Consider the following 72,089-nt stretch of genomic DNA (forward strand, 5'->3'; position numbering starts at 1 on the left):
CCACCAAAGATGAACATAACCTTATGAGTTGACACTCTCTTTTTATAAATACTTAGTTATTGATTTTTTGTGAGTTTGAGGATGTGGAACTGAATTCACAATAGATTTTATAGGTATCTGATCCATTTGTCTTTCAATCTAGTCACCATCTCAAATCTCACCAACTGTGACATAATCGCGTATACAAACAGTGATCCAATAGTGTAAAATGTTTTCCTTATTCCAGTCTCTGATCACAATATCAATTCTTTAGACGACGACAGGTTTCAGTCCGTAATAACCATCCTCAGATCTTTTTTTTACAACATGTCCTAAATCAATAATCACTATGTGGACGATGTGGCCTAATCTACACCTTATTTTAGATCTATGTGACGATGCTGTGCTGATTATATTTATATGTTTTGACGATGCCATTATGGCCGTATCACTATAGGACATGGTGTAAAAAAAGATCTGAGGATGGTCATTACGGACTGAAACCGGTCATCGTCTAAAGAATTGATATTGTGATCAGAGACTGGAATAAAAAAGTATTTTACATCTCACATCTGTTGAAAGCAATATCAATACAACTTTTAGTTTACAAAGTTTACTGCACAACGTGAACTTCGTACAATTGTCAAATTATACGAGTTTCTACGGAAACTAAAGTCCGATCAGTCTGGAAATGGAAACCACAGTGTAAATGGAAAAAGTTTCATTCGTGACTGTTAGGTATACCTTTCAGCTACTTCTCTACGTAGTCACCGTTCCGAATTCATCATTTATCGTAACGTTGTACCAACTTTCCAATATCCTCGTCACAGAAGACAGCCGCCTATGCTTTCCTCCAATTTCCTACGATGGTCTGCAGCCCGTTGTCTGTGCCAAAATGTTATCTTCACAGCCAGCGGTTCACGTTAGATAAAAATATGAGGGAACCAAGTCCGGGCTGTGTTGTGGGTGATCAAACACTTCCCATTGGAAACGCTGTAGAGGTTTCCTCATTGCCCCTGCATTGTCCGACCTGGAATACTGCCGTGAAGAAGGAAATGCATGACGGTTGCGATATGTGGGTTTGCATGAAATCGTGCAAAATCTCTCAGCAGGCACCCATACTTGATGGGGGACACTATTTTCTAGTATAAAAACGCGAAAAATAGCGACCTTAATACCAAATCCGTCCCAACACGGCCAGTATGCTATTATTTTTTCTTGGCTGCCGAAGGACGAACACCGGTAGACATACATCGGAGATCGGAGAAGGAAGAATCTGTATGAAGCAGCTTATTTGTCGACAACCACCGTATTAATAACACCATTATTAATTATACCATGTGTAATTAATCCTTAAATTCTAGGAGACCCAGATAACCGCCGTTGCGGAATGGTGCGACAAGCAGGGCTCCTGCTATGATAACGCGAATTCACATATCACACAAGTTGTAAAGCAGAACTTAAACGCCAACTCAAGTGTGAGGCAGTCTATCAACCGCTCTTGAAGCCAAATCTCCTCCCATGCAATTGCCACGCCTTCGTTCTCGTAGAAAAGACGTTGAAGGTTTAACGATTCATGTCGGGCGACAATGTACAGCAGGCAGTCAAGGACTTCTTCACGCAGTAGGGTACGGTTTTTTAGCAAGCGGATAACTTCAAGCTGGTCCGTCGTTGGGTTGATTGCATCAGTGTTTTGCCCGATTGGCATACCGATTCTGGAAGGAAATTTCTGATTGCCTCTTGTAAATCGGTTCTGAACTTACTGCCGATGAGCGACACGAATCCATTCAAAGGAGCTTAGTGACGAGTTAAACATCTTCAAAGCATGGGTAAGACCGCGATATTGAAACGTAGATACTGAAGTCTATTTATAAAGTCAACAGATTTGTGAATAAGGTAAGAATATTTTCGCACAAAGGGTCTCGGTAACGAAGCACGAAGTCGTACGTCGGTGCGCTGATGTTGATCACATTTGTCTGTAGTGGTAGTTCATCCTTGTAGATCCTTGAAAACCCAATATTCTGGATGCAAGACAGCTATTAAGTCTAAATGTGTTCGAAACTCCTAGCTGACTTTCCTTTTTAGTATTCTTAAAAGGTCTTTATCAATTTAGCGACATTTGATTTACTCAACAGGCTGTAAATAATGTCGTTATAGACATCACATGGCAACAGAACAGCAGCTCGGTATTCACCCTCTGGAAGGGCCACATTTTGGGGATTCTTATACGTATTTCATAAACTCACTGTACCTAACGAAACTAAGTCTATAATCTCATACTTACGATCTAGAGGTGCTAGAAACGTATTTATATGCGTTCATATTCGTGTTTTCAACAGGATTCAAAGGTCTGTGATGTTGTAGGCAGAGGCAGATCATCCATGAACCTTATATTTGAACAAGGCGTCGATGCTAGGGACAATGAGTCTCAGCGCCATCAACATCGCAAAACCTCGCTGCAGTCATGTCACAGTTCTCGAAACTTTAACTGCCCCTCGGAAAATATCAGACGTTCTCTGACGTACCAGCTTCATCAAAAAATGGTTCAAATGGCTCTGAGCACTATGGGACTTAACTTCTAGGGTCATCAGTCCCCTAGAACTTAGAACTACTTAAACCTAACTAACCTAAGGACATCACACACATCCATGCCCGAGGCAGGATTCGAACCTGCGACCGTAGCGGTAGCGCGGTTCCAGACTGTAGCGCCTTTAACCGCTTGGCCACCACGGCCGGCACCAGCTTCATCACTACCACATTTACTCCACTATTATTTCTTTTGACACAAGAAGAAATCGTTGAACGACGGCTATGGGAGAGATAGGTATCTAAGAAATTGGACAATTTTCTTATCTTCTCATTCGTTATCAAGAGGGTACAAGTTCATGTACTGTCATTGATAATTTGTATTGCTTCCAGATTACTGTAAGATCTCTTTCTTCCTATGGTGACTCTGACAAAGTGTCTAACCGCACCTCCTGGTACTGACAATAGGGCCGAAATTCAGAAAATCAAGGCTTATGGCACCTTTGTCTTAGGAAAAAATTACAGTCATTGTTGCTGATAGTTGGCTCTCAGGGCTGTTATTCCAGGGAGTCGAGCGGGGATTCCATTCCACGGAATGACACTGCCGTTAAAAGTCAGGCAAAATCTTTTCACTAATCTTTGTTACCAGGTCTAAGATAAGATTTTTTCTTCATTGATGGGAATGCTCCAAACACACCAGACCGGACTCGACGTCATTCTCCCCCACAGATCATGTATCACATAAAATCATCGTCGCTTATGTGGTTGTGAAAACAGTTCATCTATAGAGAAAGCTCGTGGGTTGAGATACAGCACAGACCATTTGCGCCGTTGATCGTAGAGTTGTTGAATGCCTGGCTTTCATTCTGTACACTTTTTGTAGATCTGTAAACGTAACTCTTATCAAAAGTGTCACTTTCTTACAAATGACACACTCTTCGGAGAGTGTCTGACAGGTCGTAACAAACCTTCTTCAACAGCTCACATGCCTCCTGTGTGTCTCCTTCTGTGGAACAGTCATTTTATCTTGTTCTTCCTCAACACCGCCTTCTTCTCTGCCATTTTCACTGTGTCCCAGTGCCATGGTTTTGGCCACATTCCTCTACTGTCCCACTGCCACAGTCTCTTTCTCTCTCGCCTACAGTCGCTGTCTTTGTCTTCAACCTCCATTATCTCTTCTTCACAAATGTTCTTGAGACTGATACTTTAAATCGTGGTTGTATGACATGGAGGAAAATGGCCAATTTATTTCGAGCTTAAGTTCGTCGTCTGAGGTAGGACGGGGGGAGGGAGGATAGAACCCTCCAGCCAATGTATAATCTCCGCTTATCTACCGTTTTCATTTCCATTGTCTCCTCTCTCTTTTACTCCCACTGCTACTGTCTACATTTCAGTTTCTCTTTTACTGCCACTGTCTCTCACTGACCATCACTATTTCCTACCTCTTTCAGCAAAAGAAGTGCGAATATTGTTCACATATCGAAATTTTTAGCGAGGAAGACGCTCATTCGAGCACTGAGGCAGTTGGTTTCCCACTTTTGAGTCAGATTCTTTTGAACATATTCGTCTTTTTTTTAGGTTTTCAGTAGGTTCCCTCATTTCCTTGTTACAACAGGGTGTGCTGCATATATAATATGGATTCTGTAGGTCAGTTAAGTTTTGACTATTTATGTACTATGATACATTTATATGCTTTGACACATTTAAACAACCAAAAAGTACACAAAATCGTCGCTCATACAATGCAAGTTCACTTTATATTACTTTAAACGAAAATGAACAACAATTATAGGGCTCACGTATGCGAAAATATACAGTGTTTGATTTGCAAGTACAAAGAATTTCGTGCCACAGTATAATGTTCTATAAGGTGCTTACGCCACCAAGTGGCACCATCGAATAATTTCCAGGTCATAACTGCCTATATTGGCGTGAAGTGACCACTATACAGAGACGAAGCGTCATGATGTGTTATTGGTGAGAAACTGGAGAACTGCTTTGGTGACCACAAAACCCTTACGATGACTCCGGAACCTGTGATATGTGTTCATTTCGTCAGTTAAAGCTACATTTAGGCTTCAGACCGTGAATAAGTACGGCAAATTTGAACCTCTGGATCTTGCGACAGATAATGATATCAACATGTGTTCAAGTTTCAAGTTTCCCCGACAACATCAACTCAAGAAGATGTGTAAAAATTTTGACGTGTTACCGTGAATAGAAATTATAGAAGTGACCATTCCATTAATAAATGATCCTCTTAAAAGCACTCTCAGGCTCACCACAGGCCACAACTAATACTAATGAACTATCCGGCCTAGGCCGTCGGAAGTGTGAAACGCTTCATATTTGACCCTGTTCTGCAAGACAGCTACAGTATGCCTATTTCTCCGACAGATATACAAATGATCGTCTCCTTCTCTCTGTTTCAAAAGAGCCCGAGATAAGTCCCCCGAAAAATAGTATACTGCGACTGTCTTGGTGCTGTGCATTGTCATGCACGAACCGACAAGGCAGCATGTTGAAAACATCAATGGCTGTCAAAGTGTCCACTAGATATCTCGTCAAGATTATCACCAGAACTGCCCAGGTCCCAAGTGCCCTCCTTCAGCTGACGTTGCTAACTTTTACTCCGTTGGTTCGTGAAGACTTTCTCATAGAGTCAAATAAATAATACTTCACAACTACGACATGTGCTATGAATGGAATTAAGTTTCATGTAGTCCTGAGTTATACCGACAGCCTATTATATACATATTCCTGCGGATTCACATTACCTGTTCTGTTCCCATGCAAATAACTCATATTCACATTTTTTTGGAAAAAGTTGGAAATTTGTGGTAAGGTCTTATGGGACCAAACTGCTGAGGTCATAGGTCCCTCAGCCTAAACACTACACTTACTCTATGGACCACACACAGACCCATGCCCGAAGGAGCATTCGAACCACTTCCAACGAGGAGGGGGGGGGGGGGGGGCCGCACGGCAAATTTTTTGATGTAATCGGGTACATGGAAGGGCCATAAACATACCAAAAAAAAGACTACTCGTATATAATTTTAATGTGAAGTGTATCAAACAACTGCGTTTGCTCCGACGATTACGGATCTGAAACTCGATTTTGTCTTGGAATTATATTACGAAAGTTATCGATTTATCTTTATGATTTAACAAATTAATAATCATTAAAACAGCGTCTCTTACGTAAAATTAATTATCAGATAGAAGAATTTAGACCACCCGTTTTGGATTAAATATTTCAGTTGCTTCAAAGTTACGTGTCAAACTTCTGATGAACAGTGCTCCTATTGCATTGCAGTATTCGTTAATGGAAGCCATCGCTCGCAGAAGCTGTTGTGTCACTGAGGATAGGAGATGGTTCTACCTTCCGATACATAATAGTAACTTCTTGAAAGATAGATTTCCTACATGTCTATTTAAATATAATTTTTGTCTGGCTTACTACGACCTTTCTGCTGTTTAACCATTATCAAGTAACACGTAAGAAACATATTATTCCAATAAAGTATCCAAAGCAACTTTTGTTTATAGTAACCAGAAAAGAATCAGGTTAGAAACAGAATACAAAGAACATTTACAATATTTACCCTTTATATTTCTACTTTATTCTAATTACGTTTTTCTGAAGTGTATGCAGTTACCTTCCAGGGCCTGCACAAACGAAACGTCGTTGTACGCAGCTTGAAATAAAATGTAACGGAACAACAGCCGATGCAGGAAACATTTCTTTCAAGGAGTTTATCACGGCAATTGACTCTGTTGCAACTAAATTTGATATTAGCAAAGGAGGGGATAATTTACAAAAGGCAAACCAAATACGAAAACATCAACCACAAAGAAGAAAGCCGGTAACGAAAAGTTAAATAGATGGATCCATACGGAAAGGGACTATAATTTCAAGCAGTTTTATATAGTGATCCAAGTTGTTTATTATATTGCAGGAAATCAACTTGTTATTACATAGAATTTCGGTTATGACGATAAAAGCAGTTTTCATATTGAGCAGTCGATTTGGAATACAAGGGGCAGTCAGATGAAAACCTGACAAACGGAAAAATATCATCAAATTGTTTGTTATTGAAAATTAATCGCCGTAACTCTTAACACATTTATCACACAGTTAGACAAAATCGTTTGTGCCTTCTTGGAAAAATATTTGTGGTTGCCTACGAAACCATGATAGCACCAAGACGTACACATCTTCTGTCGAAACAAAGCGACGGCAAAGAATGTCTATCTTCAGGGCTCCAAAAACATGGAAATTGCTTGAGGAGAGATCGGGACTGTATGAAGGATGTGTAAGGGCTTCCTAGCGAAATTTCTACAGTCTAATCGAAACAATGTTGGCAACACTTGGGCGGGCGTTATCCTGCAACTGAGTAACGCCGTCCGTCAATATTCCTGGGATGGCTCGCGTCATATTCTGCAAAGAGTCCAAGTATACGAGCGACGCCGTGGTTCAGAAAGTCAGTGAGCAGCGGACCTATGGCTGTGATGGTGCGCACGGCACTGGATGTTTCCAGTGGGATGAATCCACGCGTTTCCATTGTTGCCTCTGACGGTTGCTATACGACTAAAATTTTGGTTCATGTCCCGCAACAATACGGGCAGGAAACTATTTTGTTCCAGGTGATACCGTTACAGCAGTGCTGTCAACATTCTTTTGAACTTTTCTTCCTTTAGGCTTTGGGGGACCCACTCCGAAAAGATTTTCCGAAGCTTCAGATGTGTTGTCACGATAGCATGAGCGGTACCATGACTGATGCCGAGCACGAACCGAATGTGTTCCACCCTCCGCCTTCGGTAATTTCTGGACGCGGCACCCATCGTAGCCTGTCCTGACCGACTGCTGTCATTCAGTGACACATGAAATCGTTTGTAGCACACAGACACACGCTCACATTTCACGCTGTGTTTGCCTTGCAAAGTAGACATTCGTTCATAAATTTCTCGTCCTGTCACGCCTTCTGCAGTCAAAAACCGCACTACACGTCGCTGTTCGTCTTTGCCGGTAATAGGACGCACACACGTCTCGCTGACCTTACGTTCGGCACATGTGATAGACAAATTGCACAGCGCTGAACGTTTGCGCTGCTACTTCCTGATTACCAATGAAGGGAAATTATGCACACAAATCAGTTTGCGTCAGTGATGTCCGCGGAATGCTGGTTACATACCCTCTCTCGTTTTCAGTTGACGGCCCTTATTGATCGAATGACCGTAATCGATCTAGGATTTATGAAAAGAGCAGCGATTTCATAGGCATTGTATTACATCGGACAGAGCCGTCGGAATATCAGGATTGTAGGAGAGCTAGGTTGTACTACACGTGATGAAATAACCAGCACGAGATAGGCATGTCGGAACAACGTCATCGAACCACTAGAAAAGCCTATTACTGATAACAAAAAGTGACGATATGCTCCTTTTTCTTCGGATGCTGAGGAATACTCATGTCATTATTCTATAATCGGTAAGTAAATATTTTCATCTTAGCTTTTCTAAGTACACTTACTACATTACCACATTTTCATGTTAGCATGTCTAAGTGCACTTCCTACATTACCTTGCTGCTTACATTTATGAAACACAGGACACTAAGCTCTCTTTTTCCACGACGCTAGGTTAATCAGCCTCTACTTCCATATAGCTAAGCTTTAGTCCCTGCTCATCTACTGTGTAGAACCATATACTCCTCTCCCTGATTTCTCCAAGCCAAATCTGCACACAAAGGTTGTCATGCATTCACCTTCCAGCCATTAAAGTTGACGTTTTATTGATTAATGAACTTAACACCCCCCCCCCCATTCCCCAAAAAAACAATAATCCCTTGTGCTGATTTTTCTCCCACGTACAACGCACGGCTTCTGTGTGCTGCCTTGTGTCTACCCCTTTACTTTATGCTGATAATTACTTACAGCATAACATCCAGAAAATGTCCATTGGCGTCTTGGGAAATCATCTGACATTTACGACATCGCCAAATATGAAGGACATTTTCTTCACTAGGCTGTTAGTTTGAATGAGAACTTTAGTAAGCAATAATAGCACAACTGGCGTTTCGAGCCTGCGCTCATCCTCATGTACATAAAAATCGATATGGGCACATCTATTTGAGCAACTGAGAATAACACAGGTGCAAAATAGTTAGCGCTGCTTAATTTACTTATTTAACCGTTTATTTAGTGTATCTGCAGGAAATATAAAATATCGGTCAAAATTTTTGATTAAATACCTGGTGGATTGTTATTGAATTCATAGCAAATTAATTAATTTAAAAACTGATGAACAGTCGTTATAAAGCAGAAAATGGTCTGGGGACTTCAAAATCCAAACCTGCGCAAGGCGAAGTACATTAAGGGACTGAGAAGTCCAGCAGAATCATGCAGCTACTATTGCTGCTTCACGTGGTACTTTTAGCAACATTGCTTTTTTTACTAACACAAATGATATTAAGCTCTGAATCCATTGAATGGGATCTATATTGCACTTTTGTATTTGGGTTAAGTTCACATATGCCTCTTGAACTGACAACATTGGTCAGTAGGAGTCTGTATTCTTAAAACGTACGTGGTTTTGCACCGAAAATGCTGTGATTCTTCTCCTTGGACTTGAACGAGGAAAATTTTGATTGTTTTGGGGCGTCCCAGTTTTCTGGAAATTTGCTTTCCAATTGTTATTAGAATAAGTGAAATTGTGCGTTTTAAATGATTCAATTTGCGACGCGCCGGATAAATACTCAAGTGGTAGATATTTTCGTTATAATATGCAATTAAATTGTCTGTGCGTGATTCGTGTTTTACACCTACCTTCGCCATTTACAGGAGCCTAGTAACTATTACTGTGGTCAGCCAGAAAGTGATGGAGAACATACTGACCATAATTTCCAGTCTGCATGTTCATATTACAGTCAAAGGAAACGTCCCTACTTGCTATTTACACTCCTGGAAATGGAAAAAAGAACACATTGACACCGGTGTGTCAGACCCACCATACTTGCTCCGGACACTGCGAGAGGGCTGTACAAGCAATGATCACACGCACGGCACAGCGGACACACCATGAACCACGGTGTTGGCCGTCGAATGGCGCTGGCTGCGCAGCGTTTGTGCACCGCCGCCGTCAGTGTCAGCCAGTTTGCCGTGGCATACGGAGCTCCATCGCAGTCTTTAACACTGGTAGCATGCCGCGACAGCGTGGACGTGAACCGTATGTGCAGTTGACGGACTTTGAGCGAGGGCGTATAGTGGGCATGCGGGAGGCCGGGTGGACGTACCGCCGAATTGCTCAACACGTGGGGCGTGAGGTCTCCACAGTACATCGATGATGTCGCCAGTGGTTGGCGGAAGGTGCACGTGCCCGTCGACCTGGGACCGGACCGCAGCGACGCACGGATGCACGCCAAGACCGTAGGATCCTACGCAGTGCCGTAGGGGACCGCACCGCCACTTCCCAGCAAATTAGGGACACTGTTGCTCCTGGGGTATCGGCTAGGACCATTCGCAACCGTCTCCATGAAGCTGGGCTACGGTCCCGCACACCGTTAGGCCGTCTTCCGCTCACGCCCCAACATCGTGCAGCCCGCCTCCAGTGGTGTCGCGACAGGCGTGAATGGAGGGACGAATGGAGACGTGTCGTCTTCAGCGATGAGAGTCGCTTCTGCCTTGGTGCCAATGATGGTCGTATGCGTGTTTGGCGCCGTGCAGGTGAGCGCCACAATCAGGACTGCGTACGACCGAGGCATACAGGGCCAACACCCGGCATCATGGTGTGGGGAGCGATCTCCTACACTGGCCGTACACCACTGGTGATCGTCGAGGGGACACTGAATAGTGCACGGTACATCCAAACCGTCATCGAACCCATCGTTCTACCATTCCTAGACCGGCAAGGGAACTTGCTGTTCCAACAGGACAATGCACGTCCGCATGTATCCCGTGCTACCCAACGTGCTCTAGAAGGTGTAAGTCAACTACCCTGGCCAGCAAGATCTCCGGATCTGTCCCCCATTGAGCATGTTTGGGACTGGATGAAGCGTCGTCTCACGCGGTCTGCACGTCCAGCACGAACGCTGGTCCAACTGAGGCGCCAGATGGAAATGGCATGGCAAGCCGTTCCACAGGACTACATCCATCATCTCTACGATCGTCTCCATGGGAGAATAGCAGCCTGCATTGCTGCGAAAGGTGGATATACACTGTACTAGTGCCGACATTGTGCATGCTCTGTTGCCTGTGTCTATGTGCCTGTGGTTCTGTCAGTGTGATCATGTGATGTATCTGACCCCAGGAATGTGTCAATATAGTTTCCCCTTCCTGGGACAATGAATTCACGGTGTTCTTATTTCAATTTCCAGGAGTGTACTTAGCGGGATCAGGATCTATGACTATAAATTAAAGTTTTGAGTTTTAACTGACTGTATTTGTAAAAGTGCACAAGCACAAAATGTAAGTCTTAATTCTAACTAAAATCCCTATCGGAAACAACACTATTAACCGTTCAGCGGCGACCTCTACGGGAATATCCAAGTAAAATGGTTTATCACCTTGACTTCTTATCATCAAAAGTTAATGGCTCGACTTAAAAGTGGAAAATTAATCTCGCCACCTGCCAGGCGGTTTTGTCAATATTACGGCAGCACACAAATACTTACTTCTAATCCAAGCTATCTTGAATGGTGTACAGTCGTTGCGAGTCCACTTCCTACTTTTACCTAAAACGCTTTTGGTAGCTGCTTTGCCCTGACGTCATCTGAAGCACAGTGTTGGCCCTGGTAGTAGTGAAGTGGGGTAAGCTCGACAGACTCGCTCGCCTCTGTACCTCTCACAATGACACAGCGTTTGTTTCACCTCAAATGGAAGTGTTCGTTTTATCTCCCTATGTGAAATATACGAATTCACAAGGGTATTTCCATCACTGAATAAAACAGTATGCATCAAAACTTACTTGACTTTCTTTTTATTTCATAAAGAGACCCCACAATGTGAGCTTTATCTACGCCACCCAGGTGTTCATTATAGTCTTGTACCATTATAATCGTGTACAACTGTCAGTGACCCCGTTTCAAAGTTTGTTCCATCTTTCTGTGTTCTGGATACTCTGCATACTTCATTTCCATGATAATTTGAAAGAAAATATACTGCGCGATTGTTAATCCGTATTCCGTGAAGTACTACCACATACCCAAAGATATAAAACCTGAACTTTTACTTTATTGTCAGCCTCTTCCTCATTAACACTTAATTCTTGTTCTTTAATATTTTGTGAATTACCAGAACACGCCGGAAGAGATTTTTTGGTATTATTCGACGGAATACTACGCATCATTTCATCTTCACTCTCATTACTACTTTGAGATGGTACTCGTATATCAATATTATTTGGAAAATTTTCTAGTTCAGTACGAACTTCATCGTCTATAAGACCTCTTCTTTTATCGAAAGCTGTAATCGAAAGCTATAGTCTGAAACAGAAACCAAATCTTAATAAGTTTACTAATGTTTTACACGTCACACAATATTTCTATTATTTTCTATAAAAGGAAACGCAGTATTGTCCACAGCAAGGATATGTTTCTATTTACAAAAGGAACTGAAAGCTGAAAGTGCTACAAACGTAAAACAAAGCATCCAAAAATCGGTCTAACTGCAACTCGAGAACTAGCTCCCCTTGACCTGGTGGGACTTGTAAGTCGCAGTCATATTTTACATTGCACTTGAATATTACAAAGATACTTGTTGATATTCGTATCAAAATTAACTTTAATATGTACAGAGGTAACAACATAGAAATTATGTCACTTCAGTACACACATAAACCTTACTTTTATTTACCCAACCTTGCAGCACTGTTTCGTACACCAAGCAGCCATTTGTAGTATAGCTGTTCCAATTTCAGGGTCACGTACAGGTTTCGGAATGGATATAGGCAATGTAAAATGTCATGAGATACTATCCCATATCGTAATGGACCTTCTTTTGCTCTTCATAGTGCAGCAATTCAAGGTGGCATGCACTCAACAAGTCGTTAGAAGTCCCCTGCAGAAATATTGAACCATGCTGTCTCTAAAGCTGTCCGTAACTGCGAAAATGTTACCAGTCCAGGATTTTACGCATGAACTGACACCTCGATTATTTCCAACAAATGTTCGACAGTATTCATGTCAAGCAGTCTGTGTAGCCGGATCATTTCCTCAAAATGTACACAATATTCTTCAAACAAATTACGAACAATTGTAGCCCGGTAGTAGTGGAGCTAGGCGGTTTCTGGAACATCTTGAATTATTGCCAGATTTATTCAAGATAGCGGATTTAAGACTGCAGCCATACGTGAGGCAATGTCACTTAATTGTCATGGCAAGAAATTCGGAGTTTGGTGGGAAATAGGGCAATTGTGGTACCTCCGTAAACTTAACTCCCCCTACCCCTTCCCACACTAATATGATGTCACCCCCCCTCCCCCCCTTCACCACCATCACCATGTCCCTGAAAATGGCTGGAAATGGTCAGCTCTGTCCGTCTGCTAGAGAGAAAGTTCAGGTTAAAGTACTTTATTTATTTTCGGTGGCAAACTTAAGTAAAGGTCGAACATAATTACACATCTATATATCCGGTGGTTATAATTCAACTTTCCCTATTTAATACATTATAACTCGGAAACTATTTACTGTACATGGACCAAACTTGGAGGCATTAATGTCAGAGACATGGGGGAGAGAAATAATGCAGAATCAATTTAGTTGAAACACTTTTAATGTGCTGCTACGGTACATCATACAGTTACGAGCTGGTACCATTACTACTTCAATATAGGCTCAATATGGTCCGCTGCACAGCAGCATGAAAACTGTCCGTAGGTACGCTGGCTGCCTCTTTTGATATGCTGTGCTTCAGATCAGCACATGTTTGAATATTCTCCTGGTAGACCCTGTCCTTCAGGCAGTCCCACAACCGGAAATCACAGGGAATGAGATCAAGTGATCGTTCTGGCCAAGCATTTTGAAACGATCGGCTGAGAATTCGATCGTTTCCAAATATGTTTCGGACAAGCAAGTGAACTTCATGAGCGATATGCGATGGGGCCCCATCTTGAATGAAAACTGTTGAGTTCAATGCATCTCTCACCTGTAGGGTGGGTATGACATGCTGACGAAGCATATTGCTGTAATGCTGGCCAGTCACACTGCATGCCTTTGTCCCTTGAGCACCAACCTGTTCAAGAAAGAATGGGTCAATGATGAACATAGCCGTAAAGCCACACCTTATGTTGACGCATTGACCCTATACAGGAACTTCATGCACAATGACTGGGGGTAATTCTGTGTGTTCACCTCATACATGAGTTTTGCCTTTCTGTATGATGGTCCAGGGCCAGCCCTCATCAACTTCAATCCATGTGAGAAAGTGGAGAGCTAATTGAACATGTCCCCCAAGCACCCTGTGGTTCAGGCTGCTGTACGATATGGATCTTTTATGAATACCATTTGAGTATGGTTCAAAGCACATTTCGTGCAGTGGACCACAGGATGTTCAACTCTCGTGATACAGCAAGTGCACTGCCTGATAATCAGTAATTGCGTGCAGCGTTGTCTGCCATAGCAACAGCGATTTCATCAACTTGTGGTGCAACCAAGCAGTCATCTGCCTCTTCTTGGAGCGAAACCCAGTTCTACAGATGATTCAAACTTTTTTGTCATTATCTGCACAGCAGGTGGAGAGGGAGAGCCCTTACATAATCCTTTCAGCGAGCGATATTCTCGAAGTGCAGATGCAGCATTACTGTTGTTTCGATAATAGAGCTTCACCAATAATGTCCTGTTCCTTTTGTCCAAAGTCATGGTGACATGTCAACTGGTCAGGCGTGTACGGCTATGAATCACGAGGACTGATCACGGCATCTGGTAACCATAGTTGGAACTGAACGGTGGCGCTGTGATGCATGGAAAACATGCACTCCATACTCTGGACATTGATGCTACCAAGTTTGGTACTCATATGGTAATTAATTTCGGTGTTATAACATGTTACACAGGGAAAGTTTACTTGTAACCACCTGGTACATTGTGTTATACAATGCGTGCCTAAAACCCCAATACAGCTCAAAATTTACATTGTCACACAGCTGGCGTTATCCTGGTGGAAAAAAATTCACAATACCACTCGAAGCTAGCAGCAGGCGGATGTAAAATAAATAGTAACTCTACATAGGGCGTTCAATTCACCTGCAATTCGCTATAAATCTCTTTGCTCCATTGATGAAATGTGGGGAGAAACACTCAGTCTATAACAGTAACTGAAACAACTACCTAAACTGCTATATGTATAGAAGATATGGTGAGTTGAAATACGAAAACTATAGTGATGTTTTACTGACGGGGCTGCTAAGTGCTATACCACCTACTGCGTTCCTCTGACTTAAGCCCTGGTGAGCTCTACTCGATTTCTAAACTTCACGGCATTCGCTTCAGAACAGCTACAAATTCGTCGGGCAATAGACCGCGCCGCTCTAGCTGTCAACACAACTGGCACAGCTAAGGGTATCCTACGACTTCCACATCGCTGGCAACGCGCTATACAGAATGCTGATACTTTGAAGGTCAGCAGAACTTTGAAACACGTATCTATTTTGAAAGAGCTGTAAATAAATAGTTTCCACTATCAAAGTTCCAACCCTCGTATATTATTCGAAGCATTTGAGCGCGCCAAGATTCCGTCACTTCCGACAGATAGCGTAGCTGTAGGACAGTTTCAAAATGGCGTCTGTAGGTGATAGACATTACAAGCAACGTGCCGTTATTGAATTTCTCACCACAGAGGAAGAAACTGTAGAAAATATTCACACATTCACACAAGCTTGTGCAAAGTCTATGGAGAATCTGTTGTCGACACAAGTACAGTTAGTCGCTGGGCACGGAGGGTTCGGCGGAGCTCCACGATTTTCAGCGGTCGGGGAGACCATCCATGGCCGGCCTGAGTGGCCGAGCGGTTCTAGGCGCTTCAGTCTGAAACCGCGTGACTGCTGCGGTCGCAGGTTCGAATCCTGCCTCGGGCATGGATGTGTGTGATGTCCTTAGGTTAGTTACGTTTAAGTAGTTTTAAGTTCTAGGGGACTCATGACCTCAGATGTTAAGTCCCATAGTGCTCAGAGCCATTTGAACCATTTTTAGATCATCCATGGCTGTCACACCTGACATGTTGCAGCGAGCTGATGTCATTCACGATGGCAGACGTATTACGACTCGGCGGTTGGCGCTGCATCTGTCATTCAGCAAAGGATGTGTGGATGCGATTATCCACACTCTTGGACATTCAGAAATTTATGCAAGATGGATCGCGCGTTGTCACCCTACAGGCCTGGCCTAGTCCCCTCAGACTTTCACTTGCTTGGGCCAATAAAGAATGTCATACGTGAAAGACATTTTGAGGACGATGAGGAGGTGATTCACACAGTGAAGCACTAGCTACAACACCAGAACAAGAATTTGGGCCGACAGAGCACATACGCCTCTCTTTCGCGCTGGAGGAAGGCCATAGAACGGGTTCGAAATTACGTGGAAAATTGGGTGTGTAGACAAAACATCATTCTTTGGTATGTGAAATTCTGATTATGCTCAATACAAAATTTTAAAAAAATTGCGTTGTATTATTTTCTGGGCAACCGTCGTACATACTGACAAAGTGAGAAAGAAATAACGTACATACACATTATGAAATAAGAATTCATGTATTTCTTATCCGTCTTAAAAGTAGTTTTACATTTTCATAAACAAACAGACTGTTTTCACACAACGTCTTCTTCTTGAGTTGATGGAGGACAGGGAACCTGCGGAATTCCTGGTCTTGAATAGTAGCAAGCTTGAGATTCGACGCATCCATATGACCTTCTCCCCACGTTAGACGTAGATGATAGTATTGGTAATGTCAAATAATCGAATCGATTTTACCATATCTTTACAGGGTATACCAGGGACATCCCAGTGGATCCCGTGGTAGAAAAGTATTAGCCACTTTGCATTCCTTGGTGTTTGAAGACCCTTCACATCCTTGAAAGACCTCAGTGATCCAATGCATGCCAAGAGTGTCTCTATTACATCAGCGTCGTCTGTGTAGGATAAAATGCAACATCTTTAAATGTGAACTATCCGTGATTCTCAACACGTAAGTCCTGAACGTCTGCAATGATGTTCACACCTTGAGATGCCACTGTGAAGTGCTTTGGGTATGGCACAGCACTTGCTCATTTATACAGCTCGTTGCACAACACCAGTGAGTGGGTAACAGTTAACCACACGGTCATGTACAACTAGAGCGTATGCTGCACTGTATTCAGGAAAATGTGCCAAGGATTCAAATTTACTTCTCACATCTAAAGGCCCCAATTTTGTTATCTTGTTCTGTTTTGAACAGTCTGTTACGATTATTGGTACCAGCTCCGTGAATTTCCGGTGGTTGAGTAAACATCCTTCCGCTTCACAGTAAGAGGCATAGAACTGTGCATACGTGTCAAACGCTAGACGGCACACATTTTCATTCCACTAGAGGTGTAAATTATAATTCGGTTAGAATTCAGAGTTTAGGTAACCCACAGTTATTAAATTTGGTGCAATTATTTGCTATATTCCATCTTCTGTTGGTCTGGAATACAAGTATGATGAACCTAGGCGTCCGCAGTTGAGCAGAGGTTTCAGTGGTCATGTTTGTCTGCTTTCAGTCGGTAGAATTGGATATTCAAAAAGCTCCCGTAAATGGATAGATAACAGTAGAAACACACCTGCATTCAGGACTTTTAAAAGCTTCAAAAGCTGCTCAAACAATACTGTGATTTTTGGCATTTCCCGTTATTTTATTGATGGTGATCTCGTTCTCCCCTTGTGCTCCCTGAATGTATGAGCTATTGTCCGTTGCACTCCGTACCACAATAAATTCCTGTTTAGCATTCAAAGTAAAATAACTTGTTGCCTGACTTCAAAGTAACACATAATCAGTTTTAGAGGCATACATGCGGTAAAACTCGTGTACTCTTCAGCTGTTCTACCCACTGCCTCGTCTATGAAGCATGCAGCATTTTCTAAATCGTTCAAATCCGAGGGAAAACCACATACACACATTTTAAGTTTTCAGGCTATACCTAAATTAGCGTCTGTCCAATCTCGACCCCGTTAACTTCATACCATATCTCACGAACGCTAAAGCTTTACGTGTGTGCTTCAATCCCACTGTAGCGTTTCTAACCCTTTTCGTAAATGATCCAACAAGACATATGAAACGCCTACATTGAAGGGTTAAAGCATCTTAGTGTTGGATGATAAACCTGATTTCATCGTTCTTGTTAAATGTAGTTGAAGCATAAGGTTTATGCGAAAAGTACTCCTGACGTATAAGACATTCACCATATTTTACTCCTGCAGTTATATCGAGCGATATCGTTGCGAGGTGTCACGCCTGCTTATTGAAGAAACTCGTAGTTCACGAACGTTATCACCTTGCAGTTATTTTGTGAAGTGTCACGCTGTGCGTTGTGCATGTCGGTTTTGTATCTGTTATTCAATACTTCCATTTCGTGGTTGTAATCGCCCTGTGTCAACTAATGAAGCCTTTACAGCAATTACAGTACAGTAAGTATGTAGCATAGCAGGAGCTACAAGATAACCATCATTAAGCAGCAAATTTTAATCTTAATACTTATAGTCGTGCACTTGCTCGCGATGCTAGTATAACATTTATATTTCACATTAGCCTGTGAACTTGGAGGATATTTTATTTACATCGAAAGAAGTAGGTGCAAAAAAAAAAAAAAAAAAAAAAAAAGATTGATTTTTCAGCTGACTTGGCAGTGAATCAACTAAGACGTAATTTCAAGTCATGTTATAAGGGAAAGGTGTAGGACTAGGCACTTTGAAACCATTATAGTGAGAAATATTTACAATGATAGTCATTTAAAGTGGGAAAGTTGATTTTGTGGTGTGAAAATAGATACTTTCCTTAGATGTAGTTATGGATGTTTCTTGTCACGTGATTGTTTTTTCTTGGTCACTGCTTATAACGCCACATATTTACAATAATTAGATGCAAGGCTCAATTTATGATTATTAAAGAAAATGTGGCTAAGAATTTTCCCGTAATTTCCATCGCAAACGAAAGTGCTATACTCAGAACCCATGCAATATTTTACGAGCTGATTTCCAAACAATACTTGGATTTATTCAAAGAAAATCGTAAAAGCATTTGATGAGAAAAAAATTACGAGACACCTTAGAGGTCGCTGGTGGTTCTCCTTTAGCTGTAGTCGTACAATGATTTCGTTGCTACGAAAGTCGACGAGTTGATTACCCTCGTCCACAAATGCAGCTCCAGATAGTCCGATGTCTGGAGTATTACTGGGAGGTATATAGCGTTGGTAGGGGTCTAAGTAATCTTTTAACCAGATCGAACTGATGAGAAGAAACTATAAATTGTATGAATCAGTGGCAGTGTTACACTCGACACGGATTGTACTGACTGCAAATATAGCTACTGGCTGATCAGTTCTATAAAAATTTATTAGTATTCGTCTTTGGAACCTGTCCTTCCACGGAAACCTTTGTGGTTAACGTCGATCGTTGCGTTTCCTATCTTTATTTGAGATGCGTATTTCAGAGGTGCATTGACGTTTCCATGTAGCACAATGCCTTTTCCAGACTTCTTTAAAATTTCGTTTAAATCATCAATACCTTATGCAACAGATTCTATTCCCACAATTTCTTTTCGACAATTAATTTCCAGATGAAGTTTATTATTAGCCTCTGTGATATTCGGAATGCTGTTGTGCGTTAGTCCTGTCAGTACAATACTCCACTCTCCATTGCTTAAATCAATCTGTGGGAAGTAATTTGCGCGTACAGACGATCATTCTTTTAATGTCAAAGTATTCAACATTGCATCTGAACTTCAGCTGATGAGTGGATGCTTAATGTACATCCTTATACATCCTTCTTCGTAAACGATGGGAGGAACTTGACGCTTAGATGTCCACAGAGGTAAGTATTAAAGTCTTGGTAGCGATGAAAATTGTAGACCACACGTTGTAACTTTCCTGACCGTTGCGGGTCTCAAAATGAGTCGAAACTGAAGATGTTGCATGTATTTTGAAAACATATGCCACCCAGTGTGTTTCTGGTTCTCCACAAGCATACAAATTCCAATTCCATATTCTCTGGTTTCCACAGAGTAATGTGTCCTGCATTAACGCACCGCGGAATCGCGGAATGCTGAACTTTTCTCCAACAGACTTGAGCAGTTCTGTTTTTGTAAGCAATCTATTCCATAGGATGGCTAATCGTTTTTTTAATTATTTATGAAACAACCTAATAGTTTGTCGTATGGTTTCAGGTATAGTTCTTTTCCGATGACTGCTGCTTCCGACATGCAGTTATGTCTCCTAGCCTCCTCTAGCTGCTCCTGTGGGTTCTGTGAGTTCTTGACAGTCCTGGCAATAGCCACAGCACAACCAGCCAGTGAACCCATTGCAGAGAGACCTGGCAGAATTAGTGGTTTTTAACCGGTCCTTTATGCTTCAAGGCGATTTTAGCTGCATACATCGCCATCTGTATCAGTTTCTTGGTCCCGGCGGAGTTTCGAGTCCTCCCTCGGGAATGGGTGTGTGTGTTTGTCCTTAGGATAATTTAGTTAAGTAGTGTGTAAGCTTAGGGACTGATGACCTTAGCAGTTAAATCTCATAAGATTTCACACACATCTGAATATTTTAGAACATCAGTTTCTTAAAGACCCCTTCTTCTTCATCATCGTTGTCTTCTACATCATCAATGCACGACTTGCTGCGTTGATAACTTTCCTGAAATTCACACCTAAACCCAATATAACTTTACAACACATTTTTATGAACTACAAATGCTGCATCGCACTACCATATACAATATCATTTCTCGCTCATATCGCCTTCGCTTTGTCAGCTAAAATTCGATCTGCAGCGTGACACCACGCCAAAAAGCTTAAGCCCCCTATCACCATGAGCCAGACGGTTTTGAAGCTTTGTGCCAGGTCCGCAGCAGTTATACTCCAGAATGTGCAGTTCAGCTGGAATTTTGTGGATAATACGACCGCCTACTAAAACGCGTGTCCTATCGTGCATGTGATGGCTGTGCTCTGTACACTGCGATATATAGTAAATCCTTTAAGACGTTCTCAGCATTCTGAAAACTTTAAATATCTCACTCGGCCAGTTTGGTAGGTATAACCTATCAAATGCTGTCTTTTGTTTTGAAATACGTACCAAATAACTCACTTTACATTTCTTTTTACATAGATCCAAACTTTTAATACGACGGTACACCATGTCTACGAGTCCATCATAATGAACATCGATTGGTCTCATTTTTATTGTGTTTGATTAAAGTGTGCAGTTATTTCAGAGAGAATATCTGTCTTTCTATGTGAGCGGCAAAAAATAAAGCACTTCCACATTTGACCTTTTATTGTTGTGTTCAAACGTTGAACGATACTCGCCTTCAGGTGGGTGAAGCTTGAGTAGTGATGTATTGCATATTGCTGCATCGCAGTCTTGAAATGCCAATTGTAAAACTCTCCACCATGGTCGGTTTGAAGGTTGTCCAGGCATCGAGTCATCCCTGTCTGCAAAAAAATCTCGAACACCCGAGCAAGATCCCTCAATGTTCTTGCTTTAACGGATAACGTCCAAGCAAAACTAGAGTACGTGTCAATGACCATTAAAATGTTTTGAATCCACTATTGGCATTTGCATATTCCGTCATGTCTAGGAGATCAGCCTGCCATAAGTGATTCTGATCTTTATTCACAACTTGTCTATGACGGTATGTTTTACTTGCAGGTTTATGTAGTTCTCGAACTACTTCTCCACTCCTATTCGATTACACCTCTTTCACTAAGCTCAGAAATTACTGAAACAACCTCGTTCGTATCAGCTGATGCCATGAGCAGTCGTAGTCGATCTATTAGTTCATAGTGATCATCATAGTATACAGGGTGTTACAAAAAGGTATGGCCAATCTTTCAGGAAACATTCCTCACACACAAAAAAAGAAAAGATGTTAGGTGGACATGTGTCCGGAAACGCTTGATTTCCATGTTAGAGCTCATTTTAGTTTCCTCAGTATGTACTGTACTTCCTCGATTCACCGCCAGTTGGCCCAATTGAAGGTAGGTAATGTTGACTTCGGTGCTTGTGTTGACATGCGACTCATTGCTCTACAGTACTAGCATCAAGCACATCAATACGTAGCATAAACTGGTTAGTGTTCACCAGGAAGGTGGTTTTGCAGCCAGTGCAATGTTTACAAATGCGGAGTTGGCAGATGTCCATTTCATGTATGGATTAGCACGGGGCAATAGCCGTGGAGTGGTACGTTTGTATCGAGACAGATTTGCAGAACGAAGGTGTCCGAACAGGATGACGTTCGAAGCAATTGATCGGCGTCTTAGGGAGCACGAAACATTCCAGTCCATGACTCGCGACTGGGGAAGACCTAGAACGACGAGGACACCTGCAATGGACGAGGCAATTCTTCGTGCAGTTGACAATAATCCTAATGTCAGCGACAGATATGTTGCTGCTGTACAAGGTAACGTTGACCACGTCACTGTATGGAGAGTGCTACGGGAGAACCAGTTGTTTCCGTACCATGTACAGCGTGTGCAGGCACTATCAGCAGCTGATTGGCCTCCACAGGTACACTTCTGCGAATGGTTCATCGAACGATGTGTCAATCCTCATTTCAGTGCAAATGTTCTCTTTACGGATGAGGCTTCATTCCAACGTGATCAAATTGTAAATTTCCACAATCAACATGTGTGGGCTGACGAGAATCCGCACGCAATTGTGCAATAACATCAGCAACACAGATTTTCTGTGAATGTTTGTGCCGGCATTGTTGGTGATGTCTTGATTGGGCCCCATGTTCCTCCACCTACGCTCAATGGAGCACGTTATCATGATTTCATACGGGATACTATACCTGTGCTGCTAGAACATGTTGTAAGAGGTCCATGATTAAGGAATTTGTTGTTAGCGCACTCGAGCAGATGTGATTTCGATGGATTGCTCACGCGCTGCCTGCGATATGTAAGCTATAAGAGCATCTCAGACCAGAGACCAGTGTTGTCAGCAGTAGGAACTGTGTAGCAATTGTAGTAGTAGTAGCTATCAGTCTGGTGTATCGTGTTGGCTGGGCCGGTCGTGTGCAGCGATGGCGGAGTCTCAACGTTGTAGTATAAGGTAAAAGCAGCCTCGCGCATATGTAGTATTGTTATATCAAGTCCCAAGTAAATGTTTAAAAAAATCTCTTAATAATAATCTTTCTCATAAAAAGTACCTTTTGACAATCGTTCATTTCAATTTAAAGAATTTACTAATTTCTCCAATCCATGATCATCCCGATTATTGCAGAGAAAAATCAATTATTTCTTTTTTATACATGACAAATCTATCGGCCAGCATTGCACTCGGCTGTGCCAGAATAATTTCTTATAGGAGCAGATATATATGCGTTATCCGGCGACTAGACTGAGGTAAGAATTTTCAATTTATTCAGTATGATCTTTCAGGGCCATGACGCAGCACTGCTGACGTCCAAAATTTACCAGGTTAAATTGACAGTCAATTATTGAAAGGTTATAAGTGAGTGACAATTTAATTGAGAGGTTAGTCACATTGCATTATTACCAGGTTACGGAAATTATTTTGTTGGGACGTTACACTAAATGTGAACGACATAATTATATTTTTTACTGTTGAGAGGTTTAGGGATTTTTCTGTTTTGAGGTTACACCAAAAGTGAATAATTATTCGTATTATTTTTTTTATTGTGGAGAGGTTACAATGTGCCTTTACAAGTACGACACAACATGTGGTTCATGCACGATGGATCTCCCGCACATTTTAGTCGAAGTGTTCGTACGCTTCTCAACAACAGATTCGGTGACCGATGAATTGGTAGAGGCGGACCAATTCCGTGGCCTCCACGCTCTCCTGACCTCAACCCTCTTGACTTTCATTCATGGGAGCATTTGAAATCTCTTGTCTACGCAACCCCGGTACCGAATGTAGAGAATCTTCGTGCTCGTATTGTGGACGGCTGTGACACAATACGCCATTCTCCAGGGCTGCATCAGTGCATCAGGGATTCCATGCGACGGAGGGTGGATGCATGTATCCTCGTTAACGGAGGGCGTTTTGAACATTTCCTGTAACAAAGTGTTTGAAGTCACGCTGGTACGTTCTGTTGCTGTGTGTTTCCATTTCATGATTAATGTGATTTGAAGAGAAGTAATAAAATGGAAAGTAAGCGTTTCCGGACACATGTCCACATAACATATTTTCTTTCGTTGTGTGTGAGGAATGTTTCCTGAAAGTTTGACCGTACCTTTTTGTAACACCCTGTATATACTGTGGGGATCGATTGCTGACTCTTTATGCTCGATGTGCCACCAACAGTGCTAAATTTACACCTGTCATCTGTAGTATTTCATCACACATCTCCAGACATTTGGGTTATAATTTAGGGACTTTGCAGTATTTAAGAAAATGACCTACGTTAGATCAGCTGTTATCTGAAACTTCCTGGCAGGTACCTCTATTATTATTCTTTTAAACAGGTTGTGTGTCTAACATGTATGGTTTTTCACCACTGACACCAAATATCTTGTCTATCGTGTTATCACAATGGCGGTTAATGAAGTCATTGTCAATGTGTAATTTCGCCGAGAGTTCATCGAAAGATTCCGTAACTAGTTTAAAGGGTTCTCTCGCTTTATGCTTGCGATCCAATTGGCCTAGCTTTAGCAGTGATAACCTCCCTCGAACTGCCTTCTGTGTAGCAATGACCTTCTGCTTAATCGACATTTTCTTATGTACACTGCTGGCCACCGTAAATGCAACACCCTGAAGGAAGCATCCGAATCAAGTGAAATTTACACCATGGGTTTGCAGCGATGAGATATGCAACTGATTAGAATTTCAGCGCAGACGCACATCACGCGCGCCTGTGGCGCCACCTCATAGCGCCATTTAAGGCTTGGCGATTTCGACGAGTGTACGTTCGGCACGTGTGTTTACCTTGTGGTTGTTTCACAAAACGATCAGTTATGCCTCGTAGACAACAGCGAACGTCTTTTAATCAAGTATCCGAGTTCGACAGAGGAAGGATAGTGGCTTACCGAGATTGTGGATTATCATACAGAGAAATCGCTAGTCGTGTTGGACGAAACCAAACAACTGTAATGCGGATATGTGACCGTTGGATGCAGGAGGGTACGACGGACCGACGTGGTCGATCGCATTCACCTCGGTGCACCACTGCACGTGCTGATAGGCAAATTGTGCGCATGGCAGTGACGGATCGCTCAGTGACATCCCGAATCATAGCACAGCACATTGCGTCTGTAACGCATCATCCAGGGTCTGCGCGTACCATTCGACGCCGTTTACAGCAGAGTGGTCTGTCCGCAAGACGTCCATTGCTTCGTCTACCATTGACGCAGAACCACAGACGTCTCCGTCGCTAATGGTATGATGACAGACGGATGTGGACGGCAGAATGGAATGACGTTGTCTTTACTGACGAGGCACGCTTCAGTCTGCAGCACCACGATGGTCGGATTCGAGTGTGGAGACACCGTGGAGAGAGGATGCTGGACAGCTGCATTATGCACCGCCACACTGGTCTTGCACCGGATATTATGGTATGGGGCGGTATTGGATATTACTCTCGCACGCCTCTAGTACGCATTGCCGGTACTTTAAATAGCCGGCTCTACATATCCGAGGTGCTGGAGCCAGTTGTCCTTCCTTACCTTCAGGACTCGGCCACAGTCATATTTCTACAGGATAATGCGCGACCACACGTGGCACGCATTGTCCAAAGGTTCTTCGTCAATAACCAGATTGAATTGCTTCCCTGGCCGGCTCGCTCTCCGGATCTTTCGCCGATAGAAAACATGTGGTCCATGGTTGCTCAACGAGTGATCCAGATTACATCCCCAGCTGCCACACCAGATGATCTTTGGCAACGTGTGGAAGCTGCTTGGGCTGCTGTGCCCCAGGAACACATCCAACGTCTCTTTGACTCAATGCCGAGACGTGTGGCAGCGGTGATCTCCATCAATGGCGGCTACTCTGGCTACTGATTCTGGCAGGAACCACATGTCACAGACGTCTGTAAACGTAATCATTTGATACTTGGTCAACATGTTATCTACAAAATAAATCTTGTTGTGCTACCTCTTGTCTTTCTTGGTGTTGCATTTACGGTGGCCAGCAGTGTAGTTAAACGGACTGCTTCATAGGTTGCACCACATAAGCATTTCTCCTAATTTTATCAACCTTTATAGTTAAGTTACATACATCCTTTTCAGTTTCATCAACCCTTAGGCCGTGTCCTACGTGAGCGACAGAAGCGAGCGACAGCGCGTGACAGCTTCAGGCGACAAAACACAACCTCAGGTGTAGTTATGGCAGCGTCCTAAGTGAGCGACAGTTGTGTCGCTGCCTGTCTCCCGCTGCAACTGGCGACGTTTGAATTCAAACGTGTTTGAATCTTGTTGCTGCAGCACGCGCGACACCGAGCGACAGCCACGTGTCTTTTTGGCAAAGCAGTCGAGCGGACGCGACGGTAGCTATGAACTACTTAACATCCGATTTTAAGAAAACTATTCGATGAAAAAATTTGATTCTTCTGCAACCTATAGCTTCATATCCTTAAATGATAAAGGTCAGAATTTATTTTTCTTATTCGTCATAGTTACTGTGCTGCACGATATTGAGTACTTGGCTGCACGAAATTTTTAAGAACTTGCAGAGGTAAAATCAGATTGTATAGACTTTCCGTATAGTTCATTTAAGGCCATACTTTATTGCGTATGAAATGTAACCAATATATCTAAACTGTATTTAAAGTTGAGACCGGAATGATATCTCTTTTCATTCTTGTTATGTCCGCGGAAGGGTCGCTCGCGTCGCGTCCGAACCTTTCCTGCGCTTCGGGAATCAAGTGGTCGTAAAAATCGTCTTATCTCATAAAAGGTTCAAGATATCGAAACGACGATTTTTGGAAATGACAGCACGCAGAAATGACTATTTCGTCTTATGAATAACACTCGATATTTTTTTGTAAACAAGTGAGCAGAGCGAAAACAAGACTCCCTAGAACTTACCCTATGAGGTTTTATCCAAATTTTCATACGCAAACAAACGGAGAAAAACAGGTAAACTGGGTGTCAAAGTGACCAGCATGAGGTCTAGTTTGGCATGATAATATTTAAGTTTTTGAAAGTAATCATGGTAATGAATGAAAACTTAATTAAATAGCCGAGGAAAAATTGAAATATTTCACGAAGAGCTGCTTTAAATGAAGTGCGAAAAATGTCATCTGTTCAAGATCTAGCTATTTTGCACGTAAAAAGACACATTAGTGCGATATTTAAATGTCAATAGGCTTCCTTCGAATCAATATGTGAGGAAGGAAAACAAGGAGTCAGTAAGACCATGCTTTCTGAATGAAACTTGAAATTAAAAAATGGAAGAAATCACTCAAATATTTTATGAAACTGTGTGAAGGAAATAAGTAGATCAGAGAAACGTTCTATGTGCCTGCGAATGATGCTCGAAATAATGAACAGAAAACGAGGAGCACCAAACGTTTCCATAATATTTTTTATTTCATACTTTTAAATAAATCATTACACAAAAGTCTTTTCAAAAATTTTGTAGGCTTCACTTTTACAGACTATTTATAGTAATTGAAACGCTTAGCCTTAACACTGACTGCTGATGAATTACGTTCGCAACATGAAATATGTGTAAAATTTCATGTTTCATTGTAACTTATTAGGAATTAAATGTGTGTGATATACTGGCAAGACCTTAAAAATATACTTAGAGATGCAGTGTATACATAAAACGTAGCATACAGAATCGTAATTGAGTCAGTAAAAATATAGGAATTGACAGGAATCGAACTCAGCACCCCTGCTCCACAGCTGCCTATTGTCCATGCAAGTCATTCTTAGTCCTTATGTTGGTATTTAGCGTAATTAGTCCTGTAATAAATATTCCTCTGCATTTATTGGCTGTTAAAAGTTCTTGATCACGTAAAAAAAACCATTCGTATTTAATTTATTGATGAGATAGTCAAATGTTTCTCTGCTCATTCGAAGAACTTGTCTGGTGATCTTTGTAGTTGATGATACTGATGAAATCCTCCATGGAGATTCCTCCATTTGTAAATCTCATGCAGAGCAATCCTCTCACATTGTTTTCTTAAGTAAACCTAATATTTAGCCATACTCTACAACTACAGTATTCTACAGGTTAAGGACGCAGTTTCATAGAAACAGCTGTTTGGCTCTAAGCAACCATCTTGTAGCGCAACGTGGTCGCTCGCACACAGGACACCCAAAGTTGACGCCCGATATTGCTGCTTGTCTCTGGAGTGTCGTGTATCCAGAAGTCGCTCGCTGTCGCTCGCTTCTGTCGGTCACGTAGGACACGGCCTTACAGTTACGTCGTTTACGTTCTTTTCAGGTGAAGTAATAATAACTTCTAAGCTGTCGATCAGCCTCAGAAGGGTTTGGACATATTGATAGGGTACAGTAGTTACCGCTCCATAAGCAGCAGGTTTCGCTGCTCGCTCGCACCGGGAATACAAAGTGAGGTGGCTTCGCCGTCAATTTATTGCACGATGCAGCCGGCCGCGGTGCAGCGGAACCCCATGTGGACGGATGGAGAATGTGTTAGGCTTCATTATACATATTTATATATGTCTTATATCGTGTATTACTTGAACTTCAATGTGAATCATTCACGTGAAGATTCCTAATCCTCCTCCCACCTTTCCATAAAGCATGGACAAATACTAGTTGGCAAACAGCAGAAGTAGTTCTGTAGTGTAGTAGTGCCAACCTTATTCCTGGATAGGGAACCAGAGATGCAGCAGGCAGGTCGAAGTCAAAGACGTCGCAGTATCATAACATTTGTGGTGGAGAGGTTGGTCACGGCCAAGTGGTTCGGCCATCCCCTCCACTGGGACCCGGGAAGACCTCGGGGTACCCGCCATATTCGAGGAGTTCTACAGAAGACGGGTGAGTGAGCAGACGTGCCCTCAGTGTGACTGCTCGGTGTTCACAGGAAGAAAGGTATATGAATATTTGAGCTGATTCTTTTTTATTTCCAGCTTCGGATTATGTAGGGAAACGAGTGTACGCAATGATTGCTTTCTCGTTTATTTCGGAAATTTTGTGTAGAAACAGAGTAGGTTCCCATGCTTGGTACTCTTACGCATTTATGGACAGCTCTGCAGGATCCATGGTGTCAGTTCCCTCCAGCACTACTTGAGACGATAGTTGAGTCCATGTCATGTCGTGTTGCGGCACTTCTTCGTACTCACGGGAGCCCTACACGATGTTAGACAGGTGTAGCAGTTTCTTTTGCTGTCGTAAGCTACAAGTCTCATCAATAGTTCCAATGTATAAATACTATCGTGCAAGTCGAGTGCAACGAAGTATATTTAAACGCAAGTGATTTATTTTGGTCGAAAACTGAACCGTAAAAATGTTTTTTTGTGCGAAGGGGGTCTTAGAACACGTGGTATGCCCCATGCTAGTAATAGTGAACGTGGTAGATCATTGGGTAGCCAAATTATAACATCGAACGTTCACATCGTAATTCGCCGCCTCACGGCATAGTTAAACTGACTTCCGTTTCCACTTCTTTTGTAGTTGGATGGACTGTAAGACCACGTGGTCTATCGTTCGTTGCCGGAGGGAACGAATTTCAAATAGCGACAAAACAGATATCACTCGGCGAAACTCAACCGACCCCTATGTTAATGTGTCTCAAAAATAGGACATGCTCTGTTCTCTAGGTAGTGCTCTCAAGTACACCTCCCCCAATTATTCGTTGCGCCATTTTCTTCAGGGCTAGTTTATTAATGCCGATGTCAGGTGTCGGTTTCCTCCTGGCGGTGGACCAGTATTGAACAAGAAAATGCACAAAAATCACGAGGGCTGCGTAAAGCAGAAATACGAGCGTTGCCAGAGGGTTCTAAGAAAGTACAGGCAGAAGCATTGTTTTCTCTCCTCCCCAATAACACGGTTAACTTTCATCTGGCGTCCTGTACTAAGTTTATTGTAAGAAATGTTTGTTTAATTCCCACAGTACGGTTATCTTTCAATTCAGAATAATTCGAACTCTGTAATACAAATCTCTACTTCAATCAGCAGATGACCATAGAGTATGATCCGTCCCACTCTCTCCTGCAGATTTTCTGTGTTCAGGGAGCTGCGCCTATACGTATCATCCATCGGTTTTCGAGTTTTATCAGTGTGTGATTCCAGCAGTCTTCAAATATCTTTACAAATTCATTGGCTGACGTATCAGTCCTCACAGGCACCTGGGAAATGCGATTCAAATTCAGTCCTATTTGAATGCAATAATGAGTTCTGCACTGTCCCTCACCAACTGTTTTGCTGTTTCACGATTCTGGAATATGTCTGTCTCAAATAAAATACGTCAGCACCCATACGACGACCAAAACAGCAATAACGTTGAATTTGATCCTGGTTTTCGATAGCAGAATTATCAAATATGAATACAGTGCTTGGTTTTACTTTTTCTGGAGGAGATATTTCACTGCTATGGCTCAATATCGTGTATGATACACCATCGACACCTTGTGTTATCGTTTGCAGCAATTGGTACTGAGGTTGAAACAGTGTTTTTGGGAATACACATACACGGTCAAATAGGACTCCATTTAGCAGTGTCAAATGCGATATGAGAACATATGTCTTGCCACCACTGGATGGTCGTAAAATTATTGCTTGCCTATTATCATTTCTTCTTCTTCTGGTCTTCTTCCAAACAGGATCAGTGTCTTACAACAAGGTTCTGATGCATCACACACGCTGCCACAGAACCGACTACATCAGATTTTTGTTTGGCAATAGATTTGCAAAGAGAAAACACTTGAAATAATACACGTAACCACTATAGTGCGATCAGCACCTTACCAACTGAGCTACAATGGCTACATTGTAATGAGAAGGTTGTAAAGGAATCGTCTACATGCACACTATATGTATGGAGATAGTTCACAAAGTCTTTATACGCACTTTGAACATAAGGCAACTATCTTTTCAGTCTTTCCAACACAATAGTTAGCACCATCGATAGAACGAACAAGTTTGTAATGTTAGACTGCTGTAAATAAATGGACTGGCCACCCCATCTCAGCATGAGTGCAGTGCCATTGTATAGTGTTGTTATGGACAGCTTCAGACCGCCACAGAAAATATGCAGGAGAGAGTGGGATGGATCATACTCTGTGGTCATCTGCTGATTAATGTAGGGACCTGGATTACAGAGTTCGCATTATTCTGAATTCGTAAACCTTACCTTAACACCTGTTGGTGCATTTTCAATCTCTAACATAGCATGCCAGTCATTGTCCACTGATGCATCTATACCAATATTCAAGCGCTTTGAGGCGCTGGCTGCTACATTATAACTTGAACTAATTCGTATTAGAGCACTGGGAGGACCTGGCAGTTTCTCGTCCACCGCATTTACACCCTGTCCTTGTAGTAACACCATAATGTTCTGCGATAATGTGTATGTTGGAGACCAGTACCGACTTGCAACATGTGGAGTAGGACCATCAGTGCACTTCTTTAGAGATTCACAGACTGGCTGGGCGCATTCGTTATACAAATGTATGAGCAGGATGTATAACAGCAACCTGTTGTCCTGCTCCAACATCCTGCCTAGGAACGTTACAGCGTCCCATGCAGCTGGTCTGGTCAGTGCTGAGGTCACTGCAGGTTTAGACAACATAGTGTTTGCTGCTGCTAGTCTAGACATGCAGGAACCCCCTAAGAAAGAAGTAGAAGAAACAATAAGCATCCACACAGAAAGACATGGAGCTGGACAACGAAATGACAATTCCACTAATAGTATCAAGGACATTTAATGGGAAGTTACTCATTCTCTTCTTTTGCGAGATGGAGGAAGATCTTAGCTGATTCTGATACTTCATCTACATCTACATGGAAACTCTGCAAATCACACTGAAGTGCCTAGCAGAGGGTTCATCGAACCACCTTCACAATTCTCTATTATTTCAATCTCATATAGCAAATGAGATTCCGTAGGAGCTCAGATTTCCCTTATTTTATCGTGGTGATGGTTCCTCCCTATGTAGGTCAGTGTCAACAAAATATTTTCGCATTCGGAGGAGAAAATTGGTGATTGTAATTTCATGAGAAGATTCCGTCGCAAAGAAAAACGCCTTTCTTTTAATGATTTCCAGCCCAAATCCTGTATCATTTCTGTCACACTCTCTCCCATGTTTCGCGATAATACAAAACGTGCTGCTTTTCTTTGAACTAGCTTCATTGCTAATACTACTCCACTGACTAAGACTGATGGGCTGCTGAGTTTATCTTATATCACGCCTGCCATCACAATCAATTGACCACATCTAGAGCTCTTACATTTCTATTGGCCCCCGCCAATTTCCATGTCGGGAGGGGCAAGTGCTACATTTCTATTAATTCCCTGACAGGAGGTGGTAGGCGCCCTCTGTAACAGTTCTGTGAACCAGCTCTGTCGGTCTGCAGTTGTTAGTGACGAACACCCCCCCCCCCCCCCCACACACACACACATACATTCGTCTATTAGTCATACTGACGGGGCATTTCAAGAAAAGGTAGACAGCTCTAACGCAAGTGGCCATCTGCATGAGTTGCAAAATGCATCATCAACCCATCATGATGCATCACCATTATTTACTGAAAAGTATTGTTCTTATAGTCATCTGATATTTTTCCTTTCCAACCCTCATGTGCTTTCATGTAGGACACTTATTAAAACCCTCCTTGCTCATCACCACCACCTTCTCAATTGAACACATTTAGAACAAAATGCCTGCACTAGAAAGGATGAGCCTCTTGCCTCCTGTGTTTTGAAACACTGACTGGACTTTTCATGAAAGGTCCGTAGTTACAGCACAAGCACCTCTCAGCATGAGTTGCAAAATGTAAGTTCAGTCTACCCTGCTGCAGCATCATTATTTGATGTATTCTTATTCTTACACACATCCAATATCTCTGCTTTCCAAGCATAATGCACGAAGCTATGGACACAGTCCTTAGCTACATGTTTACAACCACCCTTTGGTGGTAGTATTGTGAATTCGGTGAAGGGTGAGGGGGAGGGGTGTGAGAGTCAGGTGAATGGAGGTATCCCAATGGCCAAAATTTGAATTTCCTGCCATGATGTCAGTGTGATATTGCCACATCTATGGCTGCCATCTTGGATCTGCCATCTTGAATAAATCTGGTAACAATGCAACCTGTCCCAGAAACTGCTTAGTTCCCCCCCCCCCCCAATCGACATGGTACATTGTCATCCATAAAAATTCCATCTCTGTTTGGGAACATTATGTCCATGAATGCCTGAAAATGGTCTCCAAATAGTTGAACATGTCATTTCAAGTCAACAATCGGTTCAATTGGGCCAGATGACCCAGTCCAGCCCCCACCATTATGGAGTCCCCATTAGCTTTTGACAACTTCTTTCCATGGCTGCGCCACACTTGAAGCCTACCATAAGCTCTTACCAACTGAAATCGCAACTAATCTGAACAGGACAAGGTTTTCCAGTCGAATAGGGTGCAACTGATGTCGTCATGAGCCCAGGAGAAGTGCTGTAGGTGATGTCGTGCTGTAAGCTAAGGCACTCCCGTCTGTCGTTTGCTGCCGTAGTTCATTAACGCCAGATTTTGTCGCACTATCGTAATGGGTGCGTTCGTCACAGTCCCCACACTGATTTCTGTGGTTATTTCACGAGTGTTGCTTGGCTGTTAACACTGACAACTCTTTGCAAATGCCGCTGGTCTCAGTGATTAAGTGAAGGTCGTTTGCCACTGTGTTGTCTGTCGTGGTAGGTTTTGCCTGAAACTGGGTGTTCCCAGCACATGCTTCACGCTGTGGATCTTGTGGAATATTAAATTCGCATACAATTTCCGAAATGAAAAGTCTCATGCATCTAGCTCCAACTACTGTTCTGTGTTCAAAGTCTGTTAATTTCCTTCGTGCAGCCACAATGACGTTGGAAACCTTTTCACGTGAATCACCGAGTACAAAAAAGTCCTGCCAATGCACTGTCCTTTTATACCTCGCGTGCATGGTAATATCACCATCTGTACAAGTGTATATCGCCACCCCATGTCTTCCGCCACCTCGGTGTACGTATAACCCTCTAGGAAAGATTGAAATATATGAAAACATTTTTAAACTACAAGATACTTGACCAGCCGAACATCTGCATCTGAGTAGCATATTAATAGAATAAAAAATAAACTTCAGTTGCCAGCAATTTCCTATTTATTCCACGACCGGTTTCGAACCCTGACGTTTCATCTTCATGTGTCATAAAATTGTTATGGAAACGTAAATACCTGGAGGTTGGGCCAGTCAGTCGTGGGAGCTCACAACCACGTGAACTGAACACATGGGAGCATAGGCCAGCAAGCATAACTTCTCTGGCGTGTCGTCAGGCAGGTGCCGCGGTTGCTGGTGTGATCCCCCGTGACTGACTGTCACTATATGTTTAAGTATTGGTGGCACCTGAAGATGAAACTTTAGGCTTTGAAACCAGTCATGCGTTAAACAGGAAACCATTGGTAACTGAACTGGAGTTTTTGTTTTATTACTACGTTAAATTACACAACGTGGATACTTTGAAATATCGAAGGCATTTGCTACTATTAAAAGACAAAAGCTGATTGTGTTTAGTCTTCCATGAGTAAAACTGATCTACTCCACTGACCTTTGTAATTTTTGGTGATTATTGTGGTGGTCAGGTTTCAGATTGTAAGAGAGTAAGAGTACGTGAGAGATGGGGTTTATTAAGTTACAGATAGATGGTAGGAATGCTTTTGTGGAAGATTGTTTCGGACAAAACTGGGAGATGGAAATCGTAGGCATAAGCACCCTGCACGAAGGTGGGGAAAAGAGAAGGGCAGTAGTATGCAGATGAGGAGTCCTGGTGAAGAGAAGGACTACTCTGTGAATCTGCATGGTGGCTCTGGGCGGATTTGTTGTCAGGTAGTGGGAGGAAGTTAAAGTTTCACTAAGGTAGGATGTGCATAGTGCGCGTTTGTTTCCATCTTACGAGCGTTCAGTGATGAGGTAACCAGCCCCCTTACTCATAGTAAAAGAAACGAATGTGAATAAAACGACTAAAATTGTTGTCAGAAAGTGAGGAGGAAAGCTATAAAATGACATTCTCTCACTCCCACCTCACTTACATTGACTCGCTCAATCCCTCTACGACGCACGCCTGGAGGCAATGGAGAAAGGGTGCAGAATGCTATACGAGGTACTAAAACAGAGTTAAAACGACAGATGAGTTAAAAGGAAGTCACTTATATAAAACCTAGGTGAGTCAGCCATCCTGTTAACAAATTTTAGGAAGCAAGTTGGACAAATCAAAAGATTTTAAAACTCTCACTACATTCGTCCATTAATTTCGGGCAAGTAGCAGCGCAAATAAAATTTCCTCCACTGATATTTCCGCCGCGTATCGTCCGGCCATCCTCAGAGTGAGTCACAAGACTGGCGACAAGATGCCAATCGCGGCCTTATGTGCTGCACCGCGGCGGTACTGCGCATGCGGGTCACAGATGGTGGTCGGCGGCAGAGACATACCCTTACACATGCGCCGCCTGTGGCGAAGGTGTACAGACATCCGATTCGCTTATCGATGTATGATCGGCAGTGGTGACACCATGACGACTTCTCTGCAGTTTAATTACTCCAAGAGCTGGATTGCATGCTCTGTCCAAATTAAAACCATTATCTCTATTTATTAAATTATTAGCTAATCTAATTTCTATAGCTTCCTTGAAGACAGATTCCCAAAAAGAAGAGGTGGATGTTAAAGTTTTCGCATCACTGTAATTCATGGAGCGCTCTGTATCAATACAATGTTCGGCCGCAGCTGACTTGTCTGGCTGTAATAAGCGTGTGTATCTTCGATGGTCCACACACCTCTCATGAACGATGCGTGTTGTTTGATCTATGTACTCTGAGGATGGCCGGACGATACGCGGCCGAAATATCAGTGCAGGAAATTTTATTTGTGCGGTTGCATGTCCGAAATTTAATGGACTATTCATTACGCCGCGAGAAATTGAAAATGCACACCTCACTACATTTGTTTGAACGTTACTTGAAAGAGGAGAGCAGATCTGTTGCCAAATAGCCGGCCGAAGTGGCCGTGCGGTTAAAGGCGCTGCAGTCTGGAACCGCAAGACCGCTACGGTCGCCTCGGGCATGGATGTTTGTGATGTCCTTAGTTAGGTTTAACTAGTTCTAAGTTCTAGGGGACTAATGACCTCAGCAGTTGAGTCCCATAGTGCTCAGAGCCATTTGAACCATTTTTTTGTTGCCAAATCTTCCGCTGCCCTCTGATGATATTTATAGTGCGTAGGGCTAAATTTGAGGAAATTAGCACTGCAGATTGCGAAGGTTGGTCATGAAGACTGATGGAATTGAGTACTTGCTGCGAAGTTTACAAAACAAGAAGATATCAAATAAGTGAGGGGAGAGAAGCAAAAAATAATGTATTCGATACTGTCGAGCATAGACAAATACAGAAGGAGATGATGATGAAAGGCGTTTGGGGATTTGGAAGAATGACAGAGTTTTGCAGAGACGAATTCAAGACGGCATCGGTCTCAAATAAGTATCGGTATCAAATAATACAGTGCTGCATGAGATCGACCCATTAAGAAGTTGTGATGGGTATAACTGAAACTTAAAGTACGGTCCTTCTGGTATTTCTCACCCGACACTAGTGCGACACGGGCCGGAGTCTCTCAGGCACATGAGCACATGCAGGAGGAGCGGACGGAGGGGATATTTGTCGGTGGCATTTGTCACGGCCTCCCCCGGCCGGCCGTGTAAGAATGAGCCGCACCTGCTACGCGGAGGCGCGCTCGGTACATTACGCGTGGCGGCGTCAGCAGGCCGTTACGGTAATACACCCCGCTGAGCCGCCGCGCCGCGCCGCTCCGGTCTGCGTAATCGCCGCCCTCTCTCTCTCGTGCCGGACGGCCTTCCCTCGGAACCGCCCCTGTTCGCCTTATAATTAAACCGTTTGGACATAAATTCCCGGCCCATAGCAGGGGCCTAATTGTGCGAGAATGGTGCAGCTCGCAGTGCGGGGAGCGGCGTAATTAAGTGCGGGCGGACAGGGCTGCTCTCCGGGTGACCATATCGAGGCTGCGCCGCCGCCGCCACTTGCTGCTCCGCCCCGCAACCTTCGCCTTGGCTCCCCTTCTGTGGCGCTGCCTGCTTGCCGTTCCAGCGCACAGTAGCCGCTACCGTGCAACAGCACTGCCTTTCAACATGCATTTACTCAAGCCAGCACATTCTCGTTTCTGATAGAGAAATGCGACGAATCAGACAAAAACGTTAGCAAACAACTCATTCCTCTTTAAGCTCGCAGTGTTATTTATTTGCTATTTTCTTTTAGTCTGTTATCGAGAGGCAAGAACAGACCAAATGTTGTACATGAACTGGCATGAATACAGCACATAATATTTTAACATCATTGCAAATATGTTACTGTAGTTAAGTATTATAATACTGAAGGAGGAAAAAACTACATGTAGGTTGATTCTTACATAAAATACTACACTAAAAAATAACTTTTAAAGGAGAAAAAGTCAACATGCTACCATTTGGCAGTCTGGAGCGGAGATATATGTACATTCGGAATCCAGAAGACACATGCTACATTGCTTGATCACAAACTTCTTAAGGGGAGCCGGAGGTGCCTATGCTGCCCATGTTAAAATCATTAAGTTTGAGGAACATTTATGAATAAACTACCAAATAGAAAAATTTGAATTTTTTTTACATATAGAGTGGTTTAGTATTGCAGTTATGACAGAGGGATTTTGGAGTATCTTTTCTAGTTTCCTTCCAATTATTTTTTTTATTAATCACACAAATTTTTTTACAAACAATTGCTATATAATTAAACTGAAATGAAACTACTGAACACATTGCCAAATGACTTTGTTACAATGTAAGTTTGACCACTACGAATGCTGTATAAAAATTTCATCTCTCTAGCTTGAGTGGATTTTGAGAAAATGTTCCTTATATTCGAAAAATTCTAATTTACGGGAAATGGCTATCAAAGTTTCTCAATACATTCCTGCACTATAGGATGGATTATCAGGGTCTTCTTCCTCATCCTCCAAAAGCTTCCTCTTCTGTCTTCTTTTCTGGCCTGTTGTTCCATCATACTTCATATGCCTTTCTCTTCTTTCTGCTCCTCTTATCCTTTCTCTGTCAATATTTCTTAGTGCTCGTACAGTGTTCTCCCCAGCTGTAAATCCTAATGCCTTCAGAACTTCACACTTCACACTGTTCCCTTGGTTGTAGGTTGCCATTGCATCATAAATGCCAAAGTGCAGTGTTTTTATGCTTACAAACACCCTTTTATGAATCACTTTCCAAATCAAATTGTCTACATTCTCATTAGGATTCTGCGTCTTTCCGTGTAGACAATTGTGTAACAATTCTGGCTGTGCTAAGTCATGAAAAATTGGTTTTATTGTTCCCTCCTGATTCTTGTACATACTGCATATTACCCGCTTTACTACCAAGAACAGGCGCAACACTGAACTAATTCGAAACGGTAAACAGCAAAGAGACGATGTTCCGCGCTCTTATTCATTGTAGTATCGTAACTTGGTATTAGTGTTAATTTTCTTTTCCCTACGTTCTTCCTCTTCTTATATACACGGTTACTAAAACGTGGCATCGTAACCAGAACCAAAGTGTTCGACAATATTAAATGGAGCAAGATGTTCGAAATTCTGAGGAAAATAGGAGTAAGCTGTAAGGAAATACGGGTAATATTTGTCACAGAAAACAATGTAGCCAACCCTTGCACACTCGCTGTATGCGTAACGTAAGGCGCTGTATGCGTAACAGGGCGAGAAAATCCCAAGCAGTTCGCCAGGAAGTCACGAGAGGGTGTTAGATGCATTCAGCGGCCGCCCATTTCCTCTGCAGGCGTGGGGGAAAATGGTAATAACTCCACTTCTAGGGCGAGTAGAACAATAATTCAAAGTTTACATTAAAGAGGAACAATTCAATTAATTTTCGGTAGCAAAAAAAATTGCAATTTTTTGGATTTGACCACCTCCGGGTCCCCTTAATTTACAATTGTAGACAACACTACTACATAACGACGTTACTAAAGTAATAGGATACCTCCCAATATCGTGTCGGACCTCCACTTGCACGGTGTAGCGCAGCAACTATAGCTGGCATTGACTCAGTAAGTAGTAGGAAAAACACTGCATGAATACTGAGCCATGCTGCCTCTATAGCCGTCCATACGTCTGTTCGCGGAGCATGGTCTTGTGCTCGTACTCATCTCTCGACAGTGGGCGTTTAAAGTATTGATGCGATTCATGTCGGACGATCGGGGCATATGGGTGCCCTCATCATTCACTCGAATTGTCCAGAACGTTCTTCAGACCAATCGCGAACAAATGTGCAACCGTGGCATGCAGCATTGTCATCCATAGAATTTCATCCTCAGAAATTCCGTCGCTTTTGAGGAACATGAAGTCCACGAATGCCAGAAAATGATCCCTTGTAGCCGAGCACAATCTTTCGACTCAATGGTGGGTTTTGTAGGACCAGAGGACCTAATCCATTCAATGTGAAGAAAGCTAACACCATTATGTATTCACCACCAGATTACATAGTGATTTGTTCCAATAAGTTTCGGGTGAGCAGCCGCAAGAAATCTCCTTCTTCTTCCAATATTTCGGCTGTATAACGTTCAGCCATCTTCAGAGTGAGCCGCAAGACTGCCACTCCAGTGCTCGCTTCGTCCCTTTATACTGTTGTACCGAGCGACTGCGCATGCGGACACAGATGCAAATGCGCCAGAGACGTTGGTCGGCGGCAGAGACGTGCATAATGCGCGAGTTGTATCTGTGACTCCGCAGTTGATCTGTGTCGGCATATCGATATATCATTGTGAACTCCACTGTGACGACGTCTTTGCGAGTTTATTACAGCAAGTGCCGGATTCCAGGATTTATCAAGATTGAAACCAATATCTCTATTAATTAAATTCGTCGTCAAGCGAACTTCAATTGCCTCCTTTACTATCGAGTCCCAAAAGGATGATGTAGTTGCCAAAATTTCGACGTTGTCATACAACATACTGTGACCATTATCAATGCAGTGCTCTGCCACTGCCGACTTGTTAGGTTGTAAAAGTCGTGTGTACCTCCGGTGTTCTGTACATCTTTCTTGGACAGTACGAGTATTTTGTCCGATGTAAGAAAGGCCACATTCACATGGAATTTTGTAAACTCCAGATTTTCGGAGCAGCAAATCATCCTTGACGGAGCCCACGATTGCAGCTGTCTTGGGCGGAGGACGAAAAACCGCTTTTACTTTGTGTCTGCCGAGAATGCGTCCTATTTTTGATGAGAGGCTACCCACATATGGCAGGAAGGCCATCGATTTAAAGGTTTCTTCATCTTCTGCTTTCTTTGTGGCCTCTTTCGGTTTCATTTTCAGTGCCCTTTGTATTTGATGTGGAGAGTACCCATTGTCTTCAAACACTCTTTGTAAGTGGGAAAGTTCATTTTGCAGACTGCTTTCGTCAGAAATAATATGCGCTCTGTGAGTCAAAGTTCGGAGGACACTTATTGTCTGGGCAGGATAGTGGCAGCTATTTGCACGTAAATACAGATCGGTGTGCGTCGGCTTCCTATACACTTCATGTCCCAAAGTGCTATCCTCTCTGCGTCGAACCAGAACATCCAAGAATGGAAGGCACTTAATGTAACAGTCTTTGCGCCGCCAAAACCTGAAGATTCACATAAAGTACCTCTGCGGGGAGGAGTTGGTTTTATGTGTTCGACGATGGGATAAGCTTCGACACTTGAGAGCAAGATTACTGAGCTCTCTAAGTTCTTTACTAAGGTGCCGTGACCAGGGCATAATTCCGAAGTTTGCCAGATTAGTACATTTTATAAAAACGACGTCTATGAATTAGATTTTAACAAAAGCTGGCTCTGCTATTGTTAAGGAGAGGATCCACTTTACTCGCCGAACATTAGACCTGGTTTCTGATGAACTTTATCGCCTGCACCTGAAGATGTCTGTGGAGATACCCAATGATTCTTGGAATTGAATTGTTGGTTCTGCTTGGGCGAAATCAGATTGGATTCGTGAGGTGGCCACATCCCGACAGACTGCAAAATTTAGTCGACTGAAGACGACATCGCAGCGAGAAACTGTTATTCGACGCCCTGTTATTAATATGACAGGTAGAGATTTGGACGATGCTACGATGATGGTTTTGAGTAAGGGACTGAATTTTGAACCCACGCCACAGGTTCTGCCATTTGCCTTCGTTTATCAGCGCCATTGAAGAAGCTGTTCGACCACTTCCCTCTGATTCAGCAGAGGAAATAAGACGTGAAACATGCTGTGCAATTATGAAGGCTCGCCCACAAAGGAGCAATATATCTGTGGCAGAGAGGGCTGCTCTACGCAAGCTTCGCCTGGATACTCAAGCGGTGGTACTCCCAGCAGAAAAAGTAATGCTACTGTTTTATTGTCTCGGGACGAATACCGTGATAAAATGTACAATTTATTGAGTGACAGCATGTACCGGAAGATCAGCAGGGATCCCACTAATCGAGTGGCGAAGAAAACTGTTTCGCTTCTGAATGAATCTCCCTTTCCACCAGACGTTGTTCGAAGATTGAAACCAAGTGGTCCGGTGCCTCATAGACTTTATGGGCTACCAAAGGTCTACAAGAAAGATGTCCCACTACGCCCCATAGTGAGTAACAAAGGCTCTCCGACCTATGACGTTGCCAAACATCTGGCATCATTGTTGAGGCCTCTTGTGGGAAAATGTACTCACCACATAAGAAACTCGGCTGACTTCATTAGTAAACTGAAATCATTGAAAATGAACCCATCTGGTATATTAGTTAGTTTTGATGTGGTGGCTTTATTTACAAAGGTTCCCCTTCCAGAATCTCAACAACTTATTGAAAGAAGTTTTGACAAAGAGATTTCAGCTTTATTTAAACATGTTCTGACCTCCACATATTTCTTATTTAACAACGAATGTTTTGAACAGACGGACGGAGTCGCCATGGGTAGTCCCTTATCCCCTCTGGTGGCCAATTTATTTATGGAGGACTTCGAGGAGAAGGCGCTTGAATCTGCTGACTTGAAACCAATGGTATTCTGGAGGTATGTTGACGACACCTTTGTAGTTTGGCCCCATGGTGAAGACAACTTGCAAGACTTCTTAAGACATCTGAACTCCCTCCACGATCAAATAAAGTTCACAATGGAAATTGAAAAGGAGGGATGCCTTCCATTCTTGGTTGTTCTGGTTCGACGCAGAGAGGATGGCACTTTGGGACATGAAGTATATAGGAAGCCGACGCACACCGATCTGTATTTACGTGCAAATAGCTGCCACCATCCTGCCCAGACAATGAGTGTCCTCCGAACTTTGACTCACAGAGCGCATATTATTTCTGACGAAAGCAGTCTGCAAGAAGAACTTTCCCACTTACAAAGAGTGTTTGAAGACAATGGGTACTCTCCACATCAAATACAGAGGGCACTGAAAATGAAACCGAAAGAGGCCACAAAGAAAGCAGAAGATGAAGAAACCTTTAAATCGATGGCCTTCCTGCCATATGTGGGTAGCCTCTCATCAAAAATAGGACGCATTCTCGGCAGACACAAAGTAAAAGCGGTTTTTCGTCCTCCGCCCAAGACAGCTGCAATCGTGGGCTCCGTCAAGGATGATTTGCTGCTCCGAAAATCTGGAGTTTACAAAATTCCATGTGAATGTGGCCTTTCTTACATCGGACAAAATACTCGTACTGTCCAAGAAAGATGTACAGAACACCGGAGGTACACACGACTTTTACAACCTAACAAGTCGGCAGTGGCAGAGCACTGCATTGATAATGGTCACAGTATGTTGTATGACAACGTCGAAATTTTGGCAACTACATCATCCTTTTGGAACTCGATAGTAAAGGACGCAATTGAAGTTCGCTTGACGACGAATTTAATTAATAGAGATATTGGTTTCAATCTTGATAAATCATGGAATCCGGCACTTGCTGTAATAAACTCGCAAAGACGTCGTCACAGTGGAGCTCACAATGATATATCGATATGCCGACACAGATCAACTGCGGAGTCACAGATACAACTCGCGCATTATGCACGTCTCTGCCGCCGACCAACATCTCTGGCGCATTTGCATCTGTGTGCGCATGCACAGTCGCGCGGTACAACAGTATAAAGGGACGAAGCGAGCACTGGAGCGGCCCACCCCCTGCCACGTCTTCACCGTTGTGTCCCCCCTACCCTCCATCTCTACACCCTACATCTCCTTTCCCAAGGTGGCTTCCATCAACTCCCCCTCCCGGATGATGCCCTCTCTTCCTCCATTTATCCCTCATATCAACTCTGATCCTCACTCCCCCTCCTTTCCTCTGTCCTTTTCCCAGGCTCCCTCTCCCCCCCTTCCATCCTCTTTCTTCCACACCTCCCCTCTCTTTGCCCCCTTCTCTCCCCCGAGTCCTTTTACATTTCCCTCCTCTGCCTCCCCTCATTTCCTCTCACGTCAGCCCTTCTCCCCCTTTGTTAGTCCTCTCCCTGCTTGGTCCCCCCCCTTTTCGTTTCTTCCTCTCCTCCCTCCTTGTTTTTCCCCCTCCTGCAGGTCCCCCCCCCCATCTTCCTTTGGCTTGGGAGTGTCGTCTTTGTGCTGCCACTTTCGTGCAGTGTTCTACAGTGTGTGTTTTACAGTGAGTGTTCCGTGTTGTGTTTTTTGGGACTCGTTGCGAATGTCCATCATACTGGCGCTGGGTGTGCCTTTTATCTCTTGCGAACAGAAACCAGACTGTTGCCATGTTTTTTAATTGTGTGTCTACTATGTTACTTGTCTGATTCCTGTGTATTTTATCTACATTGCCAACCCCTTTTGCTTTCTGTTTTAACTTTCCGCAATTTTACGCCTTTTTACACTTTAAATCACCATTTTATCGCCTGTTTTTCCTTGTTTCTTTCTTCTTCCTTTATTTAAAAAAAGTCTGTAGGCTGTAGAGCAGCGTAGTAAGCTGCTGCCAGCCCGCCCCCTTCGGGGGGAATTGAAAATCAATGAAGAAAAAAAAAAATACTGGAGCGGCAACCGCCTCCGACTCCTCAAACTCATCTCCGGCCGGACATGGGGGTTGCACCCCTCTACCATCCTCCACACCTACAAATCCTTAATCCGTCCCATCCTCTGTTATGCCAGTCCTGCCTGGATATCTGCCCCCCCCCCCAAATTCTATACGTCCCTCCAGATCCTTGAGCGTCATGCGCTCCGCCTCGCCTTCTGTATACGCCTCCCGTCCCCCACGCGGATCCTCTATGATCTCATTCCTTTCCCACATCTGCTCCTATTCCTCAAACATATCCGCATCCTCTACACCTCCCGCCGTCTTGAACCCCCTCATCCACTGGTTGCTCCTCTCCTCTCCGTTCCCCGCCCCCTGCCACGTCTTCACCGTTGTGTCCCCCCTACCCTCCATCTCTACACCCTACATCTCCTTTCCCAAGGTGGCTTCCATCAACTCCCCCTCCCGGATGATGCCCTCTCTTCCTCCATTTATCCCTCCTATCAACTCTGATCCTCACTCCCCCTCCTTTCCTCTGTCCTTTTCCCGGACTCCCTCTCCCCCCCCTTCCATTCTCTTTCTTCCCCACCTCCCCTCACTTTGCCCCCTTCTCTCTCCTGCGTCCTTTTACATTTCCCTCCTCTCATTCCCTCTCGCATCTGCTCTTCTCCCCCTTTATTAGTCCTCTCCCTCCATGGTTCCCCCCCCCCCTTTTCGTTTTTTTTCCTCTCCACCCTCCTTGTTTTTCCCCCTCCTGCAGGTCCTCCCCCCCCCCCCCCCCATCTGCCTTTGGCTCGGGAGTGTCATCTTTGTGCTGCCACTTTCGTGCAGTGTTCTCCAGTGAGTGTTCTACAGTGCATGTTTTACAGTGAGTGTTCCGTGATGTGTTTTTTGGGACTTGTTGCGAACGGCCATCATACTGTCGCTGGGTGTGCCTTTTATCTATTACGAACAGAAACCAGACTGTCGCCGTGTTTTTTAATTGTGTGTCTACTATGTTACTTGTCTGATTCCTGTGTATTTTATCTACATTGCCAACCCGTTTTGCTTTCTGTTTTAACTTTCCGCATTTTTACGTCATTTTACACTTTAAATCACCATTATATCGCCTGTTTTACCTTGTTTCTTTCTTCTTCCTTTATTTAAAAAAAGTCTGTAGGCTGTAGAGCAGCGTAGAAAGCTGCTGCCAGCCCGCCCCCTTCGGGGGTAATTGAAAATATATAAAGAAAAGAAAAAAAAAAGAAAACTGGAGTGGCAGTTTTGCGGCTCACTCTGAAGATGGCTGAACGTTATACAGCCGAAATATTAGAAGAAGAAGGAGATTTCTTGCGGCTGCACACCCGAAACTTAATGGAACAGTCTTTGGCCGGCCGCGGTGGTCTAGCGGTTCTAGGCGCGCAGTCCGGAACCGCGCGACTGCTACGGTCGGAGGTTCGAATCCTGCCTCGGGCATGGAAGTGTGTGATGTCCTTAGGTTGGTTAGGTTTAAGTAGTTCTAAGTTCTAGGGGACTGATGACTACAGATGTTAAGTCCCATAGTGCTCAGAGCCATTTGAACCATTTTTTGAACAGTTTTTGCGCCCCAAAACCTGAAGATTTACACAGTGATTTGCTGACATCTTGGGTCTACGGGTTCGTGGGGTGTGTACGACACTCGATTTTTGCCGTCAGCTCTTACCAACTGAAATCGGGAGTCATCCGTCTAGGACACGGTTTTCCGGCAGCCTAGAACCTAACCGGTATGGCCATTGGAACAGGAGAGGCGCTGCGTGCGATGTTATGCTATAAGCAAAGGCACTCGTGTCGATCGTCTGCTGCCGCAGCCGATTAACGCCTAATTTTTCCACACTGTCCTAACGACGATCTTCGTCGTACGTCCCACGTTGTTTCGTGGTTATTTCATGCAGTGTTGCTTGTGTGTTAGAACTGACAACTCTACGCAAACACCATTGGCGTCAGTTTTTGAGTGAAGGCCGTCAGTCACTGTGTTGTCCGTGTTGAGTGATGATACCTGAAATGTGGTATCCTGGCGAACTCTTGGGAATGTGCATCTCGGAATACTGAATTCCATAACGATTTCCGAATTGGAGTGCCCGACGGTTCTATCTCCAATTACCATTCGGGGTCTTGTGGGCATTATCATGTCGGAAATCTTTTCACATGTATCACCTGGGTACAAATGATGGCTCCACCAATGCACTGTCCTTTTATACCTTATGCACATGGTACTACCACCATCCCTTATACAATGTGCCTGTCGCTATCCTGTGACTTTTGTCATCCCAGAGTATAACACTACACTTCACTACACTACATTACACTACGCTACTTGGCATCAGAACCAAGCTAGATTTACCATTTGTCGGGGTGGATAGCCCTGACACCCTGAGGCGCAACTCAGGATTCACAGTGTCTGCGCTGCTGTGCCACCAAAGATGTAGAAACTGGGAGATGGTTGTTAGTGTCTCAGATTATTTTTTTCTGCTTTTCCATGAGGTTCATCTGCTTACCGCTTCGTAAAGGTTGCTGTAGACGGCTCTTCTACCGTGATGGGTCTCGTTGTTGTGGCTCCTTCTTGGTTGTCTCAGCTATGTAGGCTGATATGATAGCTGTCAGTGACTTCAGCTTATGACACAGTTAGTCATTCCTTATTATGTTATAGACTCTTCTATTACCAAAGACGGTCCTGATCTGGAACACCTTCCCTAATGGCACACACCAATCCCATATCAACCGGTATGCGATTGCTCGACATTAACAAGTGTCTGCGATGCATTGTTGTATCTTCAATAAGTCACTGGGATATGGAACATGTGTTGCCGAGAATGAACGACCAAACGGGAGAAAGAGGAAAGGATGGACACGAACAATGACGGACGACCGAACGAGACCTTACGACGGCAACAAGCAAGAAACAACGGGGTCACAAGCGACAACCAAACGAATCCACAACGTCCACTCGTAAACGAAAGGAAAGTACGGTAAACACGCTGTCTGTAGCCGAGATGTCAATAAACTAACACGAATAACAGACTGCTTAGCTGAGTGAGAGGCAGGCGCTTATATATAGGATACGTTACGTTGCTATTGGCTGCTGGGACCACGTGCTCCACAGTGGCGCCCTCACGTTATATGCGGGCCAGGAACGCGCGCGGCCATAGCTTACGGCGCGACAGCTGTAGAGACCACTAGTGGTCTCGGTCTGAAATACAGTTTTAATATGCCAGGAAGTTTCATATTAGCGCACACTCCGCTGCAGAGTGAAAATCTCATTCTGGACCTCTAGTGGTAATCGAGGTCCATGCCGTCTGGCGAGGATTCGAAACCCGCAGCGCTCGGCACCAGATCCTGATAGTGTTGGGTGTTACTGTTAGGCTAGGAAGGAACAGCTAACTTCTCCTGTCTGTCTCTTTGCTGGGCCAGATTTCTTATCATCCCATATTCGATGTGGCTATTCTGCCAGTTTTTTTCTTTACTTTATTATATTCGCCCTGTTTGAGCCAACAGTGTGCACCTCTCTTCCTTACAACTAGGTCTAGAGGTAGCAAGCTTAGTATCTCCAGAATCACCTTAGTCGGTGTTGTTCTATGGTTCAAACACTCCACCCGAGCCTACAAAGCGACTAAGATTGCCTTGTGGTACGTTCTTATTGCACTCAGTGGCAGCTGGAAACTTTCACGGCTGATTGTTGCCTTTTTGTTCAGGATTTTAAGGTATCTCTGGCAGAATATTTCTATAGGTGCCGACGTGCCAACTTACTTCTTTTTTAAAATTCTTATTCTTATTACTGGGTTTCTCTATCTTCATAATGTTCCTTTTGATAACATACAAACGGTTCTGTATGATGTTAGCAATGTTCCTATTGGTTATATGCCTCCCACCCGTCACGAATAACCTTAATCTTGTGAGGGGGGGGGGGGGGGAGGCTTTATAAAGAATATTACGCATTATTATGGTGGGTCAAGTACTTTTTATTGAATGATTACAACAATTTAATAATTTCAATAATTTCATGGGGACACAGATATACGAGATACATTTTCGAGAAACTATCCCTGCATCGTTGTGTGAACATCTTTATCGTTGAAGAATATCTTTCTACCCAGATGTTCTACCAGAATGCTCAAAGGATGGAATCTGGTTGTGCAAGATTTGGACTGGATGTCTTATGCTGGCCGGCCGGAGTGGCCGAGCGGTTAAAGGCGCTACAGTCTGGAACCGCACGACCACTACGGTCGCAGATTCGAATCCTGCCTCGGGCATGGATGTGTGTGATGTCCTTAGGTTAGTTAGGTTTAAGTAGTTCTAAGTTCTAGGGGACTTATGACCACCGCAGTTGAGTCCCATAAGGCTCAGAGCCATTTGAACCATTTGTCTTATGCTGACACTGAAAAAACTCCAGCAGGGAAGGCGTTGCGCAGTCCCATGTGAGGATTTGCATTGTTATGCGAATTTTCCACACTTCCTTTTGTTCACGGCGGCCTGCAGTGATGTTAGTGTTACACAGCACGTTGTGGCGTTGGCTGATGAGGCCTTTGTCACAAAATCATTGCATGAAGAAACATTGGCTATAGCCTTATCTGTTGACGGCATAACTGTTCACTTCTTCTTCAGAGACCAGGTAGAATGTTTCCAAGACATAGATGCCTTCTTTGTTAGAGGTGTGAAGCGATGGACTCTTGTCTCGTCATCAGTAATGAGAAATTTAGCAAATCATAGCTTCTATTGTGTAAGCTCAATGAAGTCCAGAGATATAAAACTTGCGCCACAAGAACCGGACGTTCCCGGGTACTTCAGCTTTTGAGTACGTTTCCAGTTGTCGTGCCATTTACTTGCAAACTGTGACGCATCTGTTACTAGTACTGCAGCAGAACTGCGTCTGTAGGAAACAAAGAACTTGTGTCCAGTTCTGAAAATGCGACACTCCTGTTGTGCAGCGTTCGTAGCTTTAGACAGTGTCTGTAGCTTACTTTCTATAGACGTTACTGTCCAGTGTTAGGCACTACACATAGGTTGGCAACACCCGAACTTTGATTCTAGGTTCGACTCCGTATCAATGCTGCTTGTGACCTATCTGAGAGAGACAACAATTTATCTGTGCAAGCACAGGGCAGAAACAGATGACACTGATGTCTGGTTGGAATTACAATGTTGATATTTTTAAAATGTCGGGAATCCGATAAATCAACATCTAAAAAATATCATTATTGGCTGTCAATATATCGAGAATAAGTATCGATATATCGACGAAAAAATTGTCGACGTACCTGCCTATAAAATACTTGTTGCACATTGTAAATATACAACAGTCTTTAGAGCTGTACATTTAGGTATTGATTTTTTATTAGATATTCTGTACATCAACAAGCTAGCAGCATGCCTATCCCCATTAGAGTAACAATTGAAAGGAAAACTTTGCACGTTCAGGCTTGGCGACAACCACTTTGCTACCAGTGGTAAATGCACAACAAAAGTTGGCAACAGGTCCATCGTTTGATTTAGTCACATATCAGATTCGTCCGGAACACTTCGACTTCCTTAGTTTTTTTTTTATTTTTTTATATCTGCCAACGCCAGCGATCTTGAAATGTGGCAAGGCACTCTCTCAAGTTACTACTCTGATGGTCCGATTAAAATTCATATTTTAGGTCATGATCTCCGTGTTCCCCAACATTGCATTTGGTACGTATGGCTTATGACAGATTTTCAGGAGGAAATTGTGCATGTGTGACCTGTAGAGTACTTGAACCGAGGGGCCATAGTGGAGGCGACAGACAATTGGGAGAAATATGGGTTGTGGGCCATAAACAATGTGTGCAGCGACCTGGCCGCGTGATGTATTCAGGGAAGCAGAACTCTGTGAATTGCACCTGCAGAGGGACCTTGGGGCATGTCTCACCACGCTTCTCACTTAGTCGCGCGGGGTAGCAGCATAATCTCAGGCGTCTTGGAACGGTCCGGGGGATCCCACGTCGGAGGTTCGAGTCCTACCTCGAACATGGGGTGTGTCGTCCTTAGCGTAAGTTAGTTTAAGTTATATTAAGTAGTGTGTAAGCTTGGGGACCGATTACCTCAGCAGTTTGGTCCAATAATACCATAGCACAAATATCCAAATTTTCTTCTCACTTAGAGTCAGGGCACGAGGGCGCTGACTAGCAAAGCATTTTACCTGGGGCAGAGGAGAGTCAATCACGAAGGTGGCCAGATGGCGGAAAGTGGATGGAGGAAGCCATTTAAGAGAGACTGTTGCAATTTGAGCTTTTGTGCAAATGGCCGGACAGTGATAAAACTATAAGAATTCTCTGGGATGATACGATTAAAGTGGCTGGTGCACATGTTTAGCGTAGGCGAGACAGTCACTCCCCTGACGTCAGGAAGCCGCCAGGTTCTTTCAGCGAATGGGATAAAACTATATATTTCACACGCACGATTGTTTGGAAAGTTTAAGAGATTTCTTTCAGAAACTGGAAATGGTCGGTCTGTAAAGGTAAGATATCTTCGTAAATGAGGGACTGCTTACCGTACTGTACCTGTTTCTGAGGTTATTATTGCTAGCGAGGGTTCCTACCTTTTTCCGCACGGGAGTTTGTCTTTGTCTTGTCGTAGACGTTGTAAGATAAATTCCGATTGTAGTATTCACTTATGTGTATTCTTTCCGAAACATGGCCATGCTTACTCTTCTTTTTTCAGACAAGAGAGATTATGAGCTGCTGGTTGGCTCCCCACAGGACATCCAAAGTCCTTACTCCCCTTGCATGAGAACCCTAGTGCTGCAACTGGATTCGCCACCTGGCCAGCAGAACAGTCAATGTGGAGGATAGATCGATTGATTTGTACAAAGAGGAGGCGAGCTTTTTTCCGCTAATTCGGCTCCTCTTTGAGGCTTAGTGGAAAGTGATTGTGATTCTTTGTCTAATTCATGTTCTGATCCTCTCCTGTTGGAGATCTTCAGGTCTTTTCCTAGTGGGCGAGACTTGTGGTATGTATGTTGTGGTGGACTGAGAGCCAGTGGCAGTTTCCACCTGTAACGACCTAAACCTCCGTCAAATTGTGTGTCACGAGGGTGTGCTTATTAGTCCTCAGGCGGCTGTCTGACAATTGACATTCCAGCTTGCGCCTTGATGCCTGTGATCCAAATTGCTTGGGCAGACCAGCGAACAGGTGCACATCACACTGAAATTTACCGGGATTTCTGGTCTCTGATGGGGAAGTTACCCGCATTCTAATAATCAGAACGCCAGTTTGCGTAGTTTGCAAATTTTCATGGTCGCGTCAGAACATGACAGCTGCCGCCGCTCTCTGCCCCTCTCCCATAGCATTCCGTTTTCTGCTGCAGCCTGAATGAAGGTGAAAGGGTGAAGTATTGCTGTACTGACGTAGGGTTGTTAAATGATATTCACAGCTCCATGTTCTCCGTGAACCGTAGTTTGTGGTGTACCTGGTTGTAGTTGATTCCATTTGAATAGAGTTTAGCCTCACAGTGTACTCATGTAAACGAAGTTAGCGTTCTAAAACGTTTAATTCAGGGGGGATCTTGTGTAGTTTCCAACCCAATAGATGCTTTGCCATTCAAGCGCCTTCCTTACCTGATTTCTGTTTGTAATTTTTTGTAAGATTTATCAGTTTCGTTGTAGCCATAAAAGTTTGAATAACAACTTGTCATTAACTTTGTAAACTTTAATGCACCACTCATCTCATGCATACTCCTCCACCCATTCAATGTTTATTATGTTACTGTGGTGACACATCTTTACACCAGAAAATCAGAATTCAATCCTACTGAATTAGTTAATCTCATGATTAATCAGAGTCCTGAAAGTGATCGTAGACAAAGACCACAAAAATACCATGAGTAAATTCACTGATTTCGTATAAAAAAATTTAGGGTATAGCTCACTATTTGAAGAATATTGAGAAGATAATACTGTTCTTTGTGAAAAGAGAATAACATTTAGCATCACTAGGACATATATTTATGATAAACGACATCTTGCAACCTAGCAGTTGTACTGTCAAAATTGCGTGGTCAAATTAAACGTTGCAGTTTATGTTGGTAGCACCGAGCGCCGATCACGTCATCATTTACCATCACACGTCTCTGCCCACCGTAAAGACCAATCTTATCTTCTAGATTTTTGTTTTTTAACGCAACTGCTGGCTATTTCTTCACATTAGTGATCTTGTTATTCCATTCACACCGCCACCCCTCGAAAGCAATCGGACTTGTTTTGTACCACGTGAAATTGCTTCACACAGTCAAAGGGAAATATTGGACGTGATGAAAGCTCAAAAAGTAGTAAGGCTCTTTCACACAGTGTTCTACTACAATTTCAAAAGAGCAGCTTCAAATATTTACGCAAAATTATGAAAAAATATAAAAGAAAATTAGGGACACTCAATATTGCCATTATCAGTTCGATATATCAATACATATGTGGATATATTATCGGTGAATAATACCGATACTTTTGGAAAACATATCACTATGTCGATATTGTGTCAACAATACTTGCTGTAAACAGGAAGTTGCCATTGACTGTGAAGAATCATACCACAGGTATACAGACAGAGGTTGTTTACTTGACTGTGTCTAAATGCATCGGACTGTGGTCTGTTTCGTGGAGGACTGTCATCATGTATATTGGCCACGTACACAGTGTGACCTTACTGAACGCAAATAAACTGGACGCATCGAAATTGTATCATGACTCTGTGGGACATTGAGATCCTTCAGGTAATGGGTATTTATAGTTGTGTCATCAGTTCATGATTTCCCATTCTTTTGGTGTACTGTTACTTGCTCACAAAACTGTTCGTTTATACATTATGTGTGGTATCACGTATCAGTACCACCCTACAGGCATCATTAAGTTGATAACGGAATTGCAAGTTTCCGTTTGTTAATTGTCACGCCGGATCATGAGGAACTTGTGGCACACGTCCATTGAGCCATACCTGCAGTGCGTCTAGTCCACGAGCATCTGCCGCTGTTATATACCAAATGGTTCAAATGGCTCTGAGCACTATGGGACTCAACTGCTGAGGTCATTAGTCCCCTAGAACTTAGAACTAGTTAAACCTAACTAACCTAAGGACATCACAAACATCCATGCCCGAGGCAGGATTCGAACCTGCGACCGTAGCGGTCTTGCGGTTCCAGACTGCAGCGCCTTTAACCGCACGGCCACTTCGGCCGGCCTGTTATATACCCTGGCCAGTGGCGGCGGCTCAGCCCACTCATGACCAGAGCCACTTCATGATGATACCATTGATAGCGCCTAGCACAGCTAGCCGCAACCTCGTTGACGCTGAGAAATCTGGGTTCTGCTTCTTGTTGCATCGTTTATAATGAGTCTTTATACATTTGGAGAAATGCAAAAAAACAGATAAGCGATCACCATCGGAACAGGCCTTGAAGCCCCAGAGGTAGTGACCAACGGCTGTGTACTCATCAGCCCTTAGGTATCACTGGAAGCTGATATGGAGAGGAATATGGTCAGCACGCAGCTCTCCCAGCCATCAACAGTTTTCGTAACTGGTGCCACTACTTCTCAGTTCAGTAGCTCCTTAATTGGCCCCACAAGTGCTGAGTGCACAACACGTGCCAACAGCACTTGGTAGGCGCAAACGGTGACCCATGCACGTGCTAGCCAAACCCAGCTGCTCCTAACTTAGGTGATCTGATGGGAACCGGTGTTACAACTACAGTCAGGCAGCTGGCGCTGAAGAAATGCAAGTTAAGTAAATCTTCTGTTTGCTGTGTTACTTGTTCCATATGCATTTCGGCTTCTGTCTGGCTTTCCTACAACGACAGTTGCCTCATCTCTTTGTAGCCCACCTCTCCTTATCATTGTATACGAAGTTGTACAACTGAGCTGTAGAAATTCTACACTTTCGTGTACACACATTATTGCAGAGGCATGTGCCTTGTGTGTGTGGTATTATAGATACTTCATTAAAACATGATACTTCATTAAAACAGTACATACTTGGTTATTTCTTAGTTCATACTACGAGGGTTGCCCAGTAAATAATGCCCCATATTTTTTTTCTCCAGAAGTATTTATTCCACAACAATCAAATTTACATATGTGAAAGACTGATGTTTTGTCTACTTGCTTTATTTTTCCACATAATCTCCTTCAAGTTCGACGGCCTTTTTCCAGCGAGACACAAGAGCGTGTATTCCCTGCCGGTAAAAATCTTTACTCTGCCTACGGAGCCAGGTTGTCACTTCGTGAATCACTTCTTCGTCATCGGCAAAACGTCTTCCACGAATGAAATTCTTCATTGGCCCAAACAAGTGAAAGTCTGAAGGAGCCAAATCGGGGCTGTAGGGTGGATGGGGTAACACTATCAAAAATGGTTCAAATGGCTCTGAGCACTATGGGACTCAACTGCTGAGGTCATTAGTCCCCTAGAACTTAGAACTAGTTAAACCTAACTAACCTAAGGACATCACAAACATCCATGCCCGAGGCAGGATTCGAACCTGCGACCGTAGCGGTCTCGCGGTTCCAGACTGCAGCGCCTTTAACCGCACGGCCACTTCGGCCGGCGGGTAACACTATCCAACCCAGTTTCGCGATGTGTTCACAAGTCCTCAAACTTGTGTGAGGACGAGCGTTATCATGCTGAATCAAAACATCCTGTGGGTTAACATGACGCCCAAGGCGCCGGAAGCGCTGCTTAAGTTTGTCTAATGTTTTGACATAAGCCTCTGAATTAATGGTACTGCCTTTTGGCATCACATCAATGAGAATTACGCCCTCGCAATCCCAAAACACAGTCATCATGACTTTTCCGGCTGAAGGACCTGTTTTGATTTTTTTCTTCTGTGGAGAATAAGCATGACGCCATTCCATCGATTGTCTTTTTGTTTCGGGCTCAAAATGATGCACCCAAGTTTCATCACCTGTCACAATCCGTGACAAAAAGGCCTCCCCGTCAACGTGAAAGCGTCGCAACAAATCGAAAGAAATGTCTTTTCTTTGGGATTTGTGATCGACAGTAAGACACCGAGGAACCCATCTTGCACACACTTTTGAGTATCCAAGCTGATTGATAATCACATCCACACTTCCTTTGCTTACTGACAACTCCAGTGCCAATTGTCGAGTCGTAATGCGTCGATCCCGTCGAATGAGAACATCAGCCCGCTGCAACATGTCAGGCGTGACAGCCGTGGGAGGCCTTCCCGACCGCGGCAAATCTCGGAGCTCCGCAGCACCGCCCTCTGATGCTTTCACCCTCTGTGCCCAGCGACCAACAGTACTCCTATCGACTGCAGATGTTCCGTAGACGTTGCACAAGCGTTTATGAATATTGCCCACGGTTTCTTCCTCTGCTACGAGAAATTCAATCACTGCACGTTGTTTCTGACGGATGTCACTTGCAGACGCCATTTTAGAACATTCCTACACCACCGCTCTCTGTCGGAGGAAATTGAAACTTTGCGTACACACGCGGGAAACTTCAAATAGCTCGCACCTAAAGTTTCACATTTCTAATATTTTTTATTTCGGAGAAAAAAAATACGGGGCATTATTTACTGGGCAACCCTCGTACATTTGTGCAGAGCGTATATGTCAATGAAACTTTGTACTGCTTGTATCTAACACTGACCTCTTACGAATAAAGTATGCGATATTCTTTTCCCATCTGCCACGCGAAGGAACTCGATGGTTGATAATGTAACGAGTGCATGTAGTGCCGCAGCGCCTCGAACCTACGCAGGCTACGACAAAACGTGAGGAACCTTTCCAAATGTTACGCCTGTTCTATTTTCGCTAATGGATGCTAAACCAAGCCATTTTAAATGTTTATCTCTGACTTAAGTGTGAAGAGCTCTGTGCAATTTACTGTTATCCTCGTAGTGTTTCAACTGAGAAAATAGTCTTGCATTGTTGTGTTTCTTAAAGTACGGTAATTACAGTAAATTTTAGTTTCTGTATATTTGTTAAGTTCCAGGAAAAGTAATTGTCAGGTTTAGTTATTTGAGCATTAATGAAAGTTTACTTACTTCTGAATTTGTGTACCAAATAATTACCGTGGTTCAACATTATTAATTTGCTACTTGTTTGGATTGCGTGTAAATTTTAAGAGAAATTGTATAGAGAGCAGGTTGTAAACTTGTTAAAGTTGTAAGAATATTAATGAATGTGCGATGTGTTAATGTAGTTGTCATTCGGTTCCACCTTTACTTATCGTATAACTCCCATAAATGTGGCACTATGAATTACTTTTCTATATCTGTACTCTCCGAATACGTGTGAAGCACGAAGCAGGTGATACTTTATATTGTAACAGAACAATTAAAAAAAAAAGAACCTTAACCGATAGCAATCGAAGAAAGAAGCTATACATCTCGTCAGAACCAGTATTAAAAACTTCAAGATTGACCTCCAGAACATGATGCATGAAAATTCTGTAGAGAAAGAGTGGTAAGTAACATCTAATAAACATGGTTAGAATCATCATTCCGACATCGATACGTGAATGAAACGGGAAGAAAGCGTAATGTACAAGTGTAACAAAACGATACCAACAAACTAAAAGGACCGATACCGATCGCAGGAAACAAAAACCAACAACGTTACAAACAGTAGAAGTTACAGTCGGAAAATCCTGCTTTCAGACAAAGGCATCGACACCGAACTTGCTACACTGTGAATGAGGAAGGAAAACTTTCCTCACTAGGCTTCAGTCGCTCCACGACTCACGCAGCAACACTGTGCCAGGACAGGAACTTGCCGTAGCGGTGTTCTGGCATCAAACTTCGGCCCGTATAAGTATGGCGTCGTTGGATGAAGTTTCAAGACATGGCTTCCTTTACTCAGGTAGTTCCTCCAGGCAGCCTCTACCGCCCTAAGAAGTTAGGCGGCATCGCATTCTTACATATTACGTATTAAACTGAAGTACCCTTCCATTCATACATGAAATGTCGTAAATACGAATACTGTCATTTATCTAAATTTTTCGGTGGAACGTTTATAAGAACGGTGGATATGGGTCCTTCTGCTCTTAAATGCGGTTCTTGACTGCATATTTAATTTCCATCGTTGATCTGGTTCTGTGGAATGATTCTGTATGATTATTTCGTAATGATAAATTTTCGCATGCTGCAATAGATGCTCTTCAATTCTTTGTACCATAATCGACTGCCTAATCATCAGAAGTGCCTGATACGTAAATATCCGATATAGTGCATGTTCATCTTAGGACCTGTCATACTGACATTGACTGCCCTTCAAAAATTGGCACTGTCACACCAGAGCCCACAGATTCACCAAGTGAGCAAGGACAGCTGATGTCAGTAAGATGTCGTGCTAACACGAATTTTCCTCACCTCGTCTCAATGTATATTTATTAAACACATCTATGGGGCTAGGAACCTCGTTATCATGGTAAAGTAATCTGAAGGTTATTTAACTGCAATCTGTGAATTATTATGGAAATGGAAGAGGATGTAGATGAAGATGAAATGGGAGATAAGATACTGCGTGAAGAGTTTGACAGAGCACTGAAAGACCTGAGTCGAAACAAGGCCCCGGGAGTAGACAACATTCCATTAGAACTACTGATGGCCTTGGGAGAGCCAGCCATGACAAAACTCTACCATCTGGTGAGCAAGATGTATGAGACAGGCGAAATACCCACAGACTTCAAGAAGAATATAATAATTCCAATTACCGTACTATCAGTTTAATAAGTCACAGCTGCAAAATACTAACGCGAATTCTTTACAGACGAATGGAAAAACTGGTAGAAGCGGACCTCGGGGAAGATCAGTTTGGATTCCGTAGAAATGTTGGAACACGTGAGGCAACACTAACCTTACGACTTATCTTAGAAGAAAGATTAAGAAAAGGCAAACCTACGTTTCTAGCATTTGTAGACTTAGAGAAAGCTTTTGACAATGTTAACTGGAATACTCTCTTTCAAATTCTGAAGGTGGCAGGGGTAAAATACAGGGAGCGAAAGGCTATTTACAATTTGTACAGAAACCAGATGGCAGTTATAAGAGTCCAGGGGCATGAAAGGGAAGCAGTGGTTGGGAGAGGAGTGAGACAGGGTTGTAGCCTCTCCACGATGTTATTCAATCTGTATATTGAGCAAGCAGTAAAGGAAACAAAAGAAAAATTCGGAGTAGGTATTAAAATTCATGGAGAAGAAGTAAAAACTTTGAGGTTCGCCCATGACATTGTAATTCTGTCAGAGACAGCAAAGGACTTGAAAGAGCAGTTGAACGGAATGGACAGTGTCTTGAAAGGAGGATATAAGGTGAACATCAACAAAAGCAAAACGAGGATACTGGAATGTAGTCAAATTAAATCGGGTGATGCTGAGGGGATTAGATTAGGAAATGAGACACTTAAAGTAGTAAAGGAGTTTTGCTATTTAGGGAGTAAAATAACTGATGATGGTCGAAGTAGAGAGGATATAAAATGTAGACTGGCAATGGCAAGGAAATCGTTTCTGAAGAAGAGAAATTTGTTAACATCGAGTATAGATTTAAGTGTCAGGAAGTCGTTTCTGAAAGTATTTGTATGGAGTGTAGCCATGTATGGAAGTGAAACATGGACGATAACCAGTTTGGACAAGAAGAGAATAGAAGCTTTCGAAATGTGGTGCTACAGAAGAATGCTGAAGATAAGGTGGGTAGATCACGTAACTAATGAGGAGGTATTGAATAGGATTGGGGAGAAGAGAAGTTTGTGGCACAACTTGAGTAGAAGAAGGGATCGATTGGTAGGACATGTTTTAAGGCATCAAGGGATCACAAATTTAGCATTGGAGGGCAGCGTGGAGGGGAAAAATCGTAGAGGGAGACCAAGAGATCAATACACTAAGCAGATTCAGAAGGATGTAGCTTGCAGTAGGTACTGGGAGATGAAGAAGCCTGCACAGGATGGAGTAGCATGGAGAGCTGCATCAAACCAGTCTCAGGACTGAAGACCACAACAACAACAACAACTGTGAATATTTCCTTTCTATACGTAATGGGTCTTAAAATTTTCAAAATGGTTCTCGACAGAGATATGGCATCTTTCCTTGGGTGTCAGACATTATTTTTTCACCATTTATATTACAGTCTCACAGAAATCAGAGACGTCTGTGTTAGCCTCAGATTGATGAAATTTGTTATTCTGAGCTGGTATACGTCCCAGCACCCGGGGTCTAGGGATAGCGTCTTTGATTTATAACCAAAATGTCTTCGGTCACGGGTTAGAATCGCGCCGCTGATAAAATTTTGATTAATAACCAGTATTGACGGTCAAAGACTTCCGGCACAAGAAGTCACAGTCAGTCTGCCAACGGGGTTCTCAAAGAGGCTGGAGGAGCAGCCGGAGGTTCAGGGCACTCTTTTGTCCTAGGGGTGGGAAACTGTCCCTGAAGGCGGCATGAGGATGCAGAAGGCAAAGGAAACCACTGCATTAAAGACACGTAACGTGTATCCATTGGCGAAAGATTCGAGAATAGTCCCCCACTCGGATCTCCGTGAGGGGACTGCCAAGGGGGAGGTTACCATGAGAAAAAGTTTAATAATCAACGAAAGGTTAACGTTCTACGAGCCGGGGCGTGGAATGTCAGAAGCTTGAACGTGGTACGGAAACTAGAAAATCTAAAGAGGGGAATGCAAAGGCTCAAACTAGATATAGTAGAGGTCAATGAATGGACGTGGAAAGAGGACAAGGACTTCTGTTCAGATGAGTACAGGGTAATATCAACAAAAGCGGAAAATAGTATAACTGGAATAAGATTCATTATGAATAGGAAGGTAGGGCAGAGAGTGTGTTACTGTGAACAGTTCAGTGACAGGGTTATTCTTATCAGAATCGATAGCAAACCAACACGGACAACGATAGTCCAGGAACACATGCCGACGTCGCAAGGTGAAAATGAAGAGATACGGAAAGTATTTGAGGCTATTGAAAGGATAATACAGTACGTAACGAGAGATGATCTAACGGTCATGAGGGAAGTTGTAGGGGAAGGAGCAGAAGAGAAGGTTACAGGAGAATATAGGGTTGGGACAAGTAATGAGAGAGGAGAAAGACTGATTGAGTTCTCTAACAAGTTTCAGCTAGTAATAGCGAATACTCTGTTCAAGGATCACAAGAGCAGGAGGTATACTTGGAAAAGGTCGGGGTATACCGGAACATTCCAGTTAGATTATACCCTGGTCAGACAAATACTGGATTGTAAAGCATACCTAGAAGCAAATATAGACTCAGATCACAATATAGTAGTGTCCGCCCCCGGTAGCTGAGTGGTCAGCGAGACAGAATGTCAATCCTAAGGGCCCTGGTTGGATTCCCGGCTGGGTCAGAGATTTTCTCCCTCAGTGCCTGGGTGTTGTATTGTCCTATCATCATCATTTCAACCCCATCATCGTGCAAGTCGCCGAAGTGGCGTCAGATCGAAAGACTTGAACCCGGCGAACGGTCTACCCGATGGGAGGCCCTCGTCACACGACTTTTACATTTACAATATAGCAATGATAGAGAGTGGCCTAAAGTTTAAGAATTAATCAGGAAGAATCAATACGAAAATAAGTTGGATACGGAAGTATCAGGGAATGACGAAATACGCTTCAAGTTCTCTAAGGCTACAGATACTGCCATAAGGAACTGCTGAGTAGGTAGTACAGTTGAAGAGGAATGGACATCTCTAAAATGGGGCCATCGCAGAAGTCGGGAAGGAAAACGTAGATAAAAAGAAGGTAACTGCGAAGAAACCATGGGTAACAGAAGAAATACTTCAATTGATCGCTGAAAGGGGAGTCTGGAACCGCGCGACCGCTACGGTCGTCGGTCGCAGGTTGAAATTCTGCCTCGGACATGGAAGTGTGTGATGTCCTTAGGTTAGTTAGATTTAAATAGTTCTAAGATGTAGGTGACTGACGACCTGACGACCTCAGAAGTTAAGTCCCATAGTGCTCACAGCCATTTGAATAAATTTATTTATTTATTTACTTGTTTTATTTATTTATTTATTTATTTATTTATTTATTTTTTTTTTTTTTGATGAAAGGAAGAAGCACAATAATGTTGCGGGAAACTCATGAATACAGAAATACAAGTCGTTGAGGAATGAAATAAACAGGAAGTGCACGGAAGCTAAGATGAAATGGCTGTAGGAAAAATGTGAAGACATCGAAAATGAAATGATTGTCGGAAGGACAGACTCAGCACACAGGAAAGTCCAAACAGCCTTCGGTGACATTAAAAGCAAGGGTGATAATATTAATAGTGCAATGGGAATTCCACTTTTAAATTGAGAAGAGAGAGGTTACAGGTGGAAAAAATACATTGAAAGCTTCTATGGGGGGGGGGGGGAGATTTGTCTGATGTGATAGAAGAAGAAAGAGGAGTCGATTTAGAAAAGATACGTGATCCACTATTTGAATCAGAATTTTAAAGAGCTTTGGAGGACTTAAGGTCGGTCAGCCGCAGTGGCCGAGAGATTCTAGGCGCTTCAGTTTGGAACCACGCGACCGCAACGGTCGCAGGTTCGAATCCTGCCTCCGGCATGGATGTGTGTGATGTCCTTAGGTTAGTTAGGCTTAAGTACTTTAAGTTTTAGGGGACTGATCATCTCAGCTGTTAGGTCCCATATTGCTCAGAGCCATTTGAACCATGTGGACGTAAGATCAAATAAGACAGAATTCGATCGGAATTACTAAAATCATTTGAGGAAGTGGCAACAAAACGACAATTCTCGTTGGTGTGTGGAATGTATGAGTCTGGCGACATACCATCTGACTTTCTGAAAAGCACCATCTACACAATTCGGAAGACGGCAAGCGCTGACAAGTGCGAGAATTATCGCACAGTCAGCTTAACATCTCATGCATCCCAGTTGCTTCCAGGAATATTACACAGGAGAATGGAAAAGAATATTGAGGGTGCGCTAGATGACGATCAGTTTGGCTTCACGAAGGTAAAGGCGAGAGGGAGGCAATTACGACGTTGCGGTTGATAATGGAAGCAAGACTAAAGAAAACTCAAGACGCGTTTATAGCATTTGTCGACTTGGAAAAAGCGTTCAACAATATAAAATGGTGGAAGATGTTCGAAGTTCCGAAAAAAGTGGGGTAAGCTATAGGGAGAGACGGGTCGTATACAATATGTAAAACAGCCAAGAGGGAATAATAAAGTGGGCGCGTAAGAACTGAGTGCTGATATTAAAAATTGTGTAAGACAATGACGTAGCCTTTCGCCCCTCTGTTCAATCTGTACATCGAGGAGGCAATGATGGAATTAAAAGAAAGTTTCAGGAGTGGGATTAAAATTCAAGGTGAAAGGATATCAATGATATGATTCGCTGATGACATTTCTATCCTGAGTGAAACTGAGGAAGAATTACATGATCTGCTGAATGGAATTAACAGTCTAATGAGTGCGGAATATGGATTGAGAGTAAATCGAAGAAAGACGAGGGTAATGAGAAGTAGTAGAAATGAAAACAGCGAGAAACTTACCGTCAGGATTGATGGTCACGAAGTAGATGAAGTTAAGAAATTCTGCTACCTAGGCAGTAAAATAACCACTGATGCACGGAGCAAGGAAGACTCAAAGACTAGCAAAGGCAAAAAGGACATTTCTGGCCAAGAGAAGTCTACTATTATCAAATATCGGCCTTAATTTGAGGAAAACGTTTCTGAGAGTTTACGTCTGTACAGCATTATATAGTAGTGAAATATGGACTGCGGGCAAACCGGAACAGAAGAGAATCAAAGTATTTGCGACGTGGTGCTATAGAGGAATGGTGAAAATTTTGTGGACTGATAAGCTAAGGAATGAGGAGGTTGTGCGCAGAATAGGAGAGGAAAGGAATATGTGGAAAACGCTGATAAGGAGAAGGGACAGGATGATAGGACATCTGTTAAGATATCAGGGAATGTGACTTCCATGGTACTAGAGGGAGCTGTAGAGGTCAAAAACTGTAGTGGAAGACAGAGGTTGGAATACAAAAAATGGTTCAAATGGCTCTGAGCACTATGCGACTTAACTTCTGAGGTCATTAGTCGCCTAGAACTTAGAACTAATTAAACCTAACTAACCGTAGGACATCACACACATCCATGCCCGAGGCAGGATTCGAACCTCCGACCGTAGCGGTCGCTCTGCTCCAGACTGTAGCGCGTATAAACGCACGACCACTCCGGCCGGCTAATTGGAATACATCCACCAAATAATTGAAGACGTAGGTTGCTAGTGCTACTCTGAGATGAAGAAGTTAGCACATGAGAGGAATTCGTGGTTGGCCGCGTCAGAGCAGGCAGAAGACTGATGACGAAAAAAAGTCTCATACACTTCAATTATGTGTCGAACATTTTTTCACAAGCAATGTCTTTTTAACACAAACTGCAGTTTCTTAGTATCCTGCCACTGAAACAGAGACTGCCGATTCTTTTTACACCAGAGACAATGTGGCCATTCCGCTTTATATCTCTACATACGGTTACTCCCAAATATTTGTATGTTTGTACGATGTAACTCACTACAGGTGGGACTCACTGATCGAATAATACTATCCTGATATACACTGTCGGGAAATAGTGCAGCACTCCCAGGGGCTGTGCTCAGTGGTATCAGGTTATAATATGTGTGTACTGAGGGTTTGTAACAGTGATTTGTAACAATAAGTCATCTGTCAGGGTGAACGGCGATCAGATGGTGCGCGGGATGCCTGTCTGTGCGCCCCCTGTTTTGGCTCTGCAGGCAGTGACTCATCAGAGTTTAGAGGTGGAAAATGTTTGCAACAATCATTCTGTTCATTCTAGGATACAGCTATGACCACCAATGGGTGTTGAACAGCTTCTGCTTTCAGCAGTTGTCTGTAGAATATTCCCGTACCCATAGACCTGGTTCAGATGCACTCATTATGCCAGTGCGGTGGCTGACCGAACATCACCCCCTAGAAGAAATCTCGGCACGTATGCATTTACTGTGTCACCAAGGACGATTGGGAATCGTCTCCCTGCAGCAGGACTAAGATCATGCGTGCTTCTGGCAGTGACACCACAGAAACTATGATACGTCCATTGATGGTTACCTGGGTATCGTAACACAGTAGTCTAGGGAGCCTGACGACATTCTGTTGCCTTCAGTGACGAGCGTACGTGCTTCCTGTATACGAGTGATGGACGCATACGTGCATGGTATAGACCTGGTGAGCCACCTATTCCGCACTGGAGTCTCCCACGACACACAGATCCCACCAGAGCATTCACGGTCACATTTCGTGTTTCCTTAGGGTACAACATCCAGTGCCCCCTACGTACGACAGGGTGTTAGTCCTGTGATACCACCATTTTTTGACAGGAAAGTGAAGGGATTCTTCAGCAGAACATTGGACGTCCACATACATCTGCAGAAATGTAACGTGCTCGCCGTGGTGTGGAATAGTCCTGGCCAGCAACATCAGCATATCTCTCACCAATCGAATACTTGTGGGACATGGTGAAAGGGAACTTATCTTCAGGTCTTGCAAGATGCATTGCCGACTTGCTACAAAAAGTGTAAGAAGTTTTCAGCAGTGCACAGGACAATACTTCAGCTGATCGATGAAAGAATGAAGTACGAAAATGTTAAAGGAAATTCGCGAATACAAAAATACAAGTCGCTAAGGAATGAAATAAACAGGAAGTGCAGGGGAACTAAAACTAAATGGCTCCATAAAAAATGTGAAGAAATCGAAAAAGAAGTGATTATCCGAAGGACCGGTGAAGCAAATTAAAAGCAAGGGTGGTAACTGTTCTGGTGTAACCATAAGCGCCGGAACGAAGATGAAGTAGGCAAGAGAAGAGAAGGCGGTGAAACGGCGTCGGCCATGGTGCGCCGAGTAGGACCACACGACGACAGGAGCGGCGTCTAAAAGAGGAGAATATAAGCCCCACTGCTGCCAGCCTCAGCTGCTCAGTATCGACTCAGAATCGGCTCAGTATTCGGACAGTATTCGCAAAGTTGTAGACCGGCACTCGTAGAACAGTTATTAGTGATCCGCAAACTTTGTGTAAAACTTGCATGAACATTATATATAGCAAAGGTCTCGGATTTATGTTGCATGTCGCCAATCGCTTGTTATTTCAACGCTAGGTATTGTCAATCAGCTTTATTGAAATAAAACTACTAATGTTATTTTCTTTAATATTTGTGTAGCATTCCGAGTACGCAGCATCCCATTGGCACCCTATACGAGACGAGTGGGCAAGATCCCACAGTATCATTAAAATCGGAATAGGAATTCCACTGTTATATGCGGAGGAGAGAGCGACTAGGTGGAAAGACTACAATGAAAGCCTTTATGAGGGGGAAGACTTTCTTGATGTGAAAGAGAAACACGAGTCGATATAGAGGAGACAAGGGATCGAGTCCTAGAGTCATAATTTAAAAGAGCTTTGGAAGGCTTAAGATCAAATGAGGCACACGGGATAGATAATATATCAGAATTTCTAAAATCATTGGGGGAAGTGGCAACAAAACGACTATTCACGTTGATGTGTAGAACGTGTGAGTCTGGTGACATACCATCTAACTTTAGGAAAAATATCATCAATACAATTTCGAAGACCACGAGAACTGACAAGAGCGAGAATTATCGCAAAATGGCTCTGAGCACTATGGGACTCAACTGCTGAGGTCATTAGTCCCCTAGAACTTAGAACTAGTTAAACCTAACTAACCTAAGGACATCACACACATCCATGCCCGAGGCAGGATTCGAACCTGCGACCGTAGTGGGCTCGCGGTTCCAGACTGCAGTGCCAGAACCGCGCGGCCACTTCGGCCGGCGAATTATCGCACTATCAGCTTAAGAGCTCAAGGATCCAAGTTGCTGACAAGAATAATATAGAGAAAAACGAAAAAAATGTGGGATATGTTACATGACGACCAGTTTTGCTTTAGGAAAGATGCAGGATCGAGAGAGGCAATACTGACGTTGAGGTTGATAATGGAAGCAAGACTAAAAAAAAATCAAGAAATGTTTATAGGATTTGCCGACCTGGAAAAAGCGTTCGAGAATGTAAAATGGTACAAGGTGTTCAAAAATATTAGTAAACTATAGGGTAAGAAGGGTAATATACAATATGTAAAAGAGCCAGGGGCGAATAATAAGACTGGACTACCAAGAACGAAGTGCTTGGATTAAAAATGGTGTAAGAACTGTCAGAAATAAAGGAAAGGTTCTGGAGTGGGATTAAAAGTCCAGGTGAAAGAATATCAGTGATTGGATTCTCTGATGACATTGGTATCCTGAGTGAAAGTGAAGAATAATTACAAGATCTGCTGAATGGAATAAACAGCCTAGTGAGTTCAGGGTATGTATTGAGAATAAGTCGAAAAAAGACGCAACAAATGAGAAGTAGCAGAAATGGAACAGCGAGAATGACTGATGGTCGCGATGTAGATGGATTTAAGGAATTCTACTACCTAGGCAGCAAAATAAGCAGTGACGGAAGGAGCAAAGAGGACGTAAAAACAGACTAGCACTGGTAAAAGCGACTTCCTGGCCAAGAGAAGTCTAGTAGTATCAAACATAGGCCTTAATCTGAGGAAGAAATCTCTTAGAATGTGCGTTTGGAGCACAGCATTGTATGCTAGGTAAATCGAAACAGAAGAGACTCGAAGCTTTGAGATGTGGTGCTACAGACGAATGTAGGGAATTAGGTGGACTGATATGGTAAGAAGAAAGGAAGTTCTGCGCAGAATCGGAGAGGGAAGAAATATGTGGAAGCACTATCAAGGAGAATGGACAGGATGCTAGGACATCTTTTAAGACATTAGGGAATGATTTCCATGGTATTACAGGAAGCTGCAGAGGGAAAAAACTGTAGAGGAAGAAAGGGATTGGGATATATCCAGGAAATAATCGAGGACGTGGGTTGCAAGTGCTATTCTGATATGAAGAGGTCGGCACAGAAGAGGAATTCGTGACGGGTCGTATCAAACCACTCAGGAGACTGATGAGCCACAAAAAAAAGTGCCTTTCGGCACCTTTACGATCATTTATGTGCGAGATTGCAGGCCTGAGTTGCTGCTGGATGGGGTGCACTGTGTAATGATGTGACGTCTTGCGTAGCCGTTATTGCAACGTGTTCGTTCGTTTGGTTTTAATTTGTTTCCAAATACTCCTCAGTTATGAACTATGTGTCACTTCACTTGTCACTGAAATGGCTATGGTCCCGAGAGTATTGCATTTTTATTTTCCGGAAATGTATTTACTGAACTGCACAGCATTGGATTTCTAATTTTGTACATTTGACTAGATATTATTGCAATTGTTACCTAATAGGCTTCACGTGGATAACTATTCTCATTAACCAGATCATTATAATCACCTACTGAACTGTGCAGTGCCCACTTTTAGAAGGCAATACAGCAGCGATCCTGCGTGCCGTTGTTCGACAAGTCCTTGGAAAGTTTTCACAATTTTTTGGCACCATTGTCTACGCACAGGTCATTCAGCTCCCGTAAATTACGGACCGTTGGTTTGTGGGAGCGAATATGGTGCCAGATAGTCTCCCAGGCGCGTTCCATCGGGTTCAGATAAGGTAAAACTGGAGGCCGAGATACCAAAACGGGCTCGTTATAAATGGTCCTCAAATCACTGTAGCAAGTTTCTAGCCGTGTGAGACGGACAATTATCGTGCTAGAAAATGACATCGCTCTCTCGGAAAAAATCAAGAGTAAACGGACGCAAGTCGTCCACAATACTCTTAGTTCATAGCCGTCATCCTAGCTTCGACCGATACCACAGGCCAAAGCGAAGCCCAATATGAGTGTCTGGATTGGAATTTTACTGCTCCCACAGATTTGTGTCCGTATAGAGGTGCACATTTAGAGGAGCCGCCCACTTCATTAGCAGCTTATCTGTACAAGATCATATACTTGGTAAACAAGAAACGTGATTTTTCCGACTTCAACACACGTTTGTATTGATCCACCACCTAATGTCAATGATACCGAGTACATTCTAATCGAAAAGAGCTATATGGGTGGTTCAAAATGGCAACAAGTAAGTGTCGTCTGGTGCAGAGCCCCACATTCAACAATGTGGCCATGAAGGTGTGCTCCAAAAGACTTGTGCATACATCAGCATTGTCCTCTATCGTCAGATCTACTACAGATCACCGCTTATCCACCTTTAGAGAACGCGCAAGCTTCCGACATCCACGTTTCGTGATGATGCGTGAATATCCCACAGCTTGCTTCCTACCCGTGATTTCATCGTCCTTCAACCACTTTCTGTAACCGCTCAGGACAGTAGCATGAAATACTCGACCAGTTTCTCGCTGTCCAAGGCACCGATCGTAAACAATATACGCTTTGTTAAAGTCGCTTATCTCTGTAGATTCCTCCATTTGTGGTCCCAGTCATTGCTAGAATAAATATCTTCCATTCGTTCTGTCGCGGTATATACTTTCCGCACTGCTCCGTGTCTATAAAAAAGTCTCTCAGATCGGAAAAGATTCAGGTTTGGCCAGAGTAGGCAATGTGATTGAGACTTGCGACATTAATCTAGAGAAAAATAGGTATCATTACAGTTAAAAAGAGCCTAAAAGAACAGTAAATACTATAACACAAAATACGTACGACTTGAAATGTCAACGCTGGGATGCCGTTGAATGGAAGTAGCGAATAGCATTAGAATATGAAAGGCAATAAGGATAGGATATTAAATCTGCAAGTAATAGGAGTTTCACTTAGCCTGAAGTACTATGTTTAAGCTTTTCTGCTACGTTATAACCTGTTAATGCGACTGTACAATTTTCAATTTGTATAAGTACTAAAGAACATCTTGCTGCACCTTGCTAGCACTTAACATCATCGATATCCTGCGTTATGTATTTTTACATGTACGATTCCATTATTATCGTCTATTTTTTTCACAATCAGGTTAACTACTTTTATGTAGTTTGGATAATGTTCCAATATCCTTTTTCTTCTCCTTAAGCAGGTTTTCCATTACATCACGTCATTTCATACCCACTCAGACGAAATAAATTTTATAGTCTTGTTCATTCGACGCCAGTGACATGAACCCTGCTGCAGACTTCTGTACTTCGCACAACAACACCTATAGTTCCGGTACGTGGTGCTCGTGGGAATTGTTTCTGCTACTGTGTTCTACACGTATCCTATATTGTTGTTCTTAATGTACCACCTTAAGTGATAAAGCTATGCCACCTTCAGGACAGACTATAGACAGATAACCAAGTTGGTTCGTATAATGACTAACCACAATAATTCATTAACTTCATTATTCAAATGCATCAATTTCTCTGCTCTACATATGTCATAGACATCCACACCATTTTGATAAAATAATGTGCTTCAGACATAGAGCTATACACACATTTTCCTGAATTTCATTTTAGTACATCATTGGAGATTCTTTCTGGAAGACACTTCTCATTCCGACTCAGTTACTTCGGGAATCTTGTGCAGCCTGTGTCCAGCCGCGAGTTAAGTGTACTAAAACACTTTCCGTTCTCCTCATTCTCTGGAATAATTATCTTTGTTTTTTCTATCCTTAGAACAGCTGGTCTGATTGTTAAACCATCCACTTGTCATATACATTATTGTGCTTCTTAAATATCTGTGAGAAGCAGTTGTCCTCAAGTGATGTGCATATTGTATTTGTTCCCTTAATATGAATGTTCTTGTCCTTTTCCTTACATTTCTGTATTATGCCTTAGACGTATAACTTAAATTCCAGTTCCATAAAGAAAACATTATCGTAATCTACATTCTCCTTACCTGCGAAATATGTTACACATTTATCAGATGGCCCCATTCCATTTTTAAATATATTTCATGTGCTTTTCATTGCTGAATAGTGCCTTGGTACGTGTGAAAAGTACTATCAAGTGCTTGAGAGTGATAGTAACTAGCTTCCGTCATCACTTAGTCTCCAGTGCCGACCACTTTATTTCAGAGTGTCACTTACATTCAACATCTTCAATTATTTTTTCACTTTAAATCCTGTCTTCTCTAACAAGTTTCGCTCTCGACGGCATGCTCTGGTTGACTGATGTCGTAACACACATCCTACCCTGTTAATTTTCAAATTCAGTGTGTTTCACATGATATTTTCCTCGCAGAGTCTGCATAAAACCACATCTCAAAGCAGTGATTATTCTGTTTACCGGTTTCCTCACAGTACTTTCTTATCAGGTTGTTTGCTCTAAACGTAAATGTTCAGAAATCTGTTTCTCAAATTACAACTTATGTCTGTTAATCGTAGACTTACTTCGAGTTTAATGCTCTACGGGTACTAGTCTACTTGTTATGATCTTACGTCGTCCGGCATATTTTCTTTTGCATCAAATGTAGCACATTTCGTTCACTCCACCTGCAGTTTCTCAATTTTTGAGTTAGGCTAGGCTTTAAACTTATTTCTGGAGCTCCTCTATATTTTCGTCTTGCTGAGGTTTACTCTCAGCCCATACTCTGCTCTCATTACACTGATCATTAAAATAAACATGTCTTCACTTTCACAGACGATAGTAATGTCATCAAAGAATCTTGTCATTGATATCGTTCGAGCCTCTGTTTCAAATGATACTCGACTGACGTATGAATAAGTACTAGAACTAAAATTAAAAATGTGCTGTGTCCAGATCTGTCACACACGGAATAATCCTAAAGATACCTTACCGTCTATTCTTCTTCATTGTTTGACATAAATTATTAGATGTTAAAAGAGGAGTTGCATTACAAGTGTTTTAAACCAACTGGAAGACTCCAAAATCATTTCACCCCATTCATTTTGTTCCTGTAGCCTAGGCCCATCTTCACTACGATATCATTACATTCATCCAACAGTAACGTAATGTCGTTTTCCTTCATATAGAGTGTGTTCGGAAATTAAGGCACAAAGGAATTACAGACATTGGCTCTAAGCGGTCACTGATTGGAATCAATGGAGAAAGCTGAAAATTTGTGCAGGACCGGAACTCGAACCCGGATCTCCTTCTTACTAGACAGTTGATCTCACCAGTGAGAAGTCGTTGCAATTGCACGGACTACCCCGACACACATCCCGTCACACCCAAACTCACAACTTATCCACACATACCTAATGTAATGCCCTTTGCCGATTATCCTCATTAATCTCCGCATTTCGCGGATATCCGTAAGAGTTTAAGCCTGATATGCATCTGCATTGAAGAGATAAGTGGACGTCTCACCTTAATTACATATATAAGTGTTGGGAAATTCCTGTTACAAACTTCTAGGACTCGTAGGGGGGAGCGAATGGACGTAATACTAGGAACAGGAAGCCATGTCCGGAAACGTACGGTTTCCGTTCTACGACGGTTTCAGTTCAGATGCTTACCTCATCCACGTGTGCTTGAGAAAATGAATTGGCATGACGCAGTACAATTATTAGGTAACAATTCGAAAGGAAACGTGACGAAACATTCGTTTATCACTTAAGCACATTTGTATGTGTTAATACTTAAATATTACGTTCTGTACATGCACTACGTGATCAAAAGTATCCGGACACCTGGCTGAAAATGACTTACAAGTTCTTGGCACGCTCAGTCGCAAATGCTGGAATTCAATATGGTGTTGGCCCACCCTTAGTCTTGGTGACAGCTTCCACTCTCTCATGCATACGTTCAATTATGTGCTGGAAGGTTTCTTGAGGAATGGCAGCCCATTCTTCACGGGATGCTGCACCGAGGAGAGGTATCGATGTCGGTCGTCGAGGTCTGGCACGAAGTCGGCGTTCCTAAACATCCCAAAGGTGCTCCATAGGATTCAGGTCAGGACTCTATGAAGGCCAGACAATTACAGGGATGTTATTGTCGTGTAACCACTCCGCCACAGGCCGAACATATGAACAGGTGCTCGATCGTCTTGAAAGATGCAATCGCCATCCCCGAATTGCTCTCCAGCAGTGGGAAGCACGAAGGTGCTTAAACATCAATGTAGGCCTGTGCTGTGTCAGTGGCACGCAAAACAACAGGGGATGCAAGCCCCCTCTATGAAAGAAACGACCACACCATAACAACATCGCCTCCGAATATTGCTGTTGGCACTACACATGCTGGCACATGGCGTTGACCGGCATTCGCCCTACCCACACCCTGCCATCGGATCGCCACATTGTGTACCGTGATTCGCCACTACACACGATGTTTTCCACTGTTTAATCGCCCAATGTTTACGCTCGTTACACCAAGGGAGGCGTCATGTGGCATTTACTGGCGTGATGCATGGCTTGTGAGCAGCCACTCGAGCAT

General features: G+C 43.1%; 1 non-coding gene across 1 annotated transcript; it reads left to right on the forward strand.

Annotated features, from left to right (window-relative positions):
* Window positions 1–15,492: 15,492 nt before the first annotated feature.
* Trnaf-gaa (transfer RNA phenylalanine (anticodon GAA)) lies at window positions 15,493–15,576 on the forward strand. Its single transcript is given in 2 exon segments — window positions 15,493–15,532; window positions 15,542–15,576. It is a non-coding gene; the product is annotated as a tRNA-Phe (tRNA).
* The last annotated feature ends 56,513 nt before the right edge of the window (window positions 15,577–72,089 follow it).

The sequence above is a fragment of the Schistocerca nitens genome, chromosome 5 (assembly GCF_023898315.1).
Source record: "Schistocerca nitens isolate TAMUIC-IGC-003100 chromosome 5, iqSchNite1.1, whole genome shotgun sequence".
Classification (NCBI taxonomy): domain Eukaryota; kingdom Metazoa; phylum Arthropoda; class Insecta; order Orthoptera; family Acrididae; genus Schistocerca; species Schistocerca nitens.